The sequence below is a fragment of the Sarcophilus harrisii genome, chromosome 2, assembly GCF_902635505.1.
Source record: "Sarcophilus harrisii chromosome 2, mSarHar1.11, whole genome shotgun sequence".
NCBI classification, from domain to species: domain Eukaryota; kingdom Metazoa; phylum Chordata; class Mammalia; order Dasyuromorphia; family Dasyuridae; genus Sarcophilus; species Sarcophilus harrisii.
The window spans coordinates 19664571-19718211 of record NC_045427.1 but is presented as its reverse complement, the minus strand read 5'-3'; the positions used below and the strand labels follow the sequence as shown (position 1 = coordinate 19718211).

General features: G+C 42.9%; 2 protein-coding genes across 2 annotated transcripts; both read left to right on the top strand.

Moving 5' to 3' along the window:
- The first annotated feature begins 7030 nt into the window (after positions 1 to 7030).
- On the top strand, positions 7031 to 11697 carry LOC100928342 (sepiapterin reductase). Its single transcript, XM_003758688.3, has 3 exons — positions 7031 to 7342; positions 8898 to 9188; positions 10097 to 11697. Exons 1-3 carry the CDS (start codon positions 7039 to 7041, stop codon positions 10285 to 10287), a joined length of 786 nt encoding a protein of 261 aa, XP_003758736.1. The 5' UTR covers positions 7031 to 7038; the 3' UTR covers positions 10288 to 11697.
- A 1716-nt stretch (positions 11698 to 13413) lies between these two features.
- LOC100930150 (sepiapterin reductase) lies at positions 13414 to 18982 on the top strand. Its single transcript, XM_031949715.1, has 3 exons — positions 13414 to 13841; positions 16623 to 16913; positions 17913 to 18982. The coding sequence occupies exons 1-3, from the start codon at positions 13538 to 13540 to the stop codon at positions 18101 to 18103; spliced, it is 786 nt and encodes a 261-aa protein (XP_031805575.1). The 5' UTR covers positions 13414 to 13537; the 3' UTR covers positions 18104 to 18982.
- The last annotated feature ends 34659 nt before the right edge of the window (positions 18983 to 53641 follow it).

Sequence of the window (53641 nt, the reverse complement as noted above, 5' to 3'; positions counted from 1 at the left end):
AGGATAGATATGTTAGAAAAACTGCCAATCCTGCTCATTTGCAGAGCATAGCAACACACTGCCAAGCCCATTATTATGAGTGGAAATGACTTTTTAGGATTGTAAAAATAAAAAGTATAGGTTGAGCATATTATAGGGTCAGGTGAAGGTTTTTCTTTCAATATATGGGGAGGGGGCATGAGAATATTTGTAGGTTTCAGGGAAAGACCCAGTAGATCAGAGGAAATTGAAGGTGAGAAATCGAAGGAATCATTAATGCAACAAGTTTTCAGAGGAGATAATAGCATAGTGATTAAATTTTTTTAATAGAATGAGCTGCTTTCTTCATTTTCTTTTTTCTCAGTAGTATTTTATTTTTCTAATTAAACACACGATGGTTTTTAACATCAATTTTTGAAAGATTTTGAAGTCTAACTTTTTCCTTCCCTCCCCTACCTCCACCCTCCCTAAGGCAACAAGCAATCTGACATAGGCTATACATGCACAATCACTTTAGACATATTTCCATGTTAGTCATGTTGGAAAAGAAAAATCAGAATAAAAGTGAAAAATGATCATGCTGCATAAGAAAAGTCAGATCAAAAAGGAAAAAAATTAGAAAAAACACAAGCAAACAACAACAAAAAGAATAAAAATACTATGTTGTGGTTTACATTTAGTTTCCAGTGTATCCTCTCTGGATACAGATGGCTTTCTTCATCACAAGACCATTGGAAGTGGTCTGAATAATGTTTTTGTTGCCATGTACAATGATCTCCTGGTTCTGCTCATTTTGCTCAGCATCAGTTCCTGTAAGTCTCTCCAAGCCTCTCTGTGGTCATCCTGCTGGTCATTTCTTATAGAACAATAATATTCTATACTTATTCAGCTGTTCCCCAGTTGATGGGCATTAGAGTGGTTAAATCTTGAGTCAAGAAGGGCCTGGGATTAAATCTCCCCTCTAGCACTTACTAGCTGTGTGACCTTAAATAAGTCAGTTAAATCCCTGAGCCTTAACTTCTTCATGTGTAAAATAGACATGATAGTACTACCCTTACGGAATTACTGCAGGAATCACATGTATATAAAAGTACTTTGCAAACCACTAAGTATTATATAAAATGCAAGTCATTATTATTATTCTCTGGTTTTCAGAGAATATTTATTTTTCTATGGGTTTGATTTTTTTTTTTTTTTTTTTTTTGGTCTTGAAAAGGAATCATGATAGGGCATTAGCCTTGGAGTATGGAAGAACAAGATTCAGATCCTGCTTTAGATACTCACTTGCTACATGGACAAGTCACTTAACCAATAACCTTTATTCCTCATAAAATAAAAGGGCTGGATTCAATAATCTCTAACATACTTTCAACTCTAAAAATATTCCGATCTCATGTTTCTTAGACTGAAGCAAAGGAAACTTGCTAGATTAGCTCACTTGCCAATGGCCCCACAGCTATAAAGGTTCAGAAGCTGGATTTGAATCCAGGCAGCTTTTGATTCCAGGCTCAGTATCCTTTCCACTATACTGTGATGCCTCTTAATCTCCATAGAATTTAGCTTGTTCATCTGTAAAATGGGTGCTTTCTAAGAACCCTATTACATGCCATGATCAATCAGTCAACAAGGCATTGATTAAGCACCTACTGTGTGTTAGAATCCAGATTCAACACTGGGAGTGCAAATACAAACAAAAAAATCCCTACTGTCCAGGGGCCTTCATTGAACAAGCACTAGGTTTTATGGTGGTGAGAGCTTATTTATTCTATGCCCCCATTAAACAGTAGAAGGCTCTGCTCCTTGTGATCCCTCAGAATGACCAGGCACGTCCTTTTCTAATTTGGTCCACCAAAGTTGAAAAATGTCAAGTTCTGCTGCCACCTCCTGGTAGTCCTTTTTGAAAGAAGAAAGCCAAACCTTACAATAAGTGCTTTGCTTCAGCAAGGGAGTTTCACTTAACTGCTATATTTTCACCTGCCCAGGAGCTCCCTAGGGTCAGGGAGTGCTGATGGGGACCAAATCTCTCCCAGTGGAGAAAGTGATCTTCCAAGGCTGGGACCTGTGTCTTAGCCATGAGAATAGAAATTCTTTTTTTTTTTTTTAATTTCAATAGTATTTTATTTTTGCAATTACATGTAAAAAGTTTTCAACATTCATCTTTATAAAATTTTGAGTTCCAGATTTTCTCCCTTCCTTTTCCCTTCCTCCTCCCAAAGACAGAAAGCAATCTAATATAGGTTATAAATGTACAATCATTTTAAAAGTATTACCATAGTAGTCATGTCATGAAAGAAAAATCAGAACAAAAGGGAAAAAACATAAGAAAGAAAAAGCAAACACGGCAAAAGGTGAAATCAGTGTGCTTTGATCTGCATTCAGTCTCCATAGTTCTCTCTCTGGATCATATGGCATTATCCATCTCAAGACTATTGGATTTGTCTTGGATCACTGTATTGCAGAGAAGAGCTAAGCCTGTCATAGTTGATCATCACACAATCTTGCTGCTACTGTGTACAATGTTCTTCTGGTTCTGTTCATTTCACTTAGCATCCGTTCATACAAGTCTTTCCAGGCTTTCCTAAAATCAGCCTGCTCATTGTTTCTGATAGAACAATAATATTCCATTATGAGAACAGGAACTCCTAAAGGATGGAGGTCATATTCTCCTTTCATCATAGTTAGCATTGCCTCATGTCTCTCCCATCACGTAGAATTCTCCAAAGTTAGGGACATGATCCTATTCAAAAGATTCTATCTCCAGAGATAGAAGCTCTGTCACTGTCATCAGATTGGATTCTTCTCCCTAACTAATATCTCTCTCTAATCTAATAATAATTATATATTATAATAATCTAATAATCTCTCCTAAATAAAAGGAAAATCCTTTATACTTCCAATGGATGATGACTCCTCTAATAGCATGAAGGCTCACTTGGAGTAGGGAAGGAAAGGGCATAGGGACATTCATCACTGTTTTTTTCTTCCTCCTCTAATGTCCAGTATAGGGTCTTGTTCATGTTCTTAAAACACCACAATGAAAGAATAAAGATAACTGGAGTATTTCCTTCTAGAGTGGGTGGAGATGGAGTTAGTAAGAATAAGAGAGATTCAAAAAAATCATAGATTTAGAAGTTTAAGGGACCTCAAAGGCCATTAAGCACAATTCCCTCATCTTTCATATGAAAAAATTGAGGGCCAGGAAATTTGGATGATTTGCCCAAGATTATAAATTGCTGGGTGGCCAAGCTGGGACTTGAATCTATGTCTTCTGCCTCCAAACCCAGTCCTCTTTCCTCTGTACCAGCTTCCCTTCTTTTCCTGGACCCATCACTTAAAAAAATCTCCGATTATAAAAATAAATTATTATAATGATCTTTTTCATTTGTATATTACTCATTATCTTTAAAAACACTTATCAGTTATATCATCTTCACACCAACTCTCCTAGGTCAGCATAGCTTAATGGAGAGATGGTTGCTCTTGTAGTTAGGAGGACTGAGGTTCTAGTACTGACTGTCATTAACTAAATCTTAGGCAAGCTCCTCTTTGGGCCTCAGTTTCCTTAATTGTAAAAAAGGTTTGACTTGATAATCTTTAATTCCTTTTCCTTTTCTTATTGCTAAAGCCAACATTTCTAGTACAATGTGGTGATCATGGACATCCTTGTTTCACCCCTGAAGCTTCCTGATGACTTCAATATACATGACTTCCTCTTGTACTGAAATTCTACTACATTTTCCATTCTTACTACATATGCCAGCATTTGACTGCACATTTCCTTCCCTTGATGTTTATATTAACCAATATAGACTTATGGGCATGAAAAGGACAGAGGTTCTGTTCTGTTTTTCCCCCTCTTCTGTGCCCTGTATTAAAGCAAAACTGGACAATCATTTCTGTAATGCTTTACAAAATGCTTCCTTCATAACAACTCTGTAATTCCAGCAATATAAATATTATTATTCCCATTTTTCAGATGAGGTCACTGAGACTCAGAGAGCATAAGAGACTTGGCCAAAGTGATATAGACAGTAAGTAGTAGATCTAGAACTTTATAATTTCACTCTAATTCCTGCAAACATCATAAGGTGGCTCCGGGAGGCACAATATTAACTGCATTCATGTAGTATAGAAAGATCCAGTATAGAAGAACAATAGAGTTGGGTGGGTGGGGGGGAATCAATTATAAGAAGCTTCCTGGAGGAGATGAACTTTCAGCTGGTTTTAAGTTTTAAAGTAAGGGATTTTTATTTATTTATTTTTGGGCAGAAAGGACAGGCAGGGAAAGGATTTCTAGCTTTTGCCCTTCAAACGCAAATGAGGGTCTGGGAGCTGTCCAGCAATTTAATTCCTGAAGTTGAAGGAGAGCTATGGGAAACAAGACCACCAACTATACAAAGCTTTCAGTAAGGTTTCTTCCTTTCTCTCCCTTCTTCCTCTCTCCCTACTTCCCTCCCTTCCTTTTCTGTTTCCTTCCTTTTTTCCTTCCTTCCTTCCTTCCTCCCCTCCCTTCCTTCTCTGCTTCTCTTCCTACTTTCTTTCCTCCCTTTCTACCTCCCTCCCTCTTTTCTCCCCTTCACTCCTTTCCTTATTCCTCCTTCTTGCTTTCTCTCTATTCCTTCCTTCTCTTTTCTTCTTGCCTTCCTTTTTTCCTTCTTCTTACCTTCCTTCCTTTCCTCTTTCCCTTTTTTCTTCCCTCCTTTCTCTTTTGCTCTTTTTCCTCCTTTGTTTCCTTTCTTCCATCCTTTCTCAGTCTACTCATTATTCTCTCCTCTACCCCATTCCTTTTTTTTTTTTAACACTCTCCTTTGTTTTTGACTTCTAGTCTGCTTATCTTAGCAGAGCCTGGAACTGGATATGCTGTACCCTTCTTCCTTCCTAAGAACAGGCAGCATGACATGATAGAGCAAATGCTGAATATCCAGAAGACCCAGGTTCAAATTCTGCTTCTGACATTAGTTATTTAGTCACTTAACTCTAAGCCTAACATTGATAAATCATGGTAAAAAAAATACTGGTAGCACCCACCTTTAAGTGTGCTATCTGACAATGTATGTTTCTAGATGGTGGGAGCACTATATTTATTCATTTGTATTTTCTAGTTTATCCACCAGTTGGGGAAAGATAAATTAGATATTAAGTTATTATGTATTTGCATGGGTGAATAGACCATGCTTCCCTCAGAAATCACACCTAATGAAAACTTAGGACTAGTATCACTAACTCCTAACTTCCTGGTGGGCTGAGAGTGAGCCTAAGTTGTCAGTGGAAGAGCAGGTGCTTTTTTCTAGGATTGTTATGGATAGTACCATTCAGGTTTTTGATCCAAAAGAACAGCATTTTCTTAGCTGAGAGAGGTTTTTGAAGGTTGAGATAGATCTTATGAATTACATATTAAAATTTAAGTGCCACCAAAGTCTTGGATTGGGTAAGTTTATTTTAAATGCACTTTTAACCTCATCCTATGAATTGGTTCCAGCTTTGGATAATCTCTTTCCCCTTGTAATTATAGTGGTTTGGAGAGGGAGCTTCCTTTGCTGATGGAGATTGGGCACCCACTTCGCAACTGAGAGTTTTAGAGTTGCCCGGGGGTACCCAGAAGTTAAGGATCGGGGTAGGAATTTGAGTGCCACATCTTCCTGACTCTGAGGTTAGTTCTATCTGATCTACCACCCAAGCTGCCTCTCAGTATTCTATAAGAAGGTAATATAACCCCCTAAATAGAGTAAGTATAAATGTAAGCAGCAGGCGGCGCAGAGAAGCTAGACAATCATCTATTAAGCTCCAGAACTACTGAGCATGCTTGTGGAACTCATTCTTCCACCCCCCCTTCTCCTCCCCCTTCTTCTTGTGATTGGCTCTCCCCTTTAACCACGTGGCTAGCTTTTCAAAGTAACATGCGGCAATAGAACGGTTTCCAAGGTTGTGAAAAGTGAACATTGAAGTGTCCACTTCCCTCCTTCCCCATCTGTTATTCTTACTACCTGCTGATTTAAAGGTGTACGAATTCTGAATTCATATTCAGGCCTATAAGGGGAGAATACTGCTCTCCCACTTGGTCCAATTTTTGTGAGGATAAAATGACAACCTTTTGTAAAGCATCCAGCACTAATGCCTGGTAGTAAGCACTTAATAAATATTGGTTTCATATATTTAACATGTATTGGAATACCTGTCATCTAGGGGAGGGGGTGAGGAAAGGAGGGGAAAATTTGGAACAGAAGATTTTGCAAGGGTCAGTGTTGAAAAATTACTCATGCATATGTTTTGTGAATAAAAAGCTATAATAAAAATACTTGTTTCTTTTCTTCTACCTTAAGTTACATGTTTTTTATGATTGTTACTTGTAAAGCATGCAGCACTAATGCCTGATAGTAAGCACTTAATAAATAAATACTGGTTTCATATATTTAACATGTATTGGAATACCTGCCATCTAGGGGAGGGGATGGGGGAAAGGAGGGGAAAATTTGGAACAGAAAGTTTTGCAAGGGTCACTGCTGAAAAATTACTCATGCATATGTTTTGTCAATAAAAAGCTGTAATAAATAAATAAATACTTGTTTCCTTCCTTCTACCTTAAGTTATATGTTTCTATGACTGTTATTTGTAGAGCATCCAGCATTTATGTCTGATAGTAAACACTTAATAAAGACTTGTTTCCTTTCTTCTACCTTAAGGTGCATGTTTACATGATCGTTTTGCTGGTAGTAATTAAGTTTATATTAAGTGCCATAAACTGATGGCAATTAAGTTTCTATACATCTAATGATGGCTATGAAATGTATACCTTAGTGTATACCACACTCCTGGCTATTAAGTTTCTGTGTGTGATTATGATGAACATTAAGCGAATCCACTTTTACTCTCCCAGTTCACAGAACGTTCAGAGCGGGTCCCAAGATCCTATTTGGGGAACTTGCGCGCTGCTGCTCAGGTCTGGGGAGGGAACTTGGGGGCGGGTCCCGCTCGCGGGCTTGCTCCCCCGGGGAGCCAGAGCCCGGGGTTTTAAAGGGCAGAGTCCGGTCCTGCTCCGCGGAGTCGCGGGAAGGGGGCGACATGGAGGGCAGCCTAGGCCGGGCGCTGTGCATCCTGACCGGGGCTTCTCGGGGCTTCGGCCGCAGCCTGGTACCGCTGCTGGCTTCGCGGCTGGCGCCCGGCTCGGTCCTGGTGCTGAGCGCCCGCAACGACGGGCCCCTGCGGGAGCTGGCCGCCGAGCTGGGGCCGCTGCGGCCCGGCCTCCGGGTGCGGTGCGTGCCGGCCGACCTGGGCAACGAGGCCGGGCTGCACGGGCTGCTGGAGGCGCTGCGGAAGCAGCCCCGGCCCCCAGATCTGCAGCGGCTGCTACTTATCAATAACGCCGGTAAACCTGTGGTTTGGGGCACGGAGTAATGTGATGTGGGAGGAGAGTGGAGCGCGGAGAGCCCAGACAGAATGAGCCGAGTGCCCGCCCCGAGTGCCCGGGTCCGGAGCTCCCCAAAGTCCTGGCAGGGAGGAGTAGCTGCAGGGATCCTTTAGGCGCACAGCCCCCATCCCGCCCCCCCCCCCTTCCCCTCCCCGCAGCCGCCGCAGCCTGCACCGATGATAGAGGAGAGACCTTCTCCCCGAGAGTGGCCCCGCTGGGAAGTGACAGAGCCCAACTCTTTCCCACTTCACCCAAGTGACTCCTGCCGAGTTTGAAAAGGGGATCGAGTCAGAATTGGAAGGCGGGCCCTCCGGTCGCCAATCCGGCTGCCTGGTCACTGCGGCAGCTGCAGTTCTTCCCCCTTCTCCTCCCGGCAGTAGCTTTGTGTCAGGGTGCAGGAGCTCTGGGGCAGAGTCCACACTTTCCCCGCAGCCACACCTCACGTGGTTCCCCTGTCAATTTTTCTCCTTCCTTCCCTCCGTTTTATAAGTCAAAGGGAGGAAAAGACAACTCTCTTTCTCTGTGTCGAGATTGCCCCAGATACCGAACCCCAAGGGGCTGAGATGGCTAGCCCGGGGATGGTTTACGCCCCGTGGCTTGTTTTCCCCGGCCACACATTTGTGGAGGAGTTTGGGAAAATCCTGAGCCCTTGTGGTTTGCTCAACTATGTGGAAGAATCTTATTTTTATTATTTTGTGTTTGTGGTTTACCTTATATTCCTTCTCTGCAGCCGAGAGACTTGTGAATGGGCCTATATTATGTATTATAATATATTAGATCCATGTTATTAAAAACGGTTTTTAATATCCCAATCACTGTGAATGCAAATAGAAAAGTGGGACAGTCTTGACTCTAAAGAAAGCAGCTCGCATTTTAAAGAAGGACACAGATATAAGAGGTTTCAACTGCAGGACAGATGGAAAGGAGCAGTGGTCTATAAGCTGATGGTAGGATTAAAAGGTCAAAGGAGCAAGCCTGGTGCACTTTGGGAGCACTGGCTAGGTAAATGGGTGCCAGCTAATAATTGGTGGGGAAAGGATAGTGCATCTACAGGTTGGGGTGGAGTGGGGCTTTGGGTTCCTTCAGGCAGAAGTGGGGATGGGGAAAGGGTTCACCATGCTACCACTAGTGTCTCTCTCTCTCTCTCTCTCTCTGGCAATTGGGGTTAAGTGACTTGCTCAGAGTCACATAGAAAGGAAATGTTAAGTGTCTTAGGCCAGATTTGAACTCCGGTCCTCCTGACTTAGGCCTGGTGCTCTATCACTGTGCCACCTAGCTGCCCTTGGCCTCAATTTTTGTTTTTAATGTACAAAATGTAACAGTGGAATTAGGTGATCTCTAGCGTCCTTTTCAGTTTTCAAATCTAACTCTATACTAGAGTTTTTTCCACCTTGAGAAACTAGAAATATCTCCAGACCCTTGAGTATAAAGTGACTCTATCACCTCCATGTATAATGAATGGCAGACTTTCAAACCAATCATTATAGTTCCTGATTTTGGTTGATTCTTGAAGGTTCCCTGGGTGATCCCTCCAAAGGCATCATAGATCTCACGGATCCGGGAGAAGTCAATGATTATTGGACGCTGAATGTCACCTCTGCACTCTGCCTGACTTCGGGTGTCCTGAGGACCTTTCCTTCGAGTTCCAACCTGGGCAGAATTGTGGTCAATATCTCCTCCCAGTTTGCCCTGAAGCCCACCAAGAGCTGGGCTTTGTACTGCATGGGAAAAGCCGCTCGTGACATGTTGTTCAAAGTCTTAGCAGCTGAAGAGCCTGATGTTAGAGTGCTGAGCTATGCCCCAGGTAAGGGTTTCCTGGGGAGGGATACAGGAAATTGATCCGAGGTCTGCTGGGAGGGAGGGAGGAAGGGAGAGGTGGCCAGTGGTCTGAATGAGGCAGAGGGAAGTTTTGATTGCCCAATTCTGTAATTAGAGTCGGGAGGAGAGACGCCGACAAACATCCCTGCCTTCCAAGAGCTGGTTGCTAATCTGCTAGTGGGTAAACAGTCCCTGTTCTCCAAAAGCCCTTAGGTGGATGGAGGAGTACCTATATTTGTCAGCCTTTTTATTTCATGGGGAGAGGGGAAGTAGCAGCTGCTCTTATGAACTGAGAAATGGACTTGGAATCAGAAAGATTTGGATTCCAAGACCTCCTCAGACATTTACTAATTGTATGGCCCTGAGAGTCAGTAAACTTTCTGAACCTCAGCCTATTCATCTGTAAAATGAGAACTGGAATTAATGGCCTCTGAGTCTCTTCCATCTCTAAATCTATGATTCCGTGAGCCTTTGATGAGAAAGCAGACTCCCTAGGGAGTCCCTTGGGTCTCTTGGAAGAGAACATTTCTGCGCTCAGAGATAGCAATCAGATGTGAGGTAGTTAAAGATAGTGAGTAACTCTCATGCCTTTGATATTGCCTCACAGGGTTCTTCTTCTACCCAGTTAAAAATCCCACAACAATAAGGTAGAGCTGGGAGCCAAAATGAATTTGGGTGAACCTTTAACAGTAGGGACAACTGTTCTTTGGATAAAGGGCAGCAGTTCAAGGTCCCAGAGGCACTGATGGGATGTCAAGGGATCTCCCAAGTCCTAAGGGGCCCAGAAGGGGCTCATGGCAGAGTTGTCTTGTGCCTCAATGCCAGGTGACTTTTGGCTTCTAAATCTCACTCTCTTTCCCTTTTTCTCTTGTTCCTGTTCCTGTCGCTTCTCAGGTCCTCTGGACACAGATATGCGTCAGACTGCCAAGGCGTACACAAAGGATCCTGAAACCCGCCAGATGTTACATCAACTGTCCAAGAGTGGGGGTCTAGTGGATTGTACTGTATCTGGCCAGAAACTGATGGAGCTATTGCAAGCAAACACCTTTAAGTCTGGGGCCCATATCGATTTCTTCGATAAATAAGTTACTCGTGTTTTCCTCTACTCCTTTCTGATACCCCAACCAACTCCATACTCTTTTGTTTTTGATAATTTTATCATAAAATACCAAAGCACTGTTTATTTTCCCCAGGCTAAACATCTGGCCCTTAATGAGGACAGCAGCCATTCGTTAAATAAACACATCCATTATAGATTTAAAGCTGAAAGAAACCTCACAGATAGCTGGACTAAGCCCTTTATTTTACAGATGAGGACCTAGAGAGGGCAAATGCTGACACGTAGAGACCAGCAAAGCTAGTTCAATTTTGACTCCAAAATTTAGCACTTTGTGGACTGCAGCAAGAACCACAGAATTTTGCAGCAGGTGGGGATCCAATAGGTACCTGACCATGAATTTCCCTTCACAGTGAAAAAGAACCTATCACTTGCCAAAGCAGCCTGTTATATTCTTTGGTTGTTCTTGTCATAAGAAGTTTTTCCTGACATTAAGCTTAAATGTGCCTCCTGGCAGCATCCAGGTGATCCCCCACCATTTTTCCTCTTCTTCTGCCTGGGGCTGAGCCAAACCCATTTGAGCATCCAGGATGGCAGAGGCTCCCTGCCAAAGTAGTATTTCGTAGTTGGTATCACATCCAGGAAATAGATTAAAATCACCCAGCTAACCATCCTTCATTCCTCCCCTGGTTCTGCTTCTGACTCTCTGGACTTCCACTAGCTCTTGCTGGATTCCCCTTCCCCTTTTTAGTATATAGTAAGTAAGTTTATAAAGTGGCTAATAAAAATGTAACAATAGCAGGGAGATTGCAAAGGGGAATCTAGAAGTTCCTTACAGATTATCTCATTAAAGGAAGCACAAAGGTTTTCAAAGTGTCTCTCATAAAATGACCCATGCTGAGACTATATTCTAAAAAAGGAAAGCCTTCTGAACCTTGCTGTGAGGACTTTTGATTCTGCTAATTGTCTCGGTCTGTTAACCCTCAGAGAAGTTCTGAATGTCCACAGTAAGACCATCAAAAGATCAAATGTTGCTGATGAACTTTAAGCTGATGTAGATATGTTAAGTAAACCCAAGGTGACACAGATAACAGTGTCCCACCAAATTTCTATAAAAATGGGAACCCCAAACTCTTGTCTCTGAGCAGTTTTTCATCTCCTAAGGGTCCATCTGCTTAAATACTCCCGACTCCAATCCATGCTCATGTGACTCTCCCCCTACCCATTCTCTTCTCCATGCTGCTCAACTTCTTCCACCACCCCATTCCTGTCCCCGTGCCATCTACCTCTGTACTCCCTTCCCCCACTGTTTGTCTCTGTACTTTCTGCTGTTTGCCCTTGTACCCTCTGTGCCTTATTAAAATGTGATTGAAATATTTCTCTCTGATGCCATTACGGTCTTTCCTGGTGCGTGTCAAAAGAACTGGGGATACTTGCCCCCATTTGTCCCAGTAGGACCTACTTAATGGTCCCATTCCTTTATTATATTATTAAATCCATAAATTAATTAAAAATTCAAGTGGCTTCTAAAACTTAACCAGAAAGGTCTCCTCAGGATGAATAAGATAAATGTATGATGATATTATCTTGCTGGAGTTTCAGGAATAGCCAGTTCTAACTAGAACTCGGTGTAAGTTAAACCTTAAGTATACCAGAGTTGTATAGGAGGCAGACCTGGGAGAGGGGGGCAGACTCCTCAGGTCTCCACTAGATATAGAAAGAAAACTTTAAGCTTGGATACGGTGCCATGAATTTTTGCTGGATCTGTAATTTTCTTGGTGCGAAAATTTCTGGATTGGAACCCTTTTCTGTCACATCTCATCCTGAGTCATCTTCTAGCAAGTCCCTTAACTTCTCTGGCTCATTTGTCAACAAGAACTATTGAAAGAAAAAGAAAGCAGGCTGCCAGAAGCTAGTCCTCCCCATATTTTCTACCCAAGTGCTTTTGCTTTGCTGGCCCAGTTGTACCATCTACAAATATGAGGATACCATCTATGACTTGAACTCAGTTATTGATGTGAAAATAACACAATCTTGATCCTCACTCATGGTTTGGACATTAGGGGACAGATCCTGGTCTTTTTAAAAATGGCTTTTTATTTACAAAACATACACATGGATAATTTTTCAACATTGACCCTTGCAAAACCTTGTGTTCCAAATTTTCCCCTCCTTCCTCCCCACCTCCTCCCCTAGCTGGCAGGTAATCCAATATTTGTTAATATGCTAAAATTTATGTTAAATCCAATATATGTATACATATTTATACAATTATCTTGCTGCACATGAAAAATCGGATCAAGAAGGAAAAAACTGAGAAAAAAAAAAACAAAATGCAAGCAAACGACAACGGAAAGAGTGAGAGTGCTGTGTTGCGGTCCACACCCAGTTCCCACAGTCCTCTGTCTGGGTGGACGTGGCTCTCTCCAATCACAAGATTACTAGTAACTTAACGATTAATACTGCAGCTCTAAAACTCCCTCCAAGGCATCTTGTATGTGAAAGATTTCCTCCCCCTCCGAGTACCGAGTATTTAGTGCACGTGTGTAGTAAGTTCATCGTTTCATTTGTCTGGGTGCCCCCAGCTCACACGGAGCCCGAGAGTCAAGTGACTCATCCACAAACATTTAGCAAGCGCTTAGTGTTTGCGTGTTTGGCGCCAGGTTAATGCTGTGAATGCAAAGAAAAATTGGACCAGCCTGTCCTGGACGAGTTTCCGTTCTAACGGCAGAGATAAATGCATAAATAAATAGACCCGGACAAGACACGTGGAGCCCAGGTGGGAAGTTAGCTAAGAGAGGAGGGCTCTGGCCGCTGGGGTCTTGGAGAAGTCCGCGGGAGCAGCGCGAGAAAGGACATAGACACGTGTAGTAGCCCCCCAATATCCGGTTATCGATCACTAATTGGCTCTCTGCTGGGGGAGGGGGGGGAAGGGTTCGAGGCTCACGCCTGCTCCCTTCTGCTTGTTTAACTAACAGCCTGGGAAACCTGTTCCGGCTAATTGGGGAACTGTCCTGGGTGGACCCGGGGGAGAACCGGGACGAAGTTGCTCAGCCAGAGCTCAACCGCCACTGCAGCCCCGTCCCACTGGGGAGGGCGGGTTCTTGCACCGGGACGGCGGAGGCGGGGCTTGTTTTGTTTCCGCCAATGGAAGCGCACGTGGGTGCGGAGAGCAGGCGGCCGGAAGCGCTTCGCTCTGGAAGCGTCGGGCCGCGTCCTGCTCGTCCTGGCCTGAAAAGGCAGAGTCCGGTCGGCCCGCGCCCGGGGGAGGGAGCGACATGGAGGGCGGCCTGGGCCGGAGCGTGTGCATCCTGACCGGGGCCTCCCGGGGCTTGGGCCGCAGCCTGGCCCTGCTGCTGGCCCCGCGGCTGGCCGCCGGCTCGGCGCTGCTGCTGAGCGCCCGCAACTCCGAGGCCCTGAAGGCGCTGGCGGCCGAGCTGGGGGCGGCGCGCCCGGATGTGCGGGTGCTGTGCGTGTCGGCCGACCTGGGCAGCGAGGCCGGGCTGCGGCGGCTGACGGAGGCGCTGCGGGAGCTGCCCAGGCCGCCGGACTTGCAGCGGCTCCTGCTGATCAACAACGCTGGTAACGGCGCCGGAGCGGGGAGGAGGGGCAAGTGTGACCGGAGGGGGCGGGAGCCGCTCCCCTTTGAACTGACCTCTTGTGTTCTGCGGCCCGTGTTGGGCTCTGGCCAGAGTTGGAAGGAGCCTCAGTGGCCCTCTAGTGTAGCCCAGAATCCCCTCCGCCCCGCCCCCAAGCCCGTCTTGCTCACCGGCTCCCGGGGCCCCCATTCGGGCTCTGAGGCTGACCTTGAGCTTCAGCCGGCCTCTGCGCACTCCCCCCATTGTGCTTTATGGCCTGCCCGGGGGGGTCAAACAGAATTAGTCCGACCCCCGCGTTCTCGGAGACGGCCTCCCGTCCCCCATCAAGGGGCAAACCAGCCCAGTTCCTTCAAGGAATCCGTGCCATTTGGCCTTGTTAATTACAGGTCATTCAGCAGCTCGGAAAACACTCACACAAGTTATCGCGGCCACAGCTAACCCTGAAAACCACAATAAAAGCAAAGTAAACCCCAAGAGCTGTCAGTTTCTAACCACAAAAAGCTTTCTTTCCATGGAGGAGGGAAACTAGTCCCGGGCACCGCATCTCCTGCAGTAGGAGGTGGGGGTAAGGGCGGCCAGGGATGGATACATGTAGCGCAGCTACATGGTGAGTGTAGCCCTGAGCTGAGGGGTAGCAGCCCCGAGACAAGTTTGATTTATGGAAGAACCTCATGACCAGGATGTGGTTCCCCCGGTGTTTGTCCCAGCTCAGGAACCCCCTGGAGCTGCCCTGGAAACTGTCCTGGGACTCTGCGGGACGAAAATGTACCCAGAGAGAAAGTGCAAAGGATTGTTGGTAGTCGGAGCACAGGGCACAGATGGCTGGGCTTAGCTCTGGAAAACAGGGGGATTTGGGGGTAAGTGACTCCCCAGGGTCACTCAGCTAGGAGTATTAAGTGTCTGAGGTCAGATTTGAACTCAGATCCTCCTGACTCCAGGGCCAGCACCAGGGTAAAAAGAAAGGGATGGTCTTGGCAAGGGAATCCTGGCAGTCTCACCAGTGGCAAAGGAGATTTCCAGCTTAAACTTTGAAACCCAAATCCGATATTCCAGATATAGGCAATCATAATAGTAATTACTCGTTTGTATGTAGTACTTTAAGGTTTCCCGAGAACTTTTCAAATATTATCTCACTTTATCCTCACAACAACCCTGAGAGATAAGAACTATATTTGCCTATGAGGAACCCGAGAGGACAGAGTTCAGTAAACTGGCCAAAATCACACTGCTAGTAACTGAAGCAGGATTTAAACTCGGAGAGTCCTGAATTCAGGTCCAGCACTCCACCCCGTGAGCCAACTAGCTGGACAATGGGATTCCCACCTCTTTTTATGTGGAAACAAGTTCTGCCCGTGCAATCAAAGAAAGATTCCATTCGTTTCTTTGGCTTTCGCTTTCCTCTGCTGATCCATATTGAGCTTGCAGCTCACTAAAACTCCTACATCTCCTTCGGAGAAATGGAGATTTTACCCACCTTCACTGTCTTATCATTAGGAAGTTGCTATTTTTGAACTGAAATGGAAGACTTAATGTGTCATAGTTTTTTGGAATCATGTCTGTCACCCCTGATTCTCAGCTTTGTACCATCTACAGACTTAATGAGACTTAAATTACTAATTAAAATATTAAATTTCATAGAACCAAGCACAGATCCTGGAGCTGTCCATTGGAAACCCTTATCCAAAATGGGATGGAACCACGATCCTTTGAAATCATGAGAACTGAATCATGGAATCACGACTGAGTCTAGTCATTCAGCTAGATCTAGAATCATATAATTGTCACCATCTGATCTACATCTCTACATATCTGCAATAAGATGAATAGGAGATGCTTAATCCATTGTTTTGTTATATAACTAGGATATGAGGGGCAGCTAGTTAGTGTAGTGGATATAGCACCGGGAAGACCTGAGTTCAAATTTGACCTCAGACACTTAACGCATCCTGGCTGTGTGATCCCAGGCAAGTCACTTAATTCCAATTGCTTCAGCAAAAAAAATTTTAATTAAATTTAATTTAATTTTTAAAAATAACTAGGATATGTACAGGATTCCCTTGATTTGCTGTGCTCTGTGTCTTTCGCTTCAACTCTCAGGGAGGTGGGCAGTAGGTTTCATCGTGAGTCCACTGGAATTGCAGTTAGTCATTACACTGATCAAAATTCCCAAACCTTTCAGAGTTTTTGTCCTTTACCCTGTTATTGTCTTTATATAAATTGTTCTCCTGGTTCTATTCCCTTCAGGTTGCATCAGTTCATACAATTATTCCCAGGCATCTCTGAAGCCCTCTATTTCATGATTTCTTGCAGCACCATGACACATGGGATTATATAGCATAATTTGTTCAGCCATTTTTTTTTTTTGTTTTCACATCCCCCGCATTTTTGTCTCCGGCAGAAAGGATCCAGGTCCTTACTACAAGAGGGATTCTTAATCTTTTAATAGATCACGGACTGTTTGCAATCTGGGGAAGTCAGGGGACTCTTTTCCAGTATGTTTTTAAATGAATAAAATACACAAGATTGCCACAAGAGGCAATTCTCTCAAAATGATGCAATGGTCAAAATTAGGGGAAAAAAAATGTTCAGGAATCCCAGATTAAAGATGGTTTATATCAAGTTTCCTTTTATGGGAAAGCCATGAAGCATAAAAAGTTTACTTCCTGCCCTTTTCCAGGTTCTGGAAGCCAATCTCAAGGGCATTGGGAAGGGGCTCCTGGCCAGGCCTTGTGAATCTGAAAGTTTGATTTTTAATTTTTTTAAGGTACCTTAGGAGATGTGTCTAAATATGTTGTGGACTTTGCTGACCCAGTAGAAGTCAATGGCTACTGGGCTCTGAATGTGACCTCCACCCTTTGCCTAACTGCGGGGGTCCTCAGGGCCTTCCCTCCCAGCCCCGGCCTGAAGCGAACTGTGGTCAACATCTCCTCCTTGTGTGCCGTGCAACCCTTCAAGAGCTGGAGCCTCTACTGTTCCGGCAAAGCTGCCCGAGACATGATGTTCAGAGTCCTGGCAAAGGAGGAACCCGACATGCGAGTGCTGAACTATGCCCCAGGTAGGGGGACATCTGGTCACCTCCTGGCTCTGGCTGGGGAGCCAGGCACCTCCTAGGTCTTTCTCCTCATCCAGAGCTCCCTTACATCCATCATTCCTTGGGGGCAAGTCCCTCCTGCAGAGAGTATTGGCCAAGGGGCTTTGAAGGATGTGGCGGAGCCACTCTTGGAAATCGTTTGGAAGGGAGGCCAGTGACAGAGCAATCCCTAGAGGGGAAACGTGTCCTTGTCCCTTATGGAAACAACCTCTCCCTCCCCCAAGCATCTGATCATCACGGACACCTTGTGTCCCCTCCTGCCACCGGGTCATAGATTTAGAGCTGGGAGGTACCTCGGAGGCCCGGTGTTTTAGCAGAGGAGGACACGGAGGCACCGAGAACATACAGACTTGCCCGGGGTCTCCCTGGTAGTTAATTGTCTGAACAAGCATTTTGAACGTGGACTCTAATGTCCAGTGCTCTTTCCTCTCCTTGGTGAGTAGCTAACAACTTGCCTGTGCCCCAGTGGTGACCACAGCTAAAAAACAAGCCCCAAATCATGTATCCAGTACCTGCTGTGGGCGGTAGCAGTCCTAAGGGCCACTTACTGGGTGCCACCCCCGGGTGTCATCAGTCCCTTGGCGCCCAGGGGAAGGGGAAAAGACCCCTAGGAAATGGAAGGCTTGGCCCCTGCCCTCAGGACTCAGATAATCAATAGCAAGCATGTTTTTCAAGGCTTGCCAAGCGCACTTACCTGAGTTCTCTCATTGATCATCAGCACGACTGGGGGGAGTAGAGGAAAGCTGGAATTATCTCAGCCCGAGTCCAGGGCAGGATTAGGACTTGGACTGACCCGATGCCAAGGCTAGCTCTCTCTCCCCCGCCCCATCTGGCTGAATGAGGGGGAGAGGGGTCCGTGGCTCAGAGGCTCAGTCCTATTCCAGTCCTTTTTTGCCCTGGTCTCCCCATCCACCCCCAGCCAGGGGTGCTACTAGATCTTTGTCCTTTCTTCTGTTCCCCCAGGCCCTCTGGACACAGACATGCATCAGGAAGGCAGACAGAAAACCAAGGACTTGGACGTACGGGAGACTCTGAACAAGCTCAAGGACAGCCAGTCCCTGCTGGATTGCTCAGTCTCTGCCCAGAAGCTCCTAGACCTGCTGCAGCAGGATACTTTTGAGTCAGGGGCCCACATTGACTTCTTTGATGAGTAGGACTGGCTGCCCTGCACCCCCTGGGCACCCCCACACCTTCCCTGCCGTCCTCAGCTCTTCCCAAGTGCCTGGGGAGGATGTACCCCTCAGCCTCTCCTCTCAGATGGGGTGTGACTTAGCCAGGTTGCCACGGCCAGAGCTGGGATTCCCAATGCAGGGCTCTCTGCTCTGCCGTGATGTGCCTTCTCTTCCATTGCCTTTGGTTTGTTATCTGGTTTCCACTAAGACCGAGTCTCTTCTCATTCTGTCTTGTCCCTTTCTTCCCCTTCCCAAAGAGCCCATTGGTGTCCAGCCTAACACTGCATTGGGAGTGTTAGGAATAGTGACGGGAATGTGTCAGTGAGTCTGGGGGGATTGGGGGATAAAAACAGAGACCGTGTTGAAAGGGGAGGCGATTCTCTGACACCCCCCCCCCCCTGAGAATCAGAGGGGCACGGTGCTTACAATGCCAGGCTTGCAGTCAGCAAGCTCTGAGTGCAAATCCAGCCACTGACATTTACTGTGAGATTCTGGACAAGTCACTTCATGTCTGTACCTCAAGCTGCTCCCCAAAACCTGAATCTGAGTTCCTGGCCTGGTTACCATCTGCCTTGTTCAAGAGAACTCTCTCATTGGACTCCATGCTGAAATGACATGTCATTTCTGTATGAAAGGCAGAGGGAGAGAAAGATAGGAAGAGAGGGGAAGGAAGGGAGGGAGGGCGGGAGGAAGGAAGGAAAAGAAGAAGGAAGAAAGGAAAGAAGGAAGGAAGGAAGACGCTGAATTCTCTCTCCTTTTCTCTTTACTTCTATCCCTTGTATAAGTTGTAAGATCTGTCAGGGTGGAAATGTCTTTCTGATTCCTTTTGTCTCAGAGAATTCAATAAATGCTGAGAAAGTATTTGTGTGTGTGTGTGTGTGTGTGTGTGTGTGTACATCACTCATTCATGGAAGTATTTACTGAGGGATTATACTGGGACAGACACAAAAACAAAGAAACAATCCTTTTCTCAAGGAGCTCACATTTTATCAGGGAAAATACACTTGTGTGTTCAGCGTAATTTTTCTTTTCCTTTTTTTTTTTTTTTTAAAACAATAGCTTTTTATTTTCAAAATATTTGCAAAGATCATTTCCAATATTCACCTTTTCAAATCCTTGTGTTTTAATTTTTTTCTCCTGCCCCCTCCTCTGGGCAGCAAGTAATCCAATATATGTTAAACATGTGTAATTCTTCCATACATATTTCCACATTTATCATGCTGCATAAGAAAAAATCAGATCAAAAAAGGGAAAAATGAGAGAGAAAAAAGAGAGGAAAAATAGGTGAAAATGCTATTTTGTGATCTACACTCCATCCCAATCTGGATGCAGATGGCTCTCTCCATCACAAGTCTATCAGAATTGACCTGAATCATCTCATTCTTGGAGAGAGCCACGTCCATCAGAATATTCTTGTTTCAACATGATTTTTCACTCCTATAGGGAACTCCTGCATGAGGACACTCCCTTCATCAGTGTAGCTAGCAGCTCCTTTCTGACGGTCTTTGAGTGTTTTCTAGAGCACTGAGATCACTGTTCCCGTGCCCAGGGCCTCATCCAGGATGCGATCCCTGATCTTGAAGTCCAGTTCTCTCCACTGAACCATAGGATATCTCATGATTATATAAGAAGATACAAGATTAGGGGGTCAAAATTGTAGAACAGAAAATAATCCCACATAGGTGGGGACTGAATGAACTCATCATAACTGACACCATCTTGTGACTCAATTCTGGAGCCAGCTCCATTCCCTTCCTTTTAATTATTTCTGTCTCATGAGAAAACTTTATTCAATTATGGTAATTGTAAGAACCTTGGCTTATGTGGCTGGGAAGCTGAACCATCTCCACTTGCTGCTTTGACACCCTTAACTCAGTATATTATAGATTAGGTCCACCAGAAACCCAGTCAGATCTGAAGATAATACAGTTTTTCCCCCACAAATATACATCTTAAACAACCCATATGTTTTATCTGAAATCGGCCCCATACTATTCAATCAGTTATTGTTTCCTTGTTCCTTTGAGTGAATATGATCACTTAGGGTGAATGAGATATTTATTTATTTCAGGAAATTTCATGTATTGACTTTCTCCCCTCCCAGTTCAGAACATCAATAATCTTTTATCCATTTAGAAATCAGATTACCTCTTCAACCAATTAACCAATTTCTTTTAATTATCAGAATTGATAATCTTTTAATTAATTGACTTTATTAGAAAAAATACTTTTTGATGTATACAAAATCTGTCTCCCTGTTTGTATCCAGTCCTGATCATAAAATGAATAGACAATTGTTGTTTATTACTTACTACATCAATACGCTCAGAAGTTCAAACCTTGATTTCCTCAGTTATTTTATCTTTAACCCGAGTTTTTGGCAAGCCCAGCGAGGTCCAATCAGGACTCTGACCTCCTTCCCTCCAAAGGCTTTCTTAGAGTACTCTGGCTAATCTTTCAGCAAAGGACTTTTTCTGTGGAAGGCTACCCTCAGGGATCAGATTCCTCTTAATTTTGATTTCTTCTAAGCTAAGGTAAGGTTTATCCTCCTGCTGCTGGGGAAAGTTTACCCCCATCCTGAAGGATTATTCCCTTTAAGGAAAGGATAGGTTCCAATAATAGTAAAATACCAAAGCATCCCGTGATTACAGTTTCTTTTGGCATGAGTCCAGGGAAAGAACTTGCTGTTATATTGACACCTCCGTAGAGAAATTTTTACTGGCCTGAAACTTCCCATACAGGAGTAGAGAGGATGACTAAAAGAGATCTTAAATTATTCTAAAATATATAAGAGTACAAATGGATTATACAAATTGAGCTGAAGAAGAAACTTAATTATGGAAGAGGTGGGAAACTGGTATGTGCTTGTCTTAATGGTTTTTATTTTCTGTCTTCTATTTCTTTGTAAAATGCAGAAAAAAATGTCTTATGTAAGTTTAGTAGGTGGCACAGTGGACAGAACACTGGCCCTGGAGTCTTCCCGAGTTTAAATCTCGCTTCAGACACTTACTAGCTATGTGACCCTGGGCAAATCATTTGACCCGTTTGCCTCAGTTTCCTCATGTGCAAAGTGAGTTGGAGAAGGAAGTGGCAAACTACTACTATCTGTGCCTAGAAAACTCCAGCTGGGGTCCCAAGACTCAGACACTATTCACAAGTGACTGAACAACAATAAAACAAGATAGAAAAGGTGAGATTGATTCCCAAATCTCTCTCTCCCAAATTCCCCTCCAAACCACTTTAAAGGTCCCAAGGGCCTTATTATATCATTTCATATCTGAACAAAGTTAATCTTGCACCTGACTTTCAATGTCTTGTGACTATGACTATCAGATATGTCAAGACCTCAGGCCTTGAATCAAAGAGAGCTAAGGGAATTCCCCCCCATTATGATATGTCAGATAAATCTATGTCCTTGAAGAGATGAATCCTGACATTATTATAACTATGTTTCTCTTTTTCATTTTATAGCAAATTTCTATAATCAGAGCAGGTGAGCAGGAATTTTCTAAGTACAATACTAAAATCTATTTATTAATAGATTGATACTGGAGCATCTTTGAGTTACTACAATAGGATGCAAGTATAAAAAATTTTACCGTTTAATCTACTGGTCATCCTGCCATTTAGGGGAGGGGGTGGGGGGGTAAGAGGTGAAAAATTGGAACAAGAGGTTTGGCAATTGTTAATGCTGTAAAGTTACCCATGTATATATCCTGTAAATAAAAGGCTATTAAATTTAAAAAAAAAAAAAAAAAAAGAAAAAAAAATTTTACCGTTTAACTTATTTTTGTTCAAATTATAATATAGAGATGGTTTAAGAGAGGGGAAGGATTAGACAAAGTATTAAGATAAAGATATAAATGTTTTTTTAATTAAATGGAATAGTAAATTTGGGGCAGTAACAGTATTGGACCGTTTTCTGTAGGATTTATGCATATGTATATGATTGGCTTCCAAATTATTTTAATGGGAAATTCAGGCTTTGATAATATTGTAACTCGAAGAGTAAAAGTTAAAAAAATAAGGCAAACTGAAGCTCAAAGTTTTGAGCATGATCAATTTAATGGTAAAGCTTAAATCTATCAATAAATAGTAGCTCAGTTTTTTCAATAAGTGGAGATTCTGAATGAGGGGGACAGTCTTCTTGGATAGGTTTTGGGGACTCCAGAACAAAGAACAGAATGGGGTGGGATCGGAGACAATATGCTTGGTTAGAAGTTTGGTAATGGTGTGGAAAGTGGGGCTAGCAATGACCCTTCCTTCCTTCCTGTGACTAAGCAGTGCTCATTGTTTGATTCTACCTAAAAGGTAGATAATTAATAATTGCCCAGATAATTAGGTAGATAATTGCCCAGACTTTTGATCAGCAAACCACATATCCTTGAAGGATGGCTTGGGGGTATAACAATATTAGACCTGATTCACTTGTGTTCCTACCAATGCTCCAAAGTTAGCAAAATTCCTTGTCTGAACTTAATCCATTAGAGGTCAGCTGAATTCTGAACTAAGACCAGAGAAAGAGAAGCATAACTTAAGCAGTTACAGGACAATATCAGGTAATTGTAAATAGGATTAATAAAAAAATATGTAGACTCAATCTTGATCATTTCAGAAAGAAATCAGGGAATCCTGCAGGTGGAAAGGAGGAGGGAGAGTATTCCAGGCATGGGGAAACTAATGCTGAGCTAGTAAAATAGACTAAGAAGTAGCAGTCAGATGGGAAACCTAGGGAAAAACAATGTCCTGTGAATACAGAGAGGCTTGGAGAGACTTATATGAACTGATGCTGAGTGAAATGAGCAGAACCAGCAGATCATAATATACTTCAATAACGATATTGTATGAGGATGTATTCTGATGGAAGTGGATCTCTTCTACAAAGAAAAGATCCAATTCAGTTCCAATTGATCAATGATGGACAGAAGCAGCTACACCCAGAGAAGGAACACTGGGAAATGAGTATGAACTGTTTGCATTTTTGTTTTTCTTCCCGGGTTATTTTTACCTTCTTATTCCAAATTCTTCTTGTGCAACAAGAGAACTGTTCGGTTCTGCACACATAGATTGTATCTAGGATATACTATATCATATTTAACATATATAGGACTGCTTGCTATCTGAGGGAGCAGATGGAGGGAGGGAGGGAGGGGAAAAATCGGAACGGAAGTGAGTACAAGGGATAATGTTGTAAAAAATTACCCTGGCATGGGTTCTGTCAATAAAAAGTTATAATTATTTTAAAAAAAACTGTCCTGGAAAGCTGAAGGAATGAGGAATCCAGGAGAAGATATTTGTCCCCAGTGTCAAAGACTGCAGACAGTCAAGAAGGATGAGGATCAAAAAGGACTGCAAAATTCGGCAAGAGATCATCAGCAACTTTGGAGAGAAGGGTTTGGGTTGAATGTTGAGGTAGGAAGCCAGACTGCAGAATGTTCAGGAGTGAGTGGGAGGTAGAAGCCCTGAATGTAGATGGCCTTCCCAACCCGGTTAGCCACAAAAGGGAGGAGAGATATGGGAAGGTAGATGGGATGGAAAGATCCAATGAAGGGATCTTTTGAGGATGGGAAAAGACAGGGACATATTTGTAAGTAGCAGGAAAGCTGCCAGTAGACTGAAGATAAGTGAGGGAGTGGGGGATAGTAGGGAGGAGAGTCTGCCAGAAAAGATGGAATTGAATGGGATCAATTATTCAGGCTCTTCATGTAAGATGGAGGTGAAGGGGGAGATGGTGACAGAACTGGTCTGAATAAGATTAGATGAGGAGGAGCAGAGAAGGAGATCTAGGTGAATGGCTTCAATTTCTTGCAGATTTTCAGTTGAGAGAATGGGGAAAGAGAGCCAATGGGAAGTTTAAGGAGGGATGAAAAAGTCTGGCAGAGCTGCTGTGGTGAGTGGGATAGTGAGCTGATAAGGGAAGTGTGAAGGATTATCTAGCAGCACCAAGAGCCCAGCTGAATTTCTGCAGCATAAATTTATAGTACATCCAGTCAGAATAGTGGGAACATTTTCTCCACCTTCATTCAGCAGCTCATGTGTCAGAGTGAAGTCACAGATGGCGGGAGTGCTCCAAGGCTGAGACTTGCTAAGGCACAATCAAGTGTGTGATAAAGGGCCAATGGACTCAAAAGAACAGTGTACCCTTGAATTGGTTCACCAAGGAATTACCATGGGGAAATGAGCAGGGGTTGGCTAGTTCTGGGGTGATGGCCCAGAGAGAAGTGAAGGGATGAGGGATGGCAGGTCATGGTGTGGATGTCAAGTAGGGTTTGATATTGGAAGGCAGAGGGAGGGGCAGAATGCTAATAGGTTGTGATCAGATAAGGGAATTTCAGAGTTTATGAACGTGAAAGTGGGATATTAATAGGTGATAATGATTATCTTTATGTGTGGCTGAAATGGAGGGGAAGAGCAGGTCGTGGAAAATTAATAGATGAAGGTTTTTGAGCGATTGTCAATATGGATGTTGAAGTGTCCTGTATGAGAGTGGGATTTGGAGAGGAGAGAAAGGTTATGAACCAGATACTGAACTCATTGAGGGAGGATGGGGAGTGATCTAGAAGTCTGTAGACAAAATCTACCAGGATTTTGATCAGATAGTAGGTGTGAACTGCCTGAACCTTGAAAGGGGAGAAGTTACAGAGTTGGTGGAAGTAGGAAAATATGAAATTGGCAGTGGGGAAACAAGGAGCAACTTCTCACCTTGACTTGTAAGTTAAGGGACATATTATTTTGCTTATTTGTGATGTTTTTTATTAAAACCTTTTATTTTTAAAACACATGCATGGATCATTTTTCAACATTGACCCTTGCAAAACTTTGTGTTCCAAATTTTCTCCTCCTTCCTTTGAATGAAAAAGGTTTTCCCAGTTTATTGTAGAGCCACAGTTCTTTCCCATCATAGTCTTTCTTTTATCACCGAGTTGGCAAGATTCCCAAGCCAGAAATCCAGAAATTTGTTTGCCACAATGTGTATATGTATCATATATATATACAATGTATATCATATGTACATATGATACACATATGCATTTATATATCATACATTTACACATATATGCAGTGATATATACATACTGCAAAGTGTATGATTACAGACAAAGCTATGTCTTTTCATCCTTCTAATTTCCAAAGCACAAAAATTCTACTTTCCTCTCCCAGTAAAAAGTGAGGCTCCTCAAGGTAATCGAATTAAAATGCAGTAAGGGACACGCATTTTCAAACATGGCCAATGGGGCAGGTGGTTGGCACTGTAGGAGGCCTGGAGTACATTTATGTGCAGCATACACATCGTAGCAAGCAAATTCCTGGAGTGAGCAAGACCTGAATTCAAATCTGGCTTAGACATTACTGTGTGACCCAAACAAGGCACTTAGCCTGTTTGACTCAGTTTCCTCATCTGCAAAATGAGCTGGAGAAGGAGATGGAAAATTACTCTAGTATCTTTGCCAAGAAAATTTTAAAAGGGCTCACAAAGAGTCAGGAGCATCTGAAACTACCGAACAACAACAATGTATGTGTATGTACATATATGTGTAAGGGTGTGTACATATGTGTGTAAGGGTATGTACACATGTGCTTATGTGTATGTAGATGCACACATTGTTTTTCTTTCTCTCCCCCAGTCATTGAACAAATTAAAAAAACCTAATTTGCAAAAGAAAGACTCTGAGAGCCGGGACTTGGCCAAGAACCACTTTTCTCCCTTCCTGGGTTTTATCATCCATCCCAGTGGCAAAGAAGTTTTGTAAAGGACTTGGGATCATCCGGGGGAAGGCTAGTGGTGCTGGTCAGACCCGAGGCCCTCAGCGCCCCTTGGTGAGACTAAGAGAGGAGGAAATTCCCTGACATCACAAGCCCAGGCCACAAGGAGGGAGAAGGGGGAGCCTGAGCAGGTCCCTGCTTCTCCATGGGACTCAGGGCTCAGTAGGTCATGCTCTCTGGTGCCATCTGGTGGTCACGCACACGCAGAACAGATACAGTGTGACTGGCAGGAAGGGAAGGCTGGGAGCTCTGAGGCTGGAAATCAGGAAGGGCCTTCAGCAGAAGGGAGAGCCCAGTCCCGTCTCTGTGTCTCCTCTCTGTGTCTCCTCCAGCTTCTGCCAAGTCTCCGGACTTTCCTCAATCTCCCTTCCCTTAGAGGTGACCCCTCCCTTCCAAGGTACACAGTCCAGGAGAGCTGGTGGTCTCCCCGCGGGAAAGGGGCCTCCCCCAGGGTGGGGACCTGCTTTTGCCTTCACTCACCTCCTCCCCATTGGCTCAGGGCCTGGTACTTAATCTGGCTTCTCTGGGAGGCCTTTCCTGATGCTCCCACCAGAAGGGATCCTCTTCTTCCTCCTTGTTTCTGGAGGGGATTGGGGAAGGGTATCCCAGGCCCCAACTTGGGAGGCGGGCGCTCTCAGTTCCTTGGGAGTCCTGGAGTCCTGAGTTCAGTTTCCTCACTTGTAAAATGCATATAACAAGACACAATCTACTTTACAGGGTTGTTATGAGGGGCCCCCGTCATATTCTCTCACTGAAGATTCCCAAGGGCTCTAGAGACAGAGAATCCGAGTTCAAATATCAGCTCCCAGCAACTCACATCTCCTCTCCGGACCTCAGTTTCCTCATTTGGAAAAATGGGAGTCTTGGACTAGATGGATCCTGAAGTCCCTGTCTGCTGCTAATGGGACCATGGTACAAACACATCAGCTGATATTGTGCATGTCTCTCTTTTATCTCCTTGTTCATTCATTCATTTGTTTTTGTTAATTTTCACATTGTGATTTCCAAATTCTCTCCCTCCCGCCAGTTCTCCTGCTCCAAATAGATCTAGAAAATTTACCAGATCAAAATCCAAGAGGGAAATTCAGGAGGGAAATCATAGTGGGTGACTTTTTTCAGTCTAAGTTGGCTTAGAGAGACTGACAGAGAGGTCAGTGGATACTGGGGACACAATCTAAGTATCCCTGGGACTGTGGCCAAAGGCAATATGGCTGCCCTACCTCATTCAGAATCTGGAGTATCCCCCCATCAACATCTTTTCGTGGTGAGATTCTATTTTGTTGTTGTTGTTTATTTATTCTTCTAGCCAACTTTGGACTAAATGTTAAGTCCAGGCTCTACACGGAAGATCTGGACTAGTGCTGCTGCTGCCTTCTTGGGAGGATTCAGTGCTGTTTTATTCCACATTTTTAGGGGTCACATGCACTGGAGACATGCAAGCTTTCAGGGCTCCCAAGGTAGTCTGGTTATATACCGAGTTGGATCACTGACCCATTTTTCTGAGCTCTGGAAGTTCCTGACTTGGGCCTGCCTCTGAACAACAATAGACATGTCTGCACTCAGCTAGCTGGGAAGCTCTTCAGGTGCAGAGGGACAGAACTTTAAAAAGGCTCCCCCTTAGTTTGGGATTACTGCACTAAGTTATTCAGGCTTCCTACTGGGCTAAAAGCTAAAACAGAGAGCCTGCTGTGCTCCTGGGACAGAAGTCAAGGGGAAATTGAGAAAAGAAATGAAAGTGATGTAAGAAAAACATGAAAAACCCCAACAGTTTGGCAAAGGAGGCTGTGCATTCTGATCTTCTTTGCTGAGTATGCAAGCCTACAATCCCTCTTCACCCAAAGCTAAGATCCCTTCCTCAATCTGTAACCTGGGACTAGGTAGACTAGGGAGTAGTGGTGGCTTTTACCCTGCATGAGGTGATGCTCTTGCATGAGTCTTCCCCTGGACATAAGAATATTGTAGGCAGTGAACTCCTGTCAGACCTTCTCTGCAACATCCACAAAGATCTTGAGACAAAAAAATTTGAGAAACTGATCTAGCCTGTCAAATTCCTTTTTTTGGGGGTCCTCCCCACACTTTCCACCAATGCATCTGCTCTGCTGGCCCAGCTTTGGACCATTAGCAAATATGAACATACCATCTATGACTTTATCTCAGTTATTGATTTGAAAAACAACAATAACACAATTTAGCTTCTTGTGGTTTTGTCTTTGGTGGACAGATATCTGCTCTTTAAGGCTGCTGCAGTTCTCTAAAATTCCCTCTGCCATGAAGTTTTCCTCTTCACCTGAGCTGCAAATTACCTGATATTTAATGTATGTGTGTACATATGTAGTAAAAGTCATTGATTGTTTCATTTGTCTTTGCACTCGCAGCTAACCCAGTGCCTGATAGTCAAGTATTAATTAATTAAACAAACATTTATCAAATACTTACTGGCTGTGTGCTAGGCCCTATGCTAAGTTCTGTGATTCAAAAAAAAAAGGTTAGACTAGCCTCAGCTCTCAAGAAGTTTCCATTGTTGTGGGAGAGACAATACCTAAGTAAATAGGCCCATACAAGATACATGGAGCACAGATGGAAAATAAGCTAAGAGAGGCGGCTGGGGTCTTAGGCGAGTCATATAGAGACGATTGTCACTCACAGAGCAGAACACAGGTCAGGAGGCTAGTAAACACACGCTCTATAGAGCGTACCTCCTTGGAAGAAGTGAAAATTTACAGACCCTCCCTTTTGTCTAGCTAGACAAAAACCCTGAAATTTGGGACAATACCCTCTTCACCTTGGAAGCAGAGTCCAACTTTTAACATTAGATAAAAAAGCAAGAAGTAGACTGGAAAAATGAGCAAACAACAACAAAAAAGGAAAGTTACTATGGTGACTGGGAAGACCAAAACACAAACATAGAAGACAAAAAAAGTTAACATTTCTACATCCAAAGCCTCAAAAGAAAATGTGAATTGATCTCAGGCCCAAAAGTAATTTGTGGAAGAGCTCAAAAAAGATTTTAAAAGTCAAATAAGAGAACTCAAGGGAAATTGAGAAAAGAAATGAAAGTGATAGAAGAAAAGCATGGAAAAAAAAAAACCCCAATAGCTTGGCAAAGAAGGCACTAAACAATAACAAAAAAAGCCAAAGTGAAGAAAATAACAGCTTAAAAAACAGAATAAGCCAAGCAGTAAAGGAGGCACTAAAATACAGTGAATTGAAGAACTCCTTAAAAAGCAAGATTGAGCAAATGGAAAAAGATATGCAAAAATTTACTTAAGAGAATAGCTCCTTAAAAAGTAAAATTGGGCATATGGAAGCTAATGAGTCCATGAGATGTTAAGAAACAATAACAAAATCAAAAGAATGAAAAAGTAGAAGAAAATGTGAGATATGTCTTGGAAAAATGACTGACCTGGACACAAAATTTAAGAATTATCAGACTATCTGAAGCCACGATCAATAAAAAGAGTCTAGACACCATCTTTCAGAGAGAAAAATAGAAATGAAAAGAATCCACCAATTATCTCCTAAAACAGATCCCAAAGTAAAAACCTCCAGGAAGATTATAGCCAAATTCCAGAGCCCCCCAGGTCAAGGAATATATATTGTAAGCAGCCAAAACAAAGCAGTTCAAATACTGGTGAAACCACAGACAGTAGTGCACATTCTGGCAATAGACCATTGAGGGAATGACTTTGGAATGATCCTCTTGGCTTGGAATAAGATCCTATTGGCTTGGAATAAGATCCTCTTGGCTTAGTTTCTCCATTATGTTATTTCCTATCTGAACAAGGTTAATACTGCACCTGGTTTTTAATAACTTGTGACTTCATGATTGGTTATTTGACACATGCCTTGACTCAAACAGAAGTAAGGGAATTTTCCCTCTATTATTTTATATATATATATATATTTGAAGTCAGTCTATGCCCTTGAAAGGATGTCTTGGCATTATTATAACCGTTTCCTTTTATAGCAAATTTCTATAATAAGGGCAAGTAAGCAGGACAAATTCTGTAACTACAATATTAAACATATTAATCGATAGATTGACAATGGAACATCTTTGAGTTATTAGCATAGGATGCAAATATGGAAAAATCTTCCCATTTTAATAAATTTTTTTCAAATTATAATTTAGGGATTATATATTCTCCTGTGGGAAGGGAGGCAAAGTAATAAGACAAAGGTATGATGTAACAAATTTCTAATTAAATGGAATGGTACAATTTAAGTAACAGGATTAGACTGTTCTTTAGAATAAACATATGCATATGATTTTGCTTCTAAATTATTTTAATGGGAAATTCAGGCTTTATGTTGGGACTTGAAGTATAAAAGTTAGAAATAAGGCAAAATGAACATGACTAATTTATTGGTAGAGCAAAATCTATCAGTAAATAGAATCTCAGTTTCTTCGGTAAGCTGAAATCCACAGTGAGTTTTCTTTTGTAGGTTTTGGAAACTCTAGCGCAAACAACAGAATGGACTAAGTGACATCACAGGATTGAGGATGTGATTGATTATATAGCTGAGGCCCAGGGGTCAATATGATGGTTAGAAGTTTAGTGATGGTTTGTGTATGTGGGGGAGCATAGCAACGACCCCTTCCTTTATTTCCTGTGACTAAGTGGTCTCATTGTTTGAGTCTACCTACAAATCTACCGATAGTGGCCCAGATTTTTGATCAGCAAATTAGACATCCCTGAAAGATGGCTTGGAGGGTATAACGATATTAGATCCGACTTCCTTGTGTTCCCATGAATTGTCCAAAGTTAGCAAAATTTCTTGAGGCAAAAACAGATCAGAGAACAGGATGTCTGAACTTAATTCATTAGAAGTCAGCTGAATTCTGAACTAAGAACAGAGACAGAGAAGCATAACTGCTTAGTTACAGGACAATATCAGGTAATTGTAAATAAGATTAATAAAAAAGATGAAGAATCAATCTTGATCATTTCAGAAAGAAATCAGGGCACCCAGAGCATTCCAGGCATGGGGGAACATACTTGAAAATACCCTGAGCTAGCAAAATAGACTAAGAAGCAGCAGTCAGATGGGAAACCTAGGGGAAAAAACAGTGTCCTGGAAAGCTGAAGGAATGAGTAACACAAGAGAAGATACTTGTCCCCAGTGTCAAAGGCTGCAGAGAGTCAAGAGGGATGAGGATCGAAAAGGACTGCAAAATTTGTCAAGAGATCACTGGCAACTTTGGAGAAAAGGGTTTGGGTTGAATGTTGAGATAGGAAGCCAGACTGTAGAATGTTCAGCAGTGAGTGGGAGGTAGAAGCCCTGAATGTAGATGGCCTTCCCAACCCAGTTAGCCACAAAAGGGAGGAGAGATATGGGAAGGTAGATGGGATGGAAAGATCAAATGAAGGGATCTTTTGAGGATAGGAAAAGACAAGGACATATTTGTAGGATGCAGGAAAGCTGCCATTAGACTGAAGATAAGTGCGGGAGTGGGGGATGGTAGGGAGGAAAGTCTGCCAGAAGAGATGGAATTGAATGAGATCAATTATTCAGGCTCTTATGTAAGATGGAGGTGAAGGGAGAGATGGTGACAGAACTGGTCCGAGTGAGATTAGATGAGGAGGAACAGAGAAAGGGATCTAGGTGAATGGCCTCAATTTCTTGTAGATTTTCAGCTGAGAGAATGGGGGGAGAGCCAATGGGAAGTTTAAGGAGGGATGAAAAAGTCTGGCAGAGCTGCTGTGGTGAGTGGGATAGTGAGTTGATAAGGGAGGTGTGAAGGATTATCTAGCAGCACCAAGAGCCCAGCTGAATTTCTGCAGCATAAATTTATAGTACATCCAGTCAGAACAATGGGAGCAGTTTCTCCACCTTCATTCAGCAGCTCATGTGTCAGAGTGAAGTCACAGATGGCGGGAGTGCTCCAAGGCTGAGACTTGCTAAGGCACAATCAAGTGTGTGATAAAGGGCCAATGGACTCAAAAGAACAGTGTACCCTCGAATTGGTTCACCAAGGAGTTACCATGGGGAAATGAGCAGGGGTTGGCTAGTTCTGGAGTGATGGCCTGGAGGGAAGCGAAAGGATGAGGGGTGGCAGGTCATGGTATGGATGTCAAGTAGAGTCTGGTATTGGAAGGCAGAGGGAGGGGCAGAGTGCTAAGAGGTTGTGATCAGATAAGGGAAAATCAGAGTTTATGCATATGGAAATGGGATATTAGTGGGTGATAATGATTATCTCTGTATGTGGCTGAAATAGAGGGGAAGAGTAGGTCATGGACAAATAGTAGGTTGACTCAGAGATGAAGGTTTTGAGGGATATGAATGTTGAAGAATCCTGTATGAGAGCAGGATTTGGAGAGGAGAGAAAGGTTGTGAGCCTTTTGAGCATCCCTGGTACCCAAAACCAGGAAGTTTCTCTCAGCTTTAAGGAAACCTGAGAGCCTAAAAGAGAAGTGAGTTGACAAATGAAGAGAAGGAAGATTAGAATGGAGCTCTGAACCATGCGAGTTAGTGTACTGGGTAAGGTACAAAAAGGGTCAAAATTCGGGTTGGGGCCCAAAGCAGTATTTTTTTGGTTCAGGTCTTAAACTAGAAGAGGATATCTATTTAGGATCCCTCCTAAATAGATATTGAGACAAGAAACGAAAGGAACAGGTACCTGAGGGATTGATATGGAAGATGTTATGAAATTGGGAAGATAGGATGTCACCTTGAGGAAAAGATAAAAGAAAAATCATCAAGTATCATCATTATGAATGGCCCAAACATCCTATTATAAGACCTTCAGTATACTTTCTGACCAATGTTTGGGGCTGATAAAGATTGGCTCTGTTAAGCTTTAATATTTTTATGAATGGCAAGAACTTTTTAGTCAAGAGGAGTCAGAAAAGGCCTTCTGATGGAAAGGGAGATCAATGACTACCAAGATTTTTTCTTGCATAACGTCAGGAGAAAAAAGAAAAAAGAAGGATTGGGACCTGTTTGTTATCATATATCTCGGCGGAACTCACCAGGGTTGGGGAATAAGCCCTGGCTGAGCTGCCAGTGCTCACTGCTTTCCCTGTTGTAAGCTAATCCAGGAGTAGTGTTATTTTCAGAGTGAGAGAAGAATCCTTTATTCAGCCATTCTCATGAGAAGCAGGTGTATTGATGGATGAGACACATGGAGTATCATGTAGGAGCAAGCTTTGTACTGCCTTACTGCCCCCTTTAAGGTTGGATTGATCGGATTTACAGTCAGAGTTGGCTACAAGTGGTCGAATTTGCCATCTGAATGACTATAAGGTTGGTTTACAATCAGAGTTACAATTGGTCAGATTTACCATCTGAATGATAAATAGATTAGATTTACAATCCCCTTTATACACCCATTCCATATGTCAAAAGGCCAGCCTGGTACCTGGCTTGGGTAACTTTAACCCCAGCCCCTTTGTCAGGAACTTTGTTGTTTAACCAGTTCTTTGACTCATAGGTGATTGGTTGGAGATATCTTAACATCATTATTTTACCACTCCCTCTATCCTGTTTTGACAGTATCTGTGGAAACCCAACTTCTCCTACTTCTCACATGATGAATGCGCTCCCTTCTCTTTACACATCATCTCCCTCAGCAGCACCAAAGGGGTATGGAGGAGGGAGGAGCTGGGGGGCTGGGGATGAAGCAATATTGGGAAGATTAGTAGTAGACTAAGGAAGGAACTCTGTGCAAAAAGGATATTGAAAATGTCCCCCTTATTGGAGAGCTACAGTCCGAAGAAGTGTCTCAAGGTGGAGCGGTCAGTCCACCTGTTAGTATCGTGGCAAGATTGAACACGTCAGGAGCGAGTGTTTGGAATTAAGGAAGGAGAAAAAGGGAGTGTCCCTTAACTTTTGAGGAAAATGAGAACTAGGGGGTATCCGGGGTTTCTTCTATCTAGATCCCACTGGGAACCCTTAGTAAATTTAAAGGTAAAGACTAATCAGGAGTAAAAGGAGAAAATACAGGAATACGGGGTTGGAGGCATTCTTCCCTCTATAAATTCTTCAGCTATTTCAGGAATTTTTAATGGTTAGGAGTAAAAGGAGATTTCCATGTACCCATTATAGAAGTCACTCCTATATCTAAGAACATCAAAGTACAGATGTCCAAATTTTATATATCCCAGAGGAAGGGAGTAATTTAATAGGCAGAAATGTGATTATACAATTAGGATTGGAATTAAAGCGTTGAATCGACAGATAGTGGGTAAAATGTACCTTCTTCTGAGAGAACATGAATGGCAGAAATAGGAGAAGTTTAAAAATTCCCCCACTTAAAATAAAAATCCAGGGAATATGGTGTGTATTAAAGAATACTCTATTTCATTGGAGGGAAAATAAGATTGCAGTAAGTACTAGAGGGACTCTTGAGGGATGGGCTTATTAGAACCTTGTATACCCCTTTTTAATACCCCTACTTAGCCCTTTAAGAAGTGACATATTAGGGAGCATCAGAAGGGAATAACCCCTGAGCTAGTGAGGAATTGTTTAACTGACGAGGAAAATGTTTAAAGAAAGTGGCCTACAGAGAGAGTAGTGAGGAAGATGGCTGTCCTTATCCCCATTCTGTCTAAAATAGAGGCAACTCCAATATTTTCTAAAAATGAAGAGAAAAGGTTGGAAGAGATGGACCCCTGAAAGATATTGACAATTACTTGATGGGAGGAGAATGTAAAATAAGGCCATGATTAGGGAAATTTTAACTGCATTGCATGAAGGAAGCCATTAGATTGCTCAAGCAATGTGTGATGTCTTTTAAAGAAAATTTGATTGTAAAGAGATGTATACAACTGTAAAACAAATATCTGAAAGGTGTGTAAAATGTCTAAAAAAATAAGAAGGTATTGAGGAGGCTTCCATTCTCAAAGGGGGGACATGGGTTCCATAGTAGATTTTACTGAGATGATACTAGTGGAAAAATAGGTTATAGTGGACCATTTGACAGGATGGGTGGAAGTTTTTCCCCCTGAGCTTTCCTAGCTTGAGAAGGATTAGTAGGATAATATTAGAGCAAATTCTACCTAGATATGCTTTGGTAGAGTCTAGTGATTCTGATAACAGAACCCATTTTACTTTAAAAGTTTTACAAGAAATAATGGGAAGGGGATTGCAACTTGAGCAGCAGTTCCATACACCATGGCCCTCATCAGGGAAAGTGGAAAGAATGAATCAGACTTTTAAGAAACAGATTTCTCATTGCCTTGAACTAGATGTTTGTTGATTGCTTTGTTCAGGCTTAGAACTGAACCCAGAAGAGATCTGGGACTTTCTTCATATGAGATGCTGTTTGGTTTACTTTATTTGGAAAGGAAAAAGGAAATACCCTCTTCTGAAGGAAGGGATAAGTTTTTAAGAAATTATATACTGGCAGTGCCCTCATCCCTTTCAGCCTTTAGGAAACAGGGACTCCTGGTCCAGACAACACCTTTGGAGTTTGCCGTTCCAGGAAACTGGGTGTTTATTAAATCCTGGAAGGATTTTGAGATCAGTACATCCTGGCCGAAGAGAATTAAAGAATATCTTAAATCAACAGAAGTAACCACAGGTGCTGTCAAGTGCAAATGACCTGGGCTTATGTCCCACGTAATAAGCCTCATGTATATTGACTTTTCCCTCAAGGAGATTCCACCATTTTTGAACATATGATGATGTGGTGAGGAGAGGGGGGAACCTGGAAACATGTCAAGGAGTGTATTTGGTGGGAATGTCATGAGATATTAGATTTGGAAAGAGTCTTCTCCAGTGGAAATTCATTCTGCCTCTGCTGATTGTGAGTGTGCTCTCTCAAAGAGCTATGCCATCTACTTCCTGCAAGAAATGTAGAAAGTCTTCCTCACTCTAAGAATATGGGCCTGAAATTTTCATTTCTAACATGTATACACACACACACACACACACACACACACATTATGGAAGTCAGGGAGCCCTGAGTTCAAATCTGGCTTCAGATATTACTATCTGTCCCCTGGGCAAGTTATTTAATTGTTTGCCTCAGTTTCCTCACCTGCCAAATGAACCAGAGAAGGAAATGGCAAAACACTCCAGTGTCTGCCAAAAAACTCCAAATGATGCCCACAAAGAATCAGGAGCGCCTGAAACTACTGAGCAGCAATGTATGTGTGGACACATATATATGTATATACACATTACCTTTTATTCTTCCCATCTCCCATTTATTGAGCAAATTTAAAAACAACCTACCTCACAAAAGAAAGCCCGTGAGCGTTGGAAACATGGGAGAGCTGCTGAAATACCTGGGAGCCACCCAGCAGTGGCCACTGGAGATCCGATCCAGAATGAGAGGATGGTACAAGGAGATCGAGAGGCCGTTGCTGTTCTCTTACCTCTCTGAGAGGCCGTTGCGTTCTCTGACCTCCCTCCTCTTCCCTCTGCCTCCAATTTACTTCATTCCCAGTCCCCAACACCTGGGTCAGCAAAGGCTGCCCTGCAGCTCCCTCAGACATTATGACCCACATCTGTGGGGCCTCTCGGAGAAGGGACCTGTCCCTTAACACTTGAGGGATTGAACTCTGCCGAAAACCATGTGTTTCCCCCTTCCTGGGCTTTGCCTTCCACCATACAGGACTTGGGATTGCCCAGTGGTCATGTTGATCTGCCCAAGGCCCTCAATGCCTGTTGGTGAGATTGAGGGAGAAGAAAAGTCCCCTGACCTCTCTCCCCCAGCCTGATGTGCTCTCTGCTCCCATCTGCCCTTCCCACGGCTGCTTGGGGAGGGATGACTGGGCAGAGCAAATGAAAGCTCTAACAACAGCTGATGGCAGTTCCCTCTCCCTTCTTATCTTTTCTTTAATAGTGTTTTATGAGGTGGCAATAGGAGCTTTGGTTCTTTTGGAAAGGTCACGTAACAGGAGCCTCCCAACCTGATGGGATGAGATGTTCTCTCTCCTCATCGGTGAAGATCACCCTGCTCCTTCATGAAGATGGAGGCAGACAGAGTCAGCGGAGAAGACAGAGATGATACCTTCAGTCCCTGTATGTTCTTCTAGTTTTCGGTTTTGAGGAAAAAAAGATCTGCAACGGGACCCTTTTCCCAAGTCCCATGAAGTAGAAAGACTCCGGGAGGAAACCAACACATAGAACTTTGATTATTTCCCCATTTCCTTCTCGTTACATGAGAGACTTTAGGAATTCCCTTTTAGGTAAAATATGGGAGTCTCTCAGTTGAGCTAAGTTACCCTACGCCCAATGGAAGAACCTGATATGTGCATGTGTTAATATTTGTATATCTCATACTTTGTTGTTGTTTAGTCATTTCAGGGGTGTCTGATTCTTTACGACCCCTGAGTTTTCTCGGCAAATATACCGGAGTGGTTTGCCATTTCCTTCTATACATCATTTTACAGATGGGGAAACTGAGGCAGACGCAGTTAAGTGACTTGCTCACTATCACACAGCTGGTAAGTCTGAAACTGGATTGGACTAGGGAAGAGGAATCTCCCTGACTCTGTGCCTGATATTCTATCCACCACCTCGCTATATCTTATATATCCTGTATCTTACCCTGTGTCTTACATACATGTGTAAATACAGCATGTTCATAGGTGTATGTAAATATAAACATATGTTTCCTCCGGTTTCTGTTCTTCTGCTCTAGATTTAGATATTGTGGAGGTGACACATAGTGGAAAGAGCATCAAACTTTGGTTCTATATCTGGGGCTATTCCTTTCCTCGTTAAATATAGAGCAAGAATTTTACTTGAATCAAAACATTATGTCACCCAGACCGCCCACATTTAAAGGAGAACATGGATACAATCCTACCCCACTTCTCCGGCCCTCTGAGGGCAGCCTGGCCACCTGCGGGTCCCAACCTCCTGTTCTCATTCCTGGAAGGATTGTGAGTCTTCCTTGGAGAAGAGTGTGGGGAGATAGTAAAGCCGCAGTATCACGTGTCTCTGAGTCATCCATGACTTCCCATGATGCAAACATCAAACTGAGCGAGCGCCATCTTGTCCCGAGGGAAATCCTGGAATCGAGGCGTCCTGGGCAGCCCGTGGGGCTCCGAGGGCCCAGTCAGTGCTGCCGGAGCAAGATGTCCCGCCTGGGACAAGGAGTCAGACACTGAGGAAGGGGGAGCGTATCGGACGTTGGAAGGGAAGGATCCCCTGGGCCTGATTCTCCTGATGACCCTGTTAGCCGCGGGAGTGGGTGATCAGGGGCTGGAGGTCACCGCCCGTCCTTCTGTCCCAGAGGGGAAGGTGGCTGCCCGGCAAGCCCAGGCCACAAGGAGGGAGAAGGGGGAGCCTGAGCAGGTTCCTGGTTATCCATGGGGCTGAAGGCTCAGTAGGTCATGCTTTCTGGCACCACCTGGTGGTCACACACACGCAGAACAGACACAGTGTGACTGGCAGGGAGGGAAGGCTGGGAGCTCTGAGGCTGGAAATCAGGAAGGGCCTTCAGCAGAAGGGAGAGCCCAGTCCCAGTCTCTGCTTCTCCTCCCCGTCATGGCTCCTCCAGCTTCTGCCAAGTCTCCGGACTTTCCTCAATCTCCCCTCCCTCAGAGGTGACCTCTCGCTTCCAAGGTACACAGTCCGGGAGAGCTGGCTGGTGGTCTCCCTGCAGGAAGGGGCTCCCTCAGGGCAGGGATCTGCTTTTGCCTTCGCTTACATCCTCCCCATTGGCTCAGGGCCTGGTACTTAATCCAGCTCCTCTGGGAGGCCTTTCCTGATGCTCCCACCAGGAGGGATCCTCTCCTTCCTCCTTGTTTCTGGAGGGGATTGGGGAAGGGTGTCCCAGGTCCCAAGCTGGGAGGCGGGCGCTCTCAGTTCCTTGGGAGTCCTGGAGTCCTGAGTTCAGTTTCCTCACTTGTAAAATGCATATAACAAGACTATCCACTTTACAGGATTGTTATGAGGGACACCCGTCATATTCTCATTGCACTGAAGATTCCCAAGGGCTCTAGGGACAGAGAATCTGAGTTCAAATATCAGCTTCAGATTGATGGTCCCAGAAAGTCACTTCCCCTCTCCAGACCTCAGTTTCCTCATTTGGAAAATGGGAGTGTTGGGGACTAGATGGATCCTGAAGTCCCTGTCAGCTGCCAATGGGACCATGGTACAAACACATCAGCTGATATTGTGCATGTCTCTCTTTTATCTATTTGTTCATTCATTCATTTTTTTCGCAAATTTTTACACTGTGATTTCGAAATTCTCTCCCTCCCACCAGTCCCTCTGCCCCTTGAGAAGGCAAGCAATATGATTTCAGTTATCCATGTGAAGTCATGAGAAGTGTTTCCATTTTAGTCATGCTGCCAAAAAAGAAAGAAAAGCAAGAAAAATAAATTACAAAAAATTGCTTCAATCAATTTATCAATTCATCTATTCTCCCTGATAGGGGAGAGGATTTTTTATCATGAGTCCTTTGGATTTGACTTGGAATATTGTCTTGATCAAAAAAGCTAAATCGTTCCCTTACAATATGGCTGTTCCTTTGTATGATGGTCCCCTGCTTCTGCTCATTTCACTTTGCATCAGTTCATGTTAGTCTTTCTGGGACTTCTGAAACCACCCCCCCCCCTTGTTATTTCTTTTAGCACAATAGTATTGCATTCCAATCATAGACCACCATTTGTTCATATGCCTGCCTCTCATGCACTCGACTTAGTTCCTTCTCTTATCAAAAAATACTCAATTAATAATCAAGCATCTGGGACATCATTAATTTGGGTTTCCCCTCCAAGGGCTCAGACAACACAATCCATCCAAGGGTGCTCTGTGTCTCTGATTCTCTGATTTTACGATGAGGAAATTGTATCCCCTGACTTCAGGGAGGCCCTTACGTGATGGGAGAAATAGTTTCTCTATTTAGACAATCCCAAAATCGACCAAGGGAGAGAGAACTCAGGGAAACAGTCAGGAGATAGACAAAGATGATAAGAAACTTCTGTCCTTTGGTAGCCCCATTTTTGACTTTGGTCTCACAGGATTCTTCCCATTTTTAAGTTAAGAATATTAATAAGAAGGGTAGAGAGTTGAGAATGAAGGATAATAGGGATCCATCACCCCTTAACATTAGGGGAAAGAGAAAGAGACATCTGTTTTTTGGGGGTAAGACCAGTTAATTCAAGGTCTCAGAAGCCTGGATCAGATGCCAAGAGGCTTCCCAAACTCTTAGGAGCCCAGAAGAACCAAGCAGAATTGTCTTAGGTCTCAAGGTCAAGTGAAATTTGCCTTCTAATGGTCACCCTCTTTCTTTTCTCCTTTTCTCTTGCTCTTCTCCCTGGTGCTCCTCAGGTCCTCTGGACACAGACATGGATCCAACTGCCAAGACATATGGCAAAGTAGCCTAAAACCCACCAGATGTAATGCCAGCTGTCTCCGGGGAGAGGGGGTTCTAGTGGACACTTTGTCTGGCCAGAAACCGTTGAAACTGTTGCTTTCTCGAGTCCATGTTGTTTTCTTTGATAAATAGGTTATTCATGTCCTCCAGCATTTCTTCTCTTCTGCTGTCTGGGGCCAAGCCAACCAAATACAGCCATTGGAGCACCCAGAAGATTTTGCAGACTCTGAGTAGTTTTCTTAGCTGGCATCACACCCAGAAAATAGATTCAAAAAGTCAGGACAACCGTTCTTCATTTCTCCCCTGGCTCTGCTTCTTACTCTTTGGGCTTGCACTCAGGTTTCTGTAGTTCTCTTTTGTGTATTGTCCTCCCCTGATGGAATGGAGTTCTTTCAGCGTAGGAATTGTTCTTCTCTTTGTATAAAGCTGGCACAATGTCTGGCCTGGCCCACTGTGAGTTGCCTTTAGAGCAAAAAAGGGAATGTTCTTTTAGGATCCCCAGCAGATCTCGGAGCCAAGAATATGACAGTTGTGGTTAGGGAACTCTTAGGAAAGGGTATTACAATGATGTGAACACTGGTAGTAAATAATTTTTTTTTCTGTTTTCTTGACTATGGTGATTTATGATTTTCTAGATTTATGTTTTCTTGAATAATGGTGATTTCTGATTTCTGTGTGACTATTCTTTGTATCCCATTTTCCCCTTGCCAAAAGATGACTACGTGATGGTATGAGAATAAGGCAGGAGGGCATAGTGGACATCTTCTTACATTTTGGAAATGAGAAAATCTAGAACCCCTGGATGACTCTGAAGTCCGTTGATGAAGTGCTACACGGTGTGCTGGACAGAGAGAAACTGGAGAATTAATCCCTGAGGCAAGCAGGGAGAAGACACTGATAGAGATCAGTTTGGCTCCATGGTCCCGCCGGTATGGCATGGTGACTGTTACCCAAACTAAAATCAGAGACTCTCAAAGTAAAAAGCAAAAAAAGATTTATTATGATCTTGTGAGAAAAGGCAACTCCTAAGAGAGAGGAATGCCAAGTGCAAACTGCAAAATACAAAATCATATAACCCTTACACAGAAGCCCCTACCACTCCTTTTGACCTTTTCTCCCATTGACTGGGGGACCCAAGTTTTAAAAAAATAATCATTTTATTTTTTATTTATTTTATTAATTTTTAAAATTTTAATTTTAATTTAACTCTCTACCCCAGAAACAAAGAATACTAGTTTAATAACATGCTTTACCATATTAGGTACTTAAATGCTAATGAAAAAGTTAGAGGGAAGGAGAGGAAAATAAATTTATCTAAGATAATCAAACACTTCTAGCTATTAGCTATAGCTCAATTTGTTATTGCACAATCTCAAATCACAGTTAGGACATAGGTGGAGGCCACATTCTTATGAGAGGTCTTCACTCAGCCCATCCCATTCACACCTTCTGGAGGGCATCCAGAGAGAAATCAAAGTTATGTCAAGTCTCTGAGACCCACCTTCCCTAGGGGCTTGGGCAGCCTCACCTTGCCATGTTCTGTCAGAAATCCCGGTCATGGCCCTGAAGTTAAATTGTCTCTATAAATTTACTTATGGGCCATCCCATTTACGCCAGTCTGCCATGGCCTCTTCCCCATGGTGTCTTTCCCCTTAACTCCCCCTGCCCCATGCCCATGGTCTCTCCTACCCTCACCATGCTTTGTGGTGTTTCTCCTGACCCCATTTCTCCTCCTTCTACAACTCTTTTGGGATGCTATGTTCCTTTCATGATTTAGCCTGATGGATAAGGGCATGTCACAACCTCCTGGGCTGCCCCCTTTCCCCTGGGTGAGTTCCACTGAGGAACTTGTCTTTCTTATGCCCTCCCATTCTATTTCATATCTTCCATTCTTAGTACCTCTTGGATGCCTTCCTTTTGTCTGTAACTTCTTCCCTAAATAAATCTACCTTTTGCCCGAGAGAATGGCCACTGTGAATTCTTCACATGAGCAGATCCCAACTTTTGGTGACCTCCATCACCTGGTGCTACACCAGCCACATTAATTTCACTCTCCAAGCCTCAGTTTTCTCAGTGAGAGCATTGGGGGCAGTTGGGGATGCAGTGCATAGAGCACCAGTCCTGAAGTCAGGAGGACCTGAGGTCAAATCTAGTCTCAAACACTTAACCTTTCTAGCTGTGTGACCCTGGGCAAGTCACTTAACCCCAATTGAGTGTGTGTGTGTGTGTGTGTGAGAGAGAGAGAGAGAGAGAGAGAGAGAGAGAGAGAGAGAGAGAGATGAGGGGATTGGAAGATATGATATTAAATTCCCTGGGCCTCCATTTCCTCCTTTGTAAAATAAGAGGTTGGGCAAGATAATTTCCTTGCATTCTGGGATCCGAAGCACACCCACCATTAGTCCTGAAAATTGACCTGAGTTTGTGGAAACCATGGAATCACTTGGATCCAGAAGGAAATTTCAGTTCTTCGGGGGATTACATAGGTGCAAAGAAGAAGATGTACCTTGAGCACTTTGAAGCCATGGAAAGAACCATGATTGCTGAGGAATCAGCCGGGGTGGGGCTTGAGTCTGGTAGGGACCCCTGGTTATCTGGAGTTTTCAGACTCAACATCAGCTGGGTAATGGAGTCAGGGAACTTGGAGCAGTAGTAAAAGGATGGCGGATTACAATTGTATCTTGTTCTGCTTTGCCTACCAGTCTCCCTAAATAAGTTTCTAAGGAGCCAGTAAAAAGTAACAATAGCAGGAAGTAAGATTGCAAAGGGGAGCCTGGAAGTTCTTACAAAGTGTCTCAGAGCTAAAGGTGACATAATTGTTCTTTCCACTTTCTCTTAAATTACCTAAAAGTCCCTCCCTGAGATTGTGTGCTAAATCAGGAAACCATCTAGATCTTGCTTTTTGAAAATGATGTTTGGTCTTGCTAATTTTCTTCAAAGAAGCCCTAGATGCCCACAGCAAGACGGGCAGAACATCCAGTGTTGCTGCTGACTTTGAGATGATGTTGATAAGGGTGACAAAGAAAGATTAAGTATTGATGGAAATTACCTCCTGGAGCAAAGAGGGAAGGGTACCAGGGGGATCAGTTTAATGCCATAGCCCCACGTTCTGTGGAGGTCACCGGCAGCCCTGCCTTACTGTGCCCAGTCAGAAATCCAAGTCATGGCAGACTGCTGAGGTTAATGTCCCCTATAAATCTGTCCATGGCTCACCCCATCTTTGCTCAACCCCTTTGGGTTACGCTCACCATGGTCCTCTGCCTCATGGGGCCTTTCCCCTCCCCCCTATGACATGTGATATCTCTCCTCTCATACGCCATCATGCTCTATTCTTTCTCCTTCTAATAGCTAACCGACTCTTTCAGGATGCTAAACCCTTTAGATTCAGTTTGGATGCTAAGGGCATCCTCCAAAATCACGGGGTTGCTTCCTTTCTCCTGGTTAATTGTGAGTTCCACTAGGGAACTTGTCGTTTCCATCACTAATTGTTAAAAAAAAATAAAAAACCTCTTTCCTTGCTAACTATATGCTCTCCCAAGTCTATTTCATATTTGCCACATTGCTGCTGCCTGTTGTATCTCTTTTTTTTTTGTCCACAACCTCTTCTCCTATTATTTACCCTACCTTTTGCCAAAGAGAATGGCCATCGTTGCCAAACTCCAACATTTGGTGCCTTCCATCTCATCATTTAATGCTAAACCACATCAGTCGGAACTAGAAACTGCTTTCAACAACACATTAGAGTTAAATAAGTCCAAGATGGCCCAGATAACAGTCTGTCTCCCACCAAAATCCTATTAAAATGTCCCCAAACTCCTGTCCCTTAGCATTTTTTCATCTCCCAAGAGTCCATACTGCTTAAGTACTCCCAACTCCAATCCATGCTTATGTGAGTGACTCCCCCCTTCCCATTATCTTCCCTGTGCTGCTTCACTTCCTGTATCACTCCATTCCTGTTTCCCTACTATCTACCTCAATGTCCCCCTCTGCACTTTCTGTAATCTGTCTCTGTACTTTTTGTAATTTGCCCCATACCCCCTGAGTAACTGCTCCTGAGGGAGTCTTTCCTGATCTTAATCCCAAATTGGCCTCTGTGTATTTCCAGCCCTAGTCCTCCCAGTCTTGTCTGATCCCAAGTCTCTTCAGAGACTTGCAGAGAGTTGCCATGTTCTTCCCTGAGACTTGCAGGCTAAACAATCCCGGTTCCTTCAACCTCTCCTTAAATGAAGACTTAACCTCAGTGCCCTTCACCTCCCCAGTTACTTTCCCCTGGAGGATTTCTAGCTTAAACTTTGAAACCCAGATCCTACATCCCAATATGGTCGATAATAATAACAACAACTATTTGTTGTTACTACAATAACAATATTTTCATAGCGTTTTTAGGTTTGCAAAACGCCTTTGACTTATTGTCTCATTTTCTCCTCGCACCATCCCTGGGAAGAAGGGGCCATTATTGTTCTCGTTTTCCAGATCAGCACAGAATTAAGTGCTTTGCTCATACAGCTGGTAAGTATCTGAGGCAGGTTTTGACCCCGACACTGGAGTTGATTGCATGTGGTGGTGAGTAATTTAGTCCAATCTGCCTCTTAGGAAGATCACTAGCAGCAGAACGGTGGATGGATTGAAGGAGGGGGAGACCCACCAGCAGCTCCCGTAGCTTCCAAGCTAAGGCGATGAGGGCCAGCAGCTGAGTATCAGCAGGAAGGGGCATATCTGAGAGATGTTACCAACATACCAACCTAGAGAGATTGTGACAAATTGGATTTGGGGCAGGGAAGAAGAGAAGGAGCTGAGGATGTTACCTAGGTTGCCAGCCAGGAGGATTAGATGGTATCAGAGGAGATTAAAGGGAGGGAGGAGAATGTGGCTAGTGCTGGAGTAATCTTTGTTTGTCCTTCATTCTCTAAGGGAACAGGGACATCAAAGAGCAGATGCAACCGGGAGAGAACTGAAGAGTAAAGAGATGGGAAAGCATGGTGTGCAAGAGTTGGGTCTGGTTTGGGGAGGCAGAGGTAGAGGTGGAAACCTTGCAGATTTAGTCAGATAAGGGAGTTTCGGAGTCCATAAACATGGAAGAAATGCATTTGTAGATACTGGCAAGATTTCAGGTTCTCCTGACTCCAAGGCCAGCATTCAACCCAGTGCACCACCTTGCTCTGTGGTGGGAAGGTGAGTCATTGATTTAGATGCTCAGTCCTATTCCGGTCCTTCTTGGCAGTTAACTCTCCTTTGCTCCTGGTCTTGTCCATCTCTTTTTACATCATCCCAATGCACCTCCATATAGCTGTGGGCCCCAGTCTAGATTTTCATCCTTTCTTCTGTTTCCTCAGATCCTCTGATAATATATGTGCTTAGGGAAGGCAGATAAAACCAAGGACTTGGATGGATGGGAAACGCTGAATGTTTGCATTTTAAATTCATCACCTTGAAGAGAATGACTTTTAGAGGAAAGAAAGGCAGGGATGTGGGACTTTGCAAATTTGGGGACATTGATCCCTGCCAGGAGCCACACCTTTCCCCCTTCCCAGACTTTGGTGTCTTGCCTAATGACAAATGGATGTGTGAGGAAGGCGTTTCATGCAGGACTTTGGATAATCCCGAGGTTACTAGTGTTAATGCAACCAGAGAGCATCCAGCATCCAATGACAGTTGGTAAATATACCATTGGAGATTTTTCTCTGCTACTTTCTAGGGGAGAGCATCTGCGGTCCTCATTCACCTGCCAGAATCAACCCTCTCTGCCCCATCAGTCCTCACAGGGCTGAATTAGGAGGGATAACTAAGCGGAATCCTCTTTAATCTCCACCTTACACCCCATCACCCCTTCTAGTACAGGCTAAAATTTGGAACTTTTTCCACTTTAACGGTGCTTTTGTAATATGTGGGGGGGATGAGGTAGAATGTTGGGGGAGGGAATGGTAGCTATCTTGTCCATGTCCATTGTATTTTGTCTGAATGCATATGAGAAATTGGGTATGGGGAGAGAAATTCCCAGCATGTAGGAGTCTAGCTAGAATTTATTTCTATAAAATTCAAGTTAGTGCTTCCAGAATGAGATTTCTCTTTTGGATTCGAGGAGTCAGGCTTTAAGAAAGGTGAGAATTTATTAGGAATTGAAAGAGAACAAAGTCCTGGACTCCTAGTAACCAGCACTCCTAGTAGCCATGGGGGGAAGGGGGCGAGTAATAAGTGAGATGGGAATCCACCATTCTATCTTTTTGACTTAATAAGGAAGATACACCTTTGCCCAGCTATCAGGGAAGCCTTGTCCTTAAGAAGAAAGGGAGAGTGGATGATTTGAGCTTGCTGGTTTAGCATGGGACTGCCTAGTAAGTCTAGCTCTCAGAGCCACCTGGTGGTTAGAATAAATGCAATATGATTTTTATTTTTAAAATAGTTTTCCCATTTGGTTGGGATAGTGAGAGGGATCAGGGAAGGTTTCATGCAGAATGTAACTCTTGAACTAAATCTTTTTTTTTCACATGAGCAAACCGTTATTTTGCTGTACAAAAAGAATCAGACTCTGAAATATTGTACAATTAGCTTGTGAAGGATATCAAAAATGCAGGTGTGCATAAATATAGGGATTGGGAATTCAATGTAATGGTTTTTAGTCATCTCCCAGAGTTCTTTCTCTGGGTAGCTGGTTCAATTCATTACTGCTCCATTGGAAATGATTTGGTTGATCTCCTTGTTGAGGATGGCCAGGTCCATCAGAACTGGTCATCATATAGTATTGTTGTTGAAGTATATAATGATCTCCTGGTCCTGCTCATTTCACTCAGCATCAGTTCGTGTAAGTCTCTCCAGGCCTCTCTGAAATCATCCTGTTGGTCATTTCTTACAGAACAGTAATATTCCATAATATTCATATACCACAATTTATTCAGCCATTCTCCAGCTGATGGGCATCCACTCAGTTTCCAGTTGAACTAAATCTTAAAGGAAACGAATCTGAAAGGTGAAGGTGAAACCAAGTGCCTTCCAGACCTGGGGAACAGCCCGTGCAAAGGTATGGAGGTGGGAAATTGGGTATCCTGTGGTGTTATTTTGTCCTTTGTTCTCAAAGAGGATCATGATGTCAGGGAGGCGATACTATGACATTCAAGTGAATTGGATTTAAGCGGGTAGGCTGTCATCAGCCTCACTTTCTCCTCTGGAGCCGTCTGGATCCAGTGGCTAAGACATAGACTAGGATGAGTGATCTGGCTGGCCCAGGAGATGGTCCAATGAGAGACCTTGGCCTTTTTGAGTTAAGGTCTTTCCCAGGCTTCAGTTTATCTAAGGCAACACCCATTCAGTGATCAAGGCTAAGTGAGAAATGGCCTCTTTTACCTATTTAAAAAAATTACTTTGGGAGGGGGAGAAAAAAGGGGATGGGTGAGGGGTGTTATGGAATAGAAAGATTTGATAAGAGACTTCATTGAGGCAACAACAAAGTCATGAGCCTGGGTGTGTAGTGAAACTGTTCCCCATATGTAGCCCGGGGTGTCCAGTAGCTTAAAGGGAGGTAGAATAAAGATCTCTAATTTCTTCTTCCCCACTCTCCAACACTCCCATCCTTCTTTAAAGGGGATATTCTGCCAGGAGGGGAAGCAGGCGGTTGAGATGAGAAGCTTGGCCACTCCATTGTCTTCCTCAAAGAGAGGGGGCATTGGGCTGCAATTACATCTATTTAATCCCTTAAATATTATTAGTTTAGAGGATATGTTCTTCAGGTTTAAGAGAAACTTCTTTTTTAATAGTATTTACTTTTTCCTAATACATGCAAGGATAGTTAACAACATTCACCTTTGCAAAAACGTTGTGTTCCAAATTTTTCTTTCTCCCTCCCTCCCTTACCTCCTTCCTCCCCAAGACAGCAAAGAAGCTGGTACAGGTTAAATATGTGCAATTCTGGATAGCTAGGTGGCACAATGGATGGAGCACCAGCCCTGAAGTCAGGAGGACCTGAGTTTGAATGTGATTTCAAACACTTAACACTTCCTAGCTGTGTGACCCTGGGCAAGTCACTTAACCCCAATTGCCTCAGCAAAAAAAGAGGAAAAAAAAGGAAATATGTGCAATTCTTCTAAACATATTTTCATATTCATCATGCTGTGCAAGAAAAATAAGAACAAAATTTAATTTATACTTTAACATATTTAACATATATTGGTCATTCTGCCATCTAGGGGAGAGGGCGGGAGGAAGGAGGGGGAAAATTAGAACAAAAGGTTTGGCAGTTGTCAATGCTATAAAATTACCGGTGCATATATCTTGTAAATAAAAAGCTATTAAAATTTTTTAAAAAAGGAAAATAAGAACAAAAGGATAAAAGCCATGAGAAAGAGAAAAATCCAACTAAGCAAACAACAATAACCACAAAAGTGAAAATACTATGTTTTGATCCACATTCAATCTCCATAGTTTTCTTTCTGGATGGGGATGGTACTTTCCATTCCAAGTCTATTGAATAAATTTGAATCACATCATTGTTTATTTTTAAATAATAGCTTTTTATTTTCATAATATATGCAAAAATAGTTTTCAATATTCATCTTTGCAAAACCTTGTGTTCCAAATTTTCCTCTTTCCCTTCCCCATCCCTCTCCTAGCCATTCCAATATGTGTTAAATATATGCAATTCTCTACGTATTTCCACGCTTATCATGCTGCACAAGAAAAATCAGATCAAAAAGGAAAACAAATGAGAAAGAAAAAAACCAACCAAACAACAAAAAAGTGAAAATACTATGTTGTGAGCCACTTTTAGTTCCCACAGTCCTCTCTCTGGATGCAGATGGCTCTCTCCTTCACAAGTCTATTGCAATTAGCCTGAATCACCTCATTGTTAAAAAGAGCCATATTCATGAGAACTGATCATTACACAATCTTGTTGCTGTATACAATGTTCTGCTGGTTCTACTCACTTCTCGTAGCATCAGTTACTGTAAGTGTCTCCAGGTCTCTCTAAAATCATCCTGCTTATTATTTCTTATAGAACAATAATATTCCATAACATTCATATACCATAATTTACCCAACCATTCTCCAATTGATGGGCATCCATTCAATTTCCAGTTTCTGGCCACTATAAAGAGGGCTGCCACAAACATTTTTGCACATGTGAGTCCTTTTCCCTCTTTTATGATCTCTCAAGAGAAACTTCTGATCATTGTTTTTTAATAGGGAAAGAATGAGGCAAACTTTATATTCAAGACTTGCCTCCCTTCCCGCTAAATGCAGTTCCACAAGGAACAGCACAGCAAATAGCAAATAAACCTAGTTATCCGAATCTATAGCAAAATAAAGTCATCGGAGGTATACATACATTTGAGAATATTCTGGACAATATAAAGTGGATGAACTCTCCCATTAGGAGCACTCAGCTCAAACTAAAGAGAGGGTCTCAAATCCCATCCAAAAGGAAATTACTTAAATCTGTAGAGTAGTGAGCTAAGGATAAGCTAGGGACATGATCAAAATTGCCTGCTCTTCTACATGTTGTTATTCCCGGGATCTTTTTCTCCCTTTAGGGCTTTGAAGAGACATTGGAACTTCATGTTTTCTTTCCAGAATCTGCAAGCCAGAAAACCATGATCTCTTCTCTCCAGCTCTCAACAACTACTCTTGCAGGAAGGCATGGAGCTTTGAGGAATCGATCTTTACCAATAAAGATAGTCTTATTCAAATGTCCTTTGACATGGGCTACACATCTATATGCTGTCTGGGTAACCTTATCAGCTCCTCTCTATGCAGATGCCGCCAGGATTTATATAGAACACCCCAAAAGTTTTAGTGTGATTTTAAAAGTTTGCTTTATTTTGTTTTCTTTTTTCCTCTAAGAGTAAGGAGAACTTGTAGCATCGATACAAGCAGAGAACTCGTGGGGAAAATAAATTGTGCTCTAGACTAAAAAAAGGATGCTTGGGAGTTGATTCATTTGACTCCAGTCACCAAAACTTTAACCATGCAAAAACTTGGAGGTACAATTATGCCTGTTTGTTTTATTTATAATTTACATTGTTCTGGGATACAAAAAAATGATATCTGATGATCATGAATGAACAAAACTTTTGTGCCTCATCTCAAAACATCCACTACTTCATTTTATTCTCCAGCAATATCAAATGATGAAGGGAACATAAAAGCAAGGATGTATTCCGGTGTGGTACGGTCCCTTGATGTTCTCGATATAGCACATTAGTGAATACATTGCCTGCTGTCTGATGAACTGAACCTCCAAATTCTATCCCACCGTGGACCACCATGGACAATGGAAATCTTTGGTCTTGTAACCCACTGCAGTTATTGTCAACTTTGATTTTCCATTATAATTTTCCAAAAATTATCAGTTTTTTCATCTGTAACATGAGGGTAATAATAGCTCTGGTACCCGTATCACAGGATAGTTGTGAGCTTTGGAGGAAACATCACATGCAAAGTACATTCATTGCCAACTTCAAAGGGCCTTAGGAACGGCAGCTCTTATTCCTGTTATTGCAATGGTGACTGAAGGGTGACGGGATGTGGGCCCATCCTGGGTAATTTTAGCATGGCTCTGCCACAAAAACTCTTAAAGCTTAAAGCTCCACTAAGAATCTGGGGCCACCAAAAATTGAATATATTGGTTTTTTCTTTATGAGACTTCACGTGGTGAGTCCACTGATTGCCAGCAGAGGGCATCATGAGATCATGCAATACCATCAACCATCTCACCATTCAGTGGCTAAATCATAAATTATAATGATTGGGAAGGAAAAGAGAAGAGAATAAGAATTTTTAAAGTGCTTACTATGCATCGAGCATTGTACTGAATGTTTTATTTTTACAAATATTACCTCATTCGAGATTCACAACAATCCTAGGCTGTTATGATTCCCATTTTACATTTGAGGAAACTGAGGGAAACGGGAAACAAGATACTAGCCCAGGGTCACCCTATTAGTAAATTTCTAATTTCAGATTTAAACTCAGCTCTTCCTGATTCTAAACCCAGTGCGCTGGGCACCATGGCACCACTTACCTGTGAATAAGCCAGTCCAGCTAGCCTGGCACTCAGGTGAATGTCAGGGCAAAGAACAACAGGATCCTCTGATACCCTCCTTCCCCGCCTTGCTGCCCATCCAAACATGTCTCCTTTTATGGTCCATCATCTCTAGGAGGTCTTCCTTGACTATTACAGTCTGTATCACCTTTCTCTTCTCAAATAATCTACTGCCCTTGTTTTCTGTTCTCTGGTGGATACACCAGAGAACTAAGCACCAGAAGGAACCGTTAAAATTTGCTAACTGTGGGACCATGGGCACTCTGACCTCTCAGTGCCCTAGTTTTCCCATCTGTAAAATCAGATAGTTGGTCTCAATGGTCTTGGAGGTTCCTTCAATCTTCTGATCCTTTCCTCACCTAACATACAATACGAACTGTTTGAACGGAGGACCTATCCCCTATCTCTCCTTCAGCTACCATCACAGAAATAGGAATATTGGCTGACCTTCCCAGGATCCCTTAAAGTTGGTAATGTCCTTTGCACACATTATGTCCGCAGGACTATTCTGTGGGGGATACGTACTAGAGGTATTATTTTCCTCATGTTACAGTTGGATAGACTGAAGCTCAGAGAAATGAACCGAATTTCTCTGGTTTTCCCAACTAAGTATCAGGGATGGAATTCAAACACAGGTCTTTCTGTGTCCTCCATATCTCATATTCTGCTCACGTTGGCACATTGCCTCTTGTGCAAGAATCCTGTCACTTTTGTGACCTGGTCTCTGGGGGTGGTACCTAGTGAAGTCAGCAGATCCCTCCTCAGAAGAATGGTTTTAAATGCATAAAATAAACCATATGGATTATACTGGAAACTAATTATTGAAAACCAATTATCAGAGTATTTTAAAAATTATACACCATTTGGTGGACCTCAGGTTAAGAACCTTGGGACTAGAGTGAATGCTTTTTCTAATATACTTATTGATTAATGAATAAATGAATAAAAAGAATAGAGAACATGGAATGGTTAGAAAGGCAGTGAATGGATTGAATTGGAGATCTTGGATTCACATCTCAACCCTTTTACTTACTGCCTTCAAAACTTTGAACACATTGCTTCACTTCTTTATGAGATGAAGGAATTGGACTAGATCAGGAGTTCGTGCTATCTTTTGTATTATGAATCTTAGACAATCTGGTGAAATCTATGGAGCTCTCCTCAGAAAAAGGTTTTTAAATGCATTTAATAAAAATGTATATAATAAAAAACTCACAAATCACAAAGGATGCTCATTTTTCGCCTGACTGCACTGCACCCTACCCTATAAAAAGCTCATTATCGGGATAATATCATCATCCTGGAAGATGTCATTAGCTAAATCACTAATGGTTTGAGAAATGCAAATTAAAACAACTCTGAGGTACCACCTTACACTTATCAGATTGGCTAATATGACAGAGGACGAAAACAATAAATCTTGAAAGGGATATAGGAAAACATAATGCATTGTTGGTAGAATTGTGAACTGATCCAACCATTCTGGAGAATAATTTGGAACTATGACCAAAGAGCTATAAAACTGCACATACCCTTTTATCCAATAATACCACTATTAGGTATACATCCCAAAGAGATTTTTTTAAAAAGAAAAAGAAAAGGACCTATTTGTGCAAAAATATTCATATCAATTCTTTTTGGGGTGGCAACAAATTGGAAATTGAGGGAATACCCATCAGTTGGGATATTGCTGAACAAGTTAGATGATTGTGATGGAATACTATTGTGTTATAAGAAATGACAAGGAGGATGCTTTCGGAAAATCCTGGAAAGACTTATATGAACTGATGCAAAATGAAGTGAGCAGAACCAAGAGAACATTGTACACAGTAACAGCAGTACGATGATCAACTGTTAATGACTTAGTTATTTTCAGCAATACAATGATACCAGACAATTCTGGGAATTGTTGATGAAAAATGATTATCCCCATTCAGAGGAAGAACTGAATTAATTCTAAATGCAGATGGAAACCTATTATTTTTCACTTTGTTTTTATGTGGGTTTTTTTTTAAGTTTGTGTTTTCTTTCACAACATGACTAATAGGGAAATGTTTTTGATGATAGTAATTTATAGCTTATATTAAATTGCTTATCTTTTCAGGGAGGGGGAGAAGAGGGAAGGGAGTGAATTTGGAACTCAAAATAAAAAACAAATGCTAAAAATTGGTTTAACATGTAATTGGGGAAAATAAAATACTATTAAAGAAAAGAAAAGTTCTCATCAGATTTAGGAGTCCACCTCATTGGTATCTTCTGTCCTTCTGTTTGGAGTGCGGAATTATAAACTCAAAACCTCCTTTTAAGAAGTGTGAGCTCCTTGAGGGCAGGGACCATGGCTTTGCCTTTCTTTATAACCTCAAAACTTACTTAGCTCAGGGCTTAGCCAGCGCCTGGCAGGTGGTGGGTATTTTATAAATGCTGGTTGCCTGACTAACTGGTT

Coding starts and splice junctions, on each gene's coding strand:
- LOC100928342 (XM_003758688.3), top strand. CDS start 7,039: ATGGAGGGCAGCCTAGGCCGGGCGCTGTGCATCCTGACCGGGGCTTCT. Junction 7,343..8,897: donor GCTACTTATCAATAACGCCG/GTAAACCTGTGG, acceptor TGATTCTTGAAG/GTTCCCTGGGTGATCCCTCC. Junction 9,189..10,096: donor AGTGCTGAGCTATGCCCCAG/GTAAGGGTTTCC, acceptor GTCGCTTCTCAG/GTCCTCTGGACACAGATATG.
- LOC100930150 (XM_031949715.1), top strand. CDS start 13,538: ATGGAGGGCGGCCTGGGCCGGAGCGTGTGCATCCTGACCGGGGCCTCC. Junction 13,842..16,622: donor CCTGCTGATCAACAACGCTG/GTAACGGCGCCG, acceptor AATTTTTTTAAG/GTACCTTAGGAGATGTGTCT. Junction 16,914..17,912: donor AGTGCTGAACTATGCCCCAG/GTAGGGGGACAT, acceptor CTGTTCCCCCAG/GCCCTCTGGACACAGACATG.